Below are 72,089 nucleotides of genomic sequence, written 5' to 3' on the forward strand. Positions count from 1 at the left end.
TGTACCATTATAGATGCCCTGTGGCCTAGCTTGTTCTAGCATTTCTATTATGTGGAGTATTAAGTGTGTGTGTGTATGTGTGTAGGACCCAGTTCCACTGAGGAACCAGTTCCAATATTTCCAGAATCGGCCGGATCGAAACATGTTTAACCTTATCGATTCCCATCTTCAATTCACAGTTACTTTCCAGCTTGGTTTTTAAAAAAGAGAAAATGTGCAATTTTTAATTCGCTATGAAATTGTCTCACTCCCCATTATTCCACGGTCTGCTGTGTGTGTGAACTGAGATGTAGGGAGGCTAAGACAGCAGAGTGTGTTTGTTTCAGTTCTTCACAACACAGGAGCTGTTGTCCTAGCTCAAACGTACAGCAGCATAGCGAGCATGGCAAACATTAGAAACAACAGATGGAAAGTGTAGCTACACTTCAAAAGGAGTCTAGTTTGTCCTCTTTGTCTAGTTTTTCCTCTAAGGAAACTGCTCATGTGCTGCACAGAAGTGAACTAAACACACACTTTCCTACCCAACTGAGAACACACACACTCTCCTCATGTCACAACCTCACACACAGTGTACAGTTGTGTGATGTGTAGACAGTTTTGGAGGTTGGAGTCAGTTTGGAAGTAAGGGTATTATTATAAGTAACATAATTATAAAACAGTATGTATGAGCAGTTAATATTTTTTTATTCCTTCCAAGTTGGGATTGGAAGCAGTATTTCAATTAATTCAGTTTCAGATTTGGTATTTTTGCGGTGGTATAATGGTAATGGTAATATATAAGAAAGCAACCAATAAGGGAATCTTAAATGAAATCATTTAGAGAGTCATTAAGATTTTATCAATGTTGATTCCTTATCATTCCCCAGCCTTGTGTGTGTGTGTGTGTGTGTGTGTGTCAGACCACTCTACCTGATCTTCCTCTCCTCCACCTTCCTCATCATACTTGAGGATGTTGTCTCTCACGTCGTCCTCAGGATCAATGAGAAGCTGCTTGGCCTGACGCTCTTTATCGCGGCGCTTCATCCACACCACAAACAGCAGCACGAGAACTGATGAGAGAGAGAGTGAGAAAGAGAGAGAGAAAGAAAGAGAGAGAGAGAAAGAGGATCTCAAATTACAAAGCATAATAAGTTACATATTTTCATACAAATGTAATCCGATCCCATGTTTTAGAGCTTGGACGGGGGCCTGATCAGGGCTATCTTTTTGGTAATCCTGCAGTAATCTAGTGGTATCTCGGATGATGTTTAGCTGTCTTTATAATCCCTGTGTGTGTTAGTGTGGCATGCTGTCTGGAGGGGGCAGTGAGACACTCACTGAGGAGGATGATGATGCAGAGGAGGATAGCGATGATGGCACCCGTGCCCAGACCGGCGGCCATGATGTGTTGCTGGTCGGTGCAGTCTCCGTTGATGTCGCACTGGCACACTTTGACTCGCAGGTAGGAGGTGTTGGACATGGGCAGGTTGCCTGAGTCTGTGATGATGATGGGGATCTCATAGATACCGCTTTCAAGAAAGCCGATCTTCAGGCTCAACTGGGCATAGTCACCTGAGAGACAGAGGTGGGGAGGGGAGAGAGAGAGATGAGCGAGAAAAAAGCAACATTTAACTGTTCAGTGATGCATGTTGCCTCCTTGTCAGAGCAAATAAGTATGAAGTGGCGAGTCCGGAGGGAAAGAGGCACTTTAGTGTTACTATTGTGCTTAAAAATACAATAATGCCATGTTTCTTCAGCAGAGAAGCCTGAGAAAACATTTTCCATAAAGGGGATTATATCAAAACTCCAAATGCAGTCATTTGTATGGACTATGTTCACAGTAAGATTATGACCTTATTACCACAAATATGCAGCGTGAATTCCTACCTGGAAGTTGCGTCAGCATATCTAATCCAAAATACGGTCAGGATTTAGATTTGCAGCTTATAAATCTACTGAATACCTTTTGATAATGCTGCTTAGGCTAAATTCCCAGCTGCTATAATCCATATGCCTATTATCCTGTTAAGATATATTCACTGCGTTTCAACTCTAATCGCTAACACACAATAAATGAGTGCTTCCACCCATATTTGTGTTTCCAATTAGCATAAACAATTAATGACTGTTTATAAGGCTAACATTATATGGAGAACATTGTCTAGTGGGTCCCAGCTGTACTTGACCCTATGCAGTGTGCTATTCACACTAATTTCCTGACTGCTGTTGACAATATGTCAAGATCACAACAAAGTACTTTAGTACTATGCTAACCAATATACTGTTGAATGCTATCCATTACATTACTGATTTTCTAGCTTTCCAGTTAATCAATGATTCAACAATCCAATCAATAAATGCCGCCAATTGCTCAAAAGGTTAATTCGCACGTTTTTGTTTTTTTGGGGGTACGGGGCTAAAAAAGGGGTCATTGACAGGGTCTGGGGGATCCCCAGCAAAATGAAGAATACTGTAATTTCACTATAATTTAATTCCCTTGAAATTAGCCTTGGAAAATAATTTATAAGAAAGAGTAATCAGAGCTTTCATTCTTGTTACAGTCTTGTTACAGTTATTAAATTCTGGAGAAAACATCCCCCCAGATGGTGGGTCCCTGGGACAAAATTTGATCAAATGCATATGTAACCTAATGTAAATCTATTCTGGTGTCCTTGATGTGAAAAAATCTGGGGACTTCTTATATATATAGGAAATCACTGTTCAAAAAGAGGAAGCTAACCCATGCTACCTGTTGCAGTGTGCTTATCTTACCACTGAGTCTTGTGATGGTCCAGTTTCTCCTAACGTCTGAGGGCTTATGGGCCAGCTCAAAGGCAAATGGCCCAGCGTTGGGGTTCAGGTCTCCGTCCAGTGCAGTGATGTTGATGGCATTCGGTTCTGGCTTCTCGCATACCTCCGCCTCCTGGGGGAACACGCGTGGAGCGTTGTCGTTGATATCCAGCAAGAAAATCTGGAGAGTTCCAGTGCCACTTGCTGGAGGCACACCTAGATGGGACAAAATAAAATGAGCGCACACCCACCCACACACACACACACACACACACACACACACACACATAGCACAGCATAAATATTTATGAGAATATTGATTTTTAAAAATCTACATACGGATAGGGTTTTATACTATTGAAATGCCCACTCTCATTCATTACATACAACCATTATGCAGTCGACAGAAAAGCAAAGCATAAAGTTTATTCTCTTGGTCTCATGCTAAAATAGGGCACTCTGAGCAGCTTTTTGCTCTAGTGGGAGAAACCCCATCCAAACTGCATACTGATCTGAGAATCTAATCTCAAATGAGGAGGGAGACAGAAAGAGAGAGATATCAGAACATTTGGGTAGTGTGTGTGTGTGAGTGTGTGTCTGAAGAACGTCTTCCTGACGAAGGACACGGGATGGGAATACTAAAGCAGACAAACAGAGCCCACTGTCGCTCCTCTCAGGCTCCTCTATGTATTCACCGAGCTAAGAGGCTTTTTTACCATTCAGGCCACGCTCAAAGGAGCTAGTCATCCAATCCTGACCCATTAATGCTGAGAAACCTCTTTATTGGTAGAGTTTTTAAGCCTATTGGCCTGAGCTATGCTCCGTAGAACAGGGTAAACCTGAACAGAGGTAAATCCTGCCAGTGCAGGGAAGAGGTGAATATATCCACATGCTGGCTGGTTCTGGGATTGCTAGCACATTAACCTTCAACTAAGGTGGTCACTGTACCAGACGTGCCAAGTGCCTGGTACAAGGTTGACCTTCAAGCATGGAGGCTGCTTTTGTGCCAGTAAGGGAAAGCAGTTTTCTACAGATTCGGTGCATTTGTGCACTACTGCCTTGTACAAAACATCACAAAAGTAGTCTGGAGCTGGGTGGAAGATTGACCTTCAAAAGGCAGGATACATTGGTACCTTCTAGGCTACCTTTCAAAAAGGCAGCATTATCTGTTCCAATGCTCCAGTAATAGGCCTGGGTTAGGTGCTAGTGAGTGCTAGTGTAAGAGCCTGGATAAAAACACCTAAAACATGCAGCCAGTGCATCACAGGAACTCAAACAAGGTATTTTTGGCAACTTCAATCCCACTTGAACGGTTACGTACCGCTGTCTGAAGCCAGGAATGTTGCATTGTACAAACTGTTCTTCACATAAGACGACTCTCGGTCCAGAATGGCAATTGTTGTGATACGACCGGTGTTAGGGTCAATCCTCAGCCAGTTGGCTGGATCCGACAGTTTGGAGTATCTGAGAGAAGACAAAAAAAAGAGAGAGGTTTAAACAATAATTCATAATCCTTACCATTCATTTAGACTTCAAACGACATTCAACTTTATGCTGAATTTTCTGTAAGGGACTATCTGTGAGTAGTGAGCACCACCTGAGGAAGTTTATGAGGCTGAAATTTGTTAAACGCTCTGCGCCTGTGAATTGGACTCTTGTTGTTCCCTTTGAAGATGCATAATTTTTCCACTAGGCTGTACTTTGTGACTTGACTTTATGTACTCGCCCTCCTCCTGTTCTTTTCATTATGTACCTGATGCTTTGCTGCATGAAGCGATCGGGGTCCTGGGCAGTGAAGGTGGTCAGCGTGGACTCGGGCATCATTCCCTCCTCCAGCTTAATGAGTTTGGGGTTGGGCTCGAAGTAGGGGCTCTCATTGACATCTATCACCCTGATGGAGACAGTGGCGGTGGACTGGCGAGGGGAGTGGATGCCTCTGGCCAGGGGAACCTCGTTCTTCGCTTCCACCGTCAGCACATATGTCCTGCTGATTTCGTAGTCAATAGGCTAGAAAACAAAAACAGACAATATAGACTGACACATCAAAATGCAAGATAAAAAAGCTAAGTTCATTAAACAGAAGAAAATGAACACAAGCCAACAGTCAACTCGTTGTTGACAGATGACAGCAAGTAATCATCATCGGAAAATTAAGCTTTGCAATAATTTCGTAATTTTAGTGGCATGAATTGATGTAGGTTTTTTTCTGTTTTATCAGTATTGTCCTTTTTGTCTTTTTTTTGTTGGGCAGAGTCTGTTCAGCCCATTGAGGGGGGCTTCACATAACATTACATCTAACAACATTCAAGTCAAATGTACTTTAAAACATTTCTGAAATGTTCACTATCTAGCTGCAAAATAAATTACTTATGACTCCATTACCGAGATTACTAAACTGTTAAACTGAGAGGGCAAAGATGAAGGAGTCATCTGCTAATTCATCATTAGGCTAAGTAGAAGACTTTTCTAGTTTGGCTGCAAAATACGCTCCCGCCATATGGTGTAATTGCCAGATCTTAATGGATAGCAACATCATTTACGCAAGTTTCTTCAAAATGCAGCCGGCATCGCATGAGACAAGCGCATGGATGTGGTCCGATCTGTGCCCCTCTGCCACTCAATCCATACTTTATGGAAAACAGAAATTATTGACCTGCAGCACAGCTCAGTATAGCATACATACTGTGCAGTGTAGCGGACTAACAAGTGCTATAAACTATTCATCTTAAGGGTTTGGACTTCTGTGTATGTACGATGTATTCAAGGTAAGCATCTCCCAGGGGATACAGGGGTGGAGTTTGGAGGGGCGGCCTTACCTTGACGACGGTTACCAGGCCCTCGTTAGTGGTGGGATCAGTGGGCACAGAGAACCTGCCGGTGGGGTCGCCCCCGGTGATTTTGTAGACGGCATTCCAGGCTGGCGTGTTGGGCTGGTCCTTGTCAGTCACCGTCAGGTTGGCCACAATGACATTCACACGGTTCTCAGGCACCTCACCGAAGAACTACATGAATAAACCATGAACGTACAGAACAGCGAGCTGTTAGTGATACTGCTGCGGCAGCAGAAAATACACCGAGCCCTGCTTCAGAGCCCAGCAGGACCGATCCCAAGTAAATAGACATCTACGGCAACTTATCATGTCGTCATGGTCATCTCACTCCCTTTCCTCCCCTGATAGCACAACAGCAGCATTAGACATTTCAGTGATTCACAAGCACACTAAGTGCCTCCTTCACTCTGGTCAACTCGCCATCTCAGTAGTTGCATGTGTCAACATTTGGATGGGGGAATATAACAGTTTACGCATGGCTGGCTACTTGTATGTCTGTATGACTTCAGAAATGCTGGGCAAGCAGAACTGAGGAAGTGAGCAGAAGTGACGGTTGAGTGCATATAGCCACGCTGAGGTGAAAATGGGGTCTTTCTGGTGCTTTAGCTAAGATTACCGTGTTGAGGTCACAGATATGAGTTTGTTTCTTACCGTCTCAGCAGTGAACTCTGGTGGATTGTCGTTAATGTCAGTGACTCTGATGACAGCAGTGGCTGTGTTGGAGAGGCCGTACATGGGGTTGCCCTCCATGTCAGTGGCCTGGATGATCAGCGTGTACTGAGGCACTTTCTGGAGGGGAAGGGAAGAGAAACAGTAGCAGAATTAAAACACTTTTCATATACCTTACAACAATAACAATGGCATAGCCATGTTTGGAGAATATGGGTGTATATATATATCAGTATGATGCTGTTGACCTAACATGATTCAGATCAGATCTGGCTAGCTTCCTAATTGCGATGACTAATGGTGGCTCTCTAAGTAATATGTTCCCATTTATTCCCTATGGGGGGAGGATGTGAGTTTCTGAATGCATGTGTGAAACTCGCACCTCTACTATGTACACCATCATGAAGCTAACAAATGACTCCTTTCACATTAAAAGCCACTCAGGTGACGGACCAGTTGCTAGGTAATGAGAATCGGGCAAATTACTTTCACGGTGGCAACTGGCGGACATAAAACAGCGGCCCCAGGGCGGAAGTGATTGAGCAGCCACCTAGCCAGATTGCCCTCACTAGAATTGCACCAACTGGCTCCAGCTTTATATATTTATTTAGTTCAAAGTTCTTTTCTTTTTTTTTAATTTCTCAGACAGCCATGCCATCCAATTAAATGAAAGAGTGCTACCATTTATAGCATAGGAAAGAGAGAAAAAGAACACAGAAGTAAAGCTTCTAAACATAACATAAACATTTAGCTGCTCAATGATGCATGTTACCTCCATGTAAGAGTAAATAAGTGTGAAGCGGCCGAGTCCTTTTCTACTTCTCATTTAGTGTTGGTAATCAGCAAAATTCTGTGTGGCTCATTAGTTCTCAGACAGTCTGGATATTAGCAAAATGCTCTATTTTGTCTTTATATTTAAAAAAAAAAATGCACGGCTCATTTATGTAAACATAGAGATATGTTGATACACATGTAGAACTGCAATAAGTGGCAAAGGAAAGAAGAAAATGAATGTAATGGATGGCTGTGCTAATGAGAGTGTGACTTAAATGCCAGTGCAATATGATTTTTATATGGCTGCATTCAAAAATACTATTTGAGAGAGAGGAGAGGAGAGGGAAGGATGTTTAGGACTATGTCTCTCTATGATAAAATCATAGACAGACATTCACAGAAAGGCAAACTGAAAGAAAGTCGGGCAGAAAGACAGCCACAAAGAAAGATAGAAAGCAAGAAAGAAAAAGTGAGACACACCTCTCTGTCCAGGCCTGCTGCCACTGTAATGATGCCTCCTGTTTTATTGTTGATGGTGAACATATTGGAGGTTGGACTCTCGGGATTCTGAGACAGGATCTTGTAACGCAGCATCCCATTAGCTGTTTTCGGGTCGTCTTTGTCAACAGACGTTACCGTCATAACAAACGTCCCTAGGGGATAGACAGAGACAAGATAGAGACAAGATGCAAATACTCCATTTAACCATTTTTAACAACACAGACAGTTTGTTGTCTCTCTCTCGCTATCTCTCAGTCAGTTAGCTACAGCTACTGCACTTCTCACTGGCAATCAGAACACATTCAAAGTAGACCAAATTGTGCTGTATTGAACTCCACCAGATTTAAAGCTTTGTAATATATACAGTACATCCAAGGTACTTGTGATGTTAAAATGGCATAGATTACTTCAATACTTAACAGTCGCCAAGTTAACAAAGTGGCCACCCCAGGAATGCCATCAATGCTCGTTTGATCTGCTAAAAGCGTGGCGGCAGGCTACACCTGATCCGCTGCTCCTACTGGGCCTGGCCTCGTCTGGGATCTTACCTGGCTTGGAGCCCTCGGGGACGGTGCCGTTCCAGATCTGATGGATGAACTCTGGCCTGTTGTCATTCATGTCGATGACATTGATCACAATATCAATAGGGTTCTCTACCTGGTTGCCATTCAGGTCCACTGCATGAGCTCTCAGCTGGGGAAAAAAACCCATATATAAACAAATTTGGACTGTTGTCCTGTTCAAGCAAACCAGGCATTTGCAAACAGACAAGGGCAATTATTATCTCAAGTGTGCAGACAGAAAGAAAAGAATACATAAAAACATACTGGGACAAATCGCCCTCTAAATTGCTGTGACAATAAACTCCATTAACCAGCACTAAAAGTCCTTAACTGTATGTAGAAGACCAAAGAGTTAAGAGCATCCTCTTTACTGAGACCAGTGTGACAGGAGGCAGGGCTGGAGCTCTGCTTTTCTAAAGCGCAAATATTTCCCACAGCAACTCCCAGTACATGCATGGCATTCACTGTGGACTTTCTAATTGTTTCTAGTCTATTACAAACATCTGTTGAAATCAATCATTTAGTTTTTGCCTGTATCGCCTTGGTTAATGTTCACTAAGTTTCCAGATTGTGTTAAAGCACATGAATGAATAGCACTCTATGCTAAATACTATATAGTTTAAGGACCAATGCAATTTGTTGGAAAAACAGCTAGTGAATAAAGCAGCCCTAGAAGGAGCTGGAGGTTATCTTAATGTATTTAACACACACACACACACACACACACACACACACTCAATTCACTCAAAAGCCTCAAATCGAATCCTTTAAATTCTCAGACGGATAAGTCAGATTTCCTGGGAGACCACCATCACGCCCCGGTCTTTATTGAGTCTGAGGGGGCTGTTTGGGCTGCACATGATCCTTGAGCACATGCCAATTGGCAGGAATGTACAGCACAGCCAGAGAGAACAGATTTTTCTTGATAAAGCAGGCTGGAAAAACCATTTGCAAAATATAGGCAAATCACTGAAGGGAGTTCTCCTCCATTCTTCTTTCCAAACCAGCGTGTGTATTTACTGCTGTGTCAGACTTACATGGAAGTTGGAGATGTGCTCTCGATCCAGGGGCTTGTTGACAGACAGCTCTCCAGAGATTGGGTTGATGATGAAGATGCCAGTGGGGGGCTGGTCAGCGCCAGGGCCAGTCACACTGTATCTTAGGGACCGGTTTTTGTCATGGTCCGATCGGATCTGTGCCAGGATTAAGTGTTTGTTAATTACAGATCCAAAACAGTGTTAAAACTAATACAATGTAACAATATTGTTGAGTAAAGGACTGCACATGAAGTGTGTATGTGTGTGTGTGTGTGTGTGTGTGTGTGTGTGTGTGTGTGTGTGTGTGTGTGTGTGTGTGTGTGTGTGTGTGTGTGTGTGTGTGTGTGTGTGCAGTATTTAAGCAGTTCTGTCTTGGCTAGGCAGCCTATCCTCTTCACATTGTAAGCCAAGACCCTCTGTGCCTACACCCTGGATCCATGCTGAGCAAACAGACTATTTCTTCATCCTGATATCATCCAATAAAGCCCAGAAACATCCCCCATAATATGGCTGGATTAAATATAATACATACAAATGGCATATACAGGACTTAGCACTCAGTCAGGAAGTCAGCTTATGCTGAAAAAGGATCTGCTTCTTAACTGACATGAGAAGGATTGCTTGTCCTCTGTCAGCCACCCACACCCTGCCTTGACCAGGGAATGGTAGCAAAATGAATGGAGCAGAGTGTGTCCTTGAGCCATGATAAAAGGAGTATAATATCTCAACAGGCAACCTGGGAAACATCGTACTGGTGAACACTTTAGATTTCTCTCTGCTTCTATATAATGCCAGGCTGCATTGGTACTGACTGCCCCAGAAAGGAAAGATAAACAATACTACAAGCAGGAAAAAAGAATCCTGACCTTTAGCAAAGTGCGGTAAATATGGAGCATTTTGTTGAAGGCACAAGTCTGATGTCTGTGGTCCAGCGTGTGGGAGCTGGGGGCAATGGGGAGCTACAAGGTTGTCATATCAAGCCAAAAAGCATTTCCTTTGAAGTTGTGAGCAGTGTGTGTGTGTGTGTGTGTGTGTGTGTGTGTGTGTGTGTGTGTGTGTGTGTGAGCGCGCTCTGCATCTTACCCGGACAAGCTCCAGTGGGAATGGGCCTCGTGAGTTCTCCGGGACATTGATTGGGGGGATGACCCAGTCTCTCTTCATGCGTTTGAGCTGGCTGTCCGTGTGCCGCGATGGAAACACTATTTCCTTCAAATCCTTGGACATGACTGGAGGGACGGCAACTTCCTGGACCTGGCAAAGGAAATTAAATTAGCTAAGGAACTGGATAGTGGTCACATCTATACAGTCAATACACAGCATATGCCGTGTGGTCGACGCTTTTGTCTAAAGCACCATATAATACCATGAGTGCGTACATTTTTAGTATCTCTGCCCCCTGTGGGAATCAAAGCCCTAATCCTGATAGTGTACCGATTGAGTTACAGCAAATTAATAGCAGAATGCTATTTATTGCCTAGCTGAAATGAATAGGATGGTACGTGACCGATGACCCTTTCTATTTTGTGTGCACAAAAGGAATTTGATGTGATGATAAAAGCAGGCATTTTCTGCAAAACCTAATAAACTCTCCAAATGTCATTTAATACCAATTCTAAATGTGTGTTCATTCAAAGGATCCATTCTTTTATGACTTTCTTTGTAGCCTAAAATATCTCCAGTAATACATGTGATGATATGCCTTTAAGCGAGTGTTTGAAAATGCTTTAGTGTGGCTACTGCGGCAGCCCCCCCACCACGAGCGCTGGTTCGCTTTAAATGGCAGACCTCTTCTTATGTCCTGATAAAATGCACCCACAAAGACACACCGGCTTCCATAATGGATCTGCCATCCTCCCTCGGCTGTAATGAATGAGATTTGAAACAAAGGAGGATGGTACCTGCAAGCCAGACACTAAACACACAGATGGCTCAAATTGCCTATGCTGCTCCAGAGACTGAGAAGACTGAAGTAGTGCCAGAGAAAGTTAAAATAACCTTGAACAAAACAAGGCAGGAAGGAAGAGAAAACAGAAAAACAATATGTAAAACCTGTCAATGTCAGTGAATGACAGCTGGAATTTCAGTGGAATAGTCACGCCCCTTGAAGTCTCTTCCTTACTGTTGCCTGTAATTAGCCTACTGACTGTTGATTTGGTTACAAAGTAGCAAGGTCCGACAAACTACTGAAAAGTTTCCTGTGCAAACATAGAAATTAATTACCACTTAGCCACCTTACAGCGTGACCCATATCCCGCTCTCCCCCTCCTATAACATCTGGGGAACTGTCGGAGTGCTTCCACTAATCATGTTTGAAATCCGATTATACTGCTTTCACACATTTGAAATGCAGAGAGGCAAGCGGACAGATAGCGATGGAGCATGCTTCAGAAATATCTATTACCCTATTAAAATGGGCGCGAGCGAGAGCAGTAATTATTTGCGACCTGTGTCTAGAATGATGAATGGCATGGTGGGTTTGTTCAGCCCAACACACATCTATCTCTGGAGTGCTGGAGGTCTGCACCCATCTACACTCTCCAAACCCCCTCCATCTTCTGACTAGGAGACTACTTCAGTCCAAGAGATTGTTAGGTTGAGTGATGGCCTGAGTGTTTGTGAGAGTGTGTGAGAGGGATTACGTATGTGTGTGTATTTGCTCTCTTAGAAAATTCCCTCTTTCACATTCTGAAATGCTTTCTCCTAATGGACTGTGGTGAAGTGGAAGTTCCAGTGGGAGGTGGTGATGGTATAGGAGGACACTCCCATACTAATGAGGATATTGTTTAGTTGTCATTGATTAAAATGTTTCCCCGGGGCTGATGCATTCACAGCGCTAATAAAAAAATCTAATCGCTGATGTGATTAAGAGATGCGTGATGATTCATGACAATAATTGTGCTGGGAGAGAGATAACAGCTCATGACCTCATAAACTTGCAAGATAGGGGAAAGTCAGTCCCTAATTTCATTACAAACAAATCAAGGCAAAACCAACTGTTGTCTAGAGAAACACACAATTACTGCAGTTGATGGTGGAGTCAATAATTGAATTTCTATATACATGTGAATATGCTAACCAATGCGGCGTGCTGACTTCTGTTTAAAAAAGCTGTAGCAAACCTATGTTTATCTGTTTGGGACAAGTATGTATTTCTCTTTGACCAAACGACAACAGTGACTAATGGTATCATTAAAATCACATACCTGCAGGAGTCCCTATAGTAAATGAGTGTCAGTGGCTAACGATGGTGTTTTGAAAAGCCATGGTAAATCATTCCCAGCTAGAAGTTTAATTTCAGCCCAACAGACCACTGCGCCTGCAGCGTTGACAGTAACTAGACATAACTGTCAGCATTAACTTTTAATCTGCACCCACATAAAATACGACGTCCACCTTTCCTGAGATTACCTGGCGTGCTGTAGGCCTACATTTTGAAATCTCGTGCCATTAATTTGACAAGTAGCCTATATTTCTGGAGGTAAAAAGAAAAGGCACTGTGCTCTTTGTAAAACAAACATGATTATTGTATTTGGGGATGTTCATTAAGACATGAGAGGGCCCATGATCTAAGATGTTACTGCAATGATCACTATTGTATCGCACATGGACTCACTTATAACCCGACAAACAGGGTCAGAATAGAGACTGGAGGACAGAGAGGAGAGAGAGAGAGAGAGAGGCAGACAGAGAGGAGAGAGAGAGAGAGAAAGGGAGACAGAGAGAGAGAGACAGTGTAAGTTTAAAGCAACAGATATTATCTAATTGAGCAGGATCACTTAATCCACTGGCACTGAAGTTAAAACCTCAACAATAACACAGCCGTTGGAGCTGCTTTTCATTTCCTGGTTACAAAGCAGGGGGCGGGACATGTGTGCAGTGCTTTATTAGTGCACTTCCTCTGATCTGCGGCCAACCACAATGTTGACACATGAGCACACGGTCATTCTAACTAATTGCAGATGACTGCGCAACGCGTCCAGCGGAACGGTTGAAACGACACTCTGAAGCTGAGACAGATGCTCCCCATCTTCCAAAGCACCGAACGGGGTGTGTCCCCTTTTGGATGATAAGGCAATAACCTCACTAACATGAGACAGGCTCGCTGAAATCAACTTTATGAGGAGCTATTTTGCATCTGCTCTTTACCCACTGACCGTGTTGAGTAGATGTTTGTGCTCCTAGTAAATTGACACATTAAGTTTTAATTAGCAAGCATCCATCCAGTCTCTCGGAACACCTGCTACAATTTAGGGAACAAGTCATCTGTGAATGTGCAGTGTGGCTAATAAGCGAAAGTTATTTGATGCGAGGGCAGAATTGATTATTCCACCTTTCTACAGCAGCAACGGCAGTCAGACAATCGACAAACAAGTCAAAAATGTGATAAGTGGATGAGGGTTACACACCTGCTGGCTGGAATGTGTGGAGGGTGTCAGCCTGACTTGGGTCTCCCATTGCTGCTGAGTGGCGGTGTCCCTGGCCTTGATCACTACTGCCGATGATCGAAGCGCAGAGAGCTGAAGACTCCTGGCGGCGTAAACCACTCCGTCGGCCTCTATCCGGAAGTCAGATGGGTTACTGCATTCGAACCGCACCAGACCGCCTCGACCACAGTCCAGAAACCTCACTGCAAGAGACACAGACAGAGATATAAGATGAGGGAATTAGCTTAAAAAAAAAAAAAAAACAGGAGAGAAAAACTAGACAAAGGAGTAGGCAGACAGACAGACAGACAGACACACAGACAGAGGGTCCACAAAGGTTTTCTGATTCTTCCTCTCGCTCATACATTATTCACTTCAAGCTGTGCCCCAAAGGTATTGCTCAAAACAGGTGCAGTGGAGGAGAGAGAGTTGGAGGGAGAGAAAACTATAAAGAAAAAAAAAGCCAATGTGGCCCTTAAGGGCTGTTACAGAAAAACCTAAAATAACAAAGCATTACATTTAAAACCTGATGTGTAAATTAGTCTGTGTCTAAATGCCTTTTTGTGTCTGGGTTATACGTTTAATTCCGCTAGATCTCGTCTTTTCTTATTTTCTTTTCGACGCGGGCCATTGCATGCTAGCTTTGTCCCCAATGACATACAGGGATGCCTTCCGTGGATGGCTACCGCTCCTCAGCTCCTCAGGAGGCAGAAGAGCGTGTGTGTGTAATGTTTATTTCATCAGTACGTAGGCACACAACACACAGAGAAACTCACACACACACACATGCGTGCACACATATACACACACAGCAGACAGGTGGCTCATGGGGGCTCAAACACAGTCCCAGGGCACCTCAGTGGCAGTGGTACAACACTGGTTCATGTTACAGGTGAGTGACAGTACAGCACAGCCTACGTAGCTACACACATGCACACACACACACACACACACCTCAACACCTAAGAGCTTCATCGTCTGATCTTTTTGTGTGGATATGTTTCCCTGGCAGGCCCCCCTCATGTTTATGGCACACAAAACAGCATAAAGGGAACGGTGGAAGTTCCTCCCGGCCACAGAGATCACAACGTTAAGATATATCGCTTCTGTAGAGGCTCTGCTGGTGCCGCTTTGAATTATTAAAGCAGATGTGGAATTACTTAACAAAAGCCTTGAAGGAGGGTGCCTAATCTTCCTTTGTGCTGCTACCTTGGGGACACAACCATGTCTTCAGAGCATCATCTACAGTCAGTGCACATTGAGCTCCTCTGGGTCTGAGGAGAGGGTGCAGTTGTTCAGCCTGGGGTCTTAAAGAACTCAAAAGTTTAACCCCAGGCCCAATTTGGTGGGAAAAATGGTAGCAGCCAAACAAATGCGCACACACACACACACACACACACTCACACCGGCATGCACGAACACTCCACAATGTACCATGACCTGCCACTAACAAATCTCTCAGTGACGACAGGGTGAATTTAACACTTGTCTAGCTGATTTTAACAGCAGGCAAAGCAGACCTCTTTCAGCTAGGATGCATCTGGCCCCCTCACTGACAAAATGTACCTGTTCCTGTTTTTTCATTGAGCACTGAAAGGCAGACTGTCTGAAAGCGGCACAGCAGGAAAGGCATGGCAAATCTTCCCCCTGACAAAAACCTATTATTGAAATGTGAATATGGTGAAAGAAAAGAGTGGAAAATACAAATACTAGTCTTTAGCAGGCAGGCGTCCCATACAAACTAACATGTTTTCAAAAGTAGAAAAGTGGAATGCAAGTGGAAGAGAGAGACAGAAAGAATGAAAGAAAGACAGAAATAAAGAAAAAGAGAGAGAGAGAGAGAAAGAGAGAGAGAGAGAGAGAGAGAGAGAGAGAGAGAGAGAGAGAGAGAGAGAGAGAGAGAGAGAGAGAGAGAGAGAGAGAGAGAGAGAGAGAGAGAGAGAATTGAGGAAGGTTTAGAAATCGGCATGCAGCGTATTCACAATGTATTCGTCATGATGAATGAAAATACAATCTTGCCCCACTTTATCAAAAACACAAACAGAGGAGAACAAATCTTCTGCATTCCATTACACCCTGCCAAACAATTTAAACATAACAATTTACAAACAAGAATATAGTATTGTATGCTGGTCCATTTTACCTGAGGAACTGCCATTCATCTCAATACTGACGGACAGCACACAAGGGTTTTGCCTAAGGTGCAATAGCATTGAGGGAGAACCAGGAGTTTAAATAATGAAGATATAAGATGACAGGATCTTTCTTCTATACTGGAACACACTTGATATTGACCATCTGCTTCCTGACTGCTTTTGTTCAATCGCCCTTGACCAATTAGTTTTTTTCTTTGTCTGTTTGAACCAGGCAAAGCCAACATCAGATAGATGACCTTCACTCTCTGAAGGTTTTGCCTTCAAGCCAGCAGTCTGTAAATTCAAAGCCTTCAGGCAATCACCTAGCCGGCCCAAGTCAGCAGATAGTGAGACAGAGGTAGAATACAGAGTAAGGGATTGTCAAAATAACTCAGCTCACAATACACCAGAAGACAGTCTATAGATTTGAGAAGCTTGACAATGTTGAAGGTGAGGAAATCTCATTGACACTGACTATCCCTAATGAGGTGCTTGGTTTATTATAAAAATCATCTACACTGTTGTTCTACAAATGTGTGTGCATTGTGTGTGTGTATTATCTAACTGAATACTAGTTGAGAAAAAATATATAGCCTAGGCTACGATGCCTGCGGCTTTAAATATGGGCAGTGCTTGGGCAGTACTTGAGGACTGACCTGACACCTCAATCTATCAATTAGAGGATGCAGGGCCACCCAGCAGTCTACTACGTATATTGAGCTTAAGTGTGTGTGAGCAAAAGCAATAAATGAGAGTGTGGGTGTATCCACTGATATACATATGAAACAGATAGAACTGATGTGATCAACTGAGTTATTCTCGCTTTGACCACTGCTAGATGAATTAGTGTGTGTGGGTGCGGCTACTGCTGCACCGTTCCCCCGCTCTGTCGAGACTTGGCTTCAAAGACATTCCCCCTTCCTGGCCCCCTAGGGTGCAGCCCATGTGTTTCTATCCTCTGTTCTATTGGCACCTTTGACTGCACATCTTTGCGAACGTGTGTGTAATAGCAGTGATGCACTTGACTGCAGCGTTTCCCCTGTGAGTCTTTGTAGCCAAGCCTCTTGTTGAGCTGAGCTCTGGCTCTTTAGCAGTGGCTGAGATTTGGCCAGTGGCCTCTGGGAGGCCCTTCAGCAGTCAGCCCCCATGGCAATCGCTGCACAAACTCCCAGCAGGCAGCACTACTTCCAATGATAATGAATGGGGATGTCCAGCATGTGTCCATTCATTTATCACACACACTCTGGTGGCTTATAAAACCACAGCAATGTATAGTGTGGTACTGCTTAAAACCTGGCTCCTGCAAGTTATCTATATCTAGATGTATTGGCTCCCCAAGGTAAAGGGCTAAAAGAGATCTTGGCTGCCACGCCCTATCAGACATGTCGTCATGGACACAAAGATAAAGGCCTTTGGTTTGGACAGAAACGCCGATGCAGCAGAGGGGGGCTGTTGGGAGTAAAAAAAAAAAGGGGGAAAAAAAGGAAAACAGGCCTGTCAGCAGAAAGGCCGGTCCAACTAATGCCCTGCACCGGGGCCCAAAATTACCTCCGACTCAATGATCCTATTCACAGCTTAGAAGCCCCCCTCACTGACAAGCAACACAAAAACCCAGGCTAACCTCTCCGAAGTGCCAAAGTGCCTCTCCATTGTCTGCTCAGTCACGTGATAACTCTAACTCAGACAGCCACAAATAGAGAGAGAGACAGAGAGAGAGAGAGACAGAAAGAGATTTAATTTGGAACATGGATTGTGGAAACGCATATAGAGTCCTGTGATTTTACGGAAGCAAAGAAAATGTTCCACAGTTTCTGCTTTTATGCCTGCCTGCCAATACACTGCCTGTAAGCGAGCAGGCTGAAAGTCCCTCTAATGTGCTGTAAATGTGACAAGACTGAAGCCCCTCATGTGAGCTCATCCTAATATATACCATCATTCATCTCTGCAAAGTGAGGTCACTGACAGTTGAGAAATACTCGGCATAGGTGTTTCATCAGTAGCCGGGGAGAAATGCAGACCCAGGCAAATACCCCAGTGGCAATCCCCTCGGGCAAATGGTACGACACCCCTGACAAAATGCATTATTCACAAATGCATGTGACCAGGTTGTGTACAGTGGCCCGCACTGTCAATGAGACAATGCAATATGAAGCAGAGGCTTCAACTGAATGGGCTGTGGGAGACATCCATGCCAGCACCACTGTTTATAAGATCCTGTTAAGCCCCAGTGGGGGTTGCACTCTGGTACCTCAATTCAAATTGCTGTGATATGAAATTCTAATCCTGTTCAAAATTGGGGGAGAACGTGCTAAATTAAGGTCAGCATTCTCTAACAGTATACAGACGTTGTGCCTACCCATAAAAATAACCTTCACAGCATATTCTATAATTGTCCAATTATTGCACAAAACGCTAAAAGCACAATATACTAATGCTTTTAAAACAGACTAGCTGCATTCTCCCCATAATTGTGCATGCATATGTTATTCTTTCTAAACATGCTTGTTTTTTAATAGGAATACATTTTCTAGCTTCAAGGCTATAAGTAAACAAATGCCATTGTACAACTAATGTTATTCTTTACTTTCACATTATTCAACTAAAAATCACAATCAGGGATCTTTTTAATATTGCAATTATGGGTGTATTAATGTAGATTCTTAAAGTACAAGACTTTTTTTCTAATGCAACTCTGATCTGATAGGAAATAATCTTGTTACTCTTTGATCCTGCAATCAATCAAAATGCAGGTCCATTTTTCCCAAATGTTTATAAAATATGCACACATAAACAAACCATTTACAAAACGCATGGAACTTATGGTGTCATATACTGTTAGCCCCTTTGTATTAAGAGCTAAGTCAATAAATATGAGACAGAAAAAGTGTCATCAATCCATACAGATAAAATAAGTAAAATTGGCAGAGGGGCAATCTTGGCAACAGAGGCAATGCTATGGTCCATTTCTGGATTGAATCGAAGACATGTTCAATTCATGCTCAGATGCAGAGATGCAGAGATGAGGCTTAGGCAGTTACATTCTTGTTTTCAGTAAGGAGGGTATTCTTCAGAGAAAGTAAACTGTTTGTAGCTGAAGCTTGGATCTGGGAATGATGATGCTGCCTTTTGCCACACTAAGCCCTTGAAGGCGTTTTACTAATGCACTGCACTTCAAATGCGCAAAGAATTCCATGCATTTATAGCTGGGCCTAAAATATGTAAGGGATTTGCATGAAAGAAACATGCAGTATTTGTACCCCGTTCAGTGTCTCTGGCAATTAAGAAAACTAAAGAGGCATTGCATCAGAGCATAAACACACTTAACAGGCAGCTGGCTCATTTTCTTAGCTTGATTGCAGTGACCAATTCCCCTAGCACTTAGCTTGTGTAGTTTATGCATATTGTTGGACCCATTTTTCCTGCCTGAAACTGCTGCTTCAATTAGAGAGGTATGAAGAGGCCCCAAAAAGTACATTGATACCACCTCCCCTTATCACACCCACCCACACTAGCATACACACTGAAAAAACATGAGCACCGGCAATATATCCATGAGCTTGCTTAATTTCAGACAAGTATTTTTAAGATTCCTTTAAGCAAACTGGCCCCTTAGGTGAAAGAAATAACATTCCACCATGAGCGTGATTTTGTCCTGTCCTACATTCTTTTCTTTTTACACTCGCATTTCTATCACATTAGCACATGGTCACTTGCTCTCCCAGGGTGCAGCAAGTCTGTTTGACAGCCATTGTATTCAAAGGACAATAACAAGGTAAGCAGACTGACTCCCCACCAGGACTGGAGTCACCTCCATTTCCTTCAGAGTGCCAAAACTTCTCCCTATTAGCATACAAAGGTTGTGTGTTCTGCCTGAGCAATGGCTAGCCGCAAGGAAATTAGCATTAGCCCTCTCCTCTGGTAGTCGTGTGTCTGCACATAGTCTACAAGCTTGGTAGGTACCTGCTGGGTTCTGACTGAGCAACAGCAAGCCGGTAGCAATTGTCCTCAACCATCTCTCCTAAACTCGCAGTCAGTAAGAGCCTCTTAGCCAGGATGCTGGCTACCTTACTGTCCCTAGAATCAAGAAAAAAAATCAGCAGGCAGTAGAGCGTTCTCCTACCGAGCTCCCTATTTATGGAACCAGCTACCTCTTACAATCAGGGAAGCTAATTCTGTCGAAATCTTCAAATCTAGACTCAAAACCTATTTATTCTCGCAATCATACGACCTACCTGGGGTTAGACACATTCTTTTCTCTTACCCTAGCCTAGACAGTATTTATATAGAAATCTGCCGTTGGGAACATAGCATAGGGCTGCCTCCTGGTTACACTGTGTCTAATCACTTTCTATCTGATGTGTGTATGAGCGTGTCTGTGCCCTAATACGTCTGGGTTTTGTGCTGCTTCTGCACAGCTCTGTGTGTGTGTGTGTGTGTGTGTGTGTGAGGCTGGTTTTCTCCACCCTTTCTCAGATTCCTGTGCAGTCTTCCAGCTGTCAACAGACGGGTACTGCCCCGGCTCTGATGGTCGTCGGTGCTGGCCTTAGTCCCATCCCTGATGCTGCTCCCACCTGGATGTTTCTCTCTCCGTGTGTTCGTTGTCTTTGTGTGCACCTGTCACTCTCCCCCCTTTCTCAGACTCCGGTGCAGTGCAATGGTCGCCAGTGCTTGCCTTAGTCCCATCCCTGCTGCTGCTCCCACCTATCGTGTCTCTGACCCTGTGTTCTGTGTCCAGCTGTTTTCTCCCCTTCCTCTGTACGTGTGTGTGTGTCTGATTGTGTTGTGTGTGTGTGTGTACGCGGCTTCCTCTCTCTCCTCTTCTCTGACTCCAGTGCAGTGTTCTACCTGGTAGTGACGGGTGCTGCCCTGGCTCTTCGTTGTCAGTGCTGGCTTTCTTCCCTGCCGCTGCTCCCACCTGGACGCTGAATTACGACTGCTGCCCTCGTTTCACTGAATTTTTAGCGCTGATCTCAGCCCCTTCTCATCACCGCATGCTGCCTCTCCTTTTTGTCTCTCTCTGTTTTCTCCTGTCATTATTGTTGCCCAGAAACCCCTTTTAAAGAGACCCCTTTTATAGAGAAATCTTCTTTTCTGCCCCACTGCCCTGCTACATCTCTCTGTGCTGTCAGTTTCACCTGTATCTTTACATTGTTAAATTAGTAGCCTTTGACATTATTATCTACTCTGTTTTACTGCTCAGCCAGACTGTCCCTTATCCTCCTCAGGACGAGTCCTTTTCCTTCTTTGAAAATATTTTTCAATATTAATCTGGATTGAGGGAGCAAACATTCAGAGTCAGAGTTAAAAAGTTAATATTAACGTTATCAGTCCACTCAGTGGATACTGACTAGCAGCTAGGCTATGCAGCGTGCCAATCTCGAAAACTCAGCTGTATTCCGAGTAACCTTAACTGTTAGTTCTTCTTTTCGGGAATTCAGTCGGCCGTCTTCTTGGCATGGAAAAAAATATCCCTCACGCGTGTGCAGTGGGAGGCGAACAGACGGGTCCGGTGAGAGAGCAAGTGAGCGAGAGAGGAGAGAGAGAGACCGAGCAACTGAGAGAGAGAGGGGGAGCAACAGAGAGAGTGAGAGAGTGAGAGAGAGAGAGAGAGAGAGAGAGCGAGAGAGAGAGAGAGATCGCGTGGAGCAATTAGGGGCTGCGCGAATCAATGCGCTACACGCAGTTCTACGATTAAATAGTGGGAAAAAAATGAAAATTTGTGGCGGTCAGTGCTGATATACAAAGTTTTCTATGTGTGGGAAACCCTGGAGGGGTAGAGCGAGGGGAGATTGTCCACTAGTTAATCGATCGCGGATGGCGTCGTTCTCTCAGACGGATAAAAAAACAAAAAATAAAAAATGCTAAAATGGGTCGCCAAATATACTTTGGCGGCCATTAATATAACTGGGTGGCCCGCCCAAGTAAAGTCTATGGGTGGGAAACACTGGACATGCTTGTGATAAAGGGATATATAAATAAATTGCGATTTAAGTGGCAGAACAGCTTTCTCTGCGAAGAATGAATGGACGATAGTAGTTGGGTTCTTTTGAGTAAGAAATACTTGGCCTTCAAAAATTTGCAATCTCTGTGGGTTAGTAGTGAAGGGGAAGCACAGGGGAATGTCAGAATAAGTCTATGGCCTTTGTTGGGTAAATGAAATGATTGTGTTTTCCAGTGCAATGACAGCCTAGCATTGTGTGGATTACTGTGTCACTGGAGCCAAGAGCTGATAAGGCTAAGCTACATCCTTCTGCAGTTATCAGCGCATAGCTACTGGGATTTTGTTCTGTGAGCTATCGAGACGAGTGGCTTGATACAGAGGCTTTAGTAGGGTATTAAACTGACCATATTACTAGGATGTCAAATACTCTCTTACTCTTTATGATGCCTTTCAGTAAAGCTATACGGACCCTGCAAGTGCATACAGGTGAAGCTCATTATCATGAGCATCATATTAATATGCTGGTAATTCAAACAGCTATAATGACAAAAGCAGACAGCTTAATGTGGGAGAAATAGCCACCTAACAGTAGGTTTCACTGTCCTTTTCCCTTTCAGATCAAAGAAAGGTAATGGATACATATTTTTTGAAGAATGAAAGCAGTAATTTTTACTGTAAACCCTGATGGGGCTAAGTGATAGGTAAGTGTGGCCATATAAAAACAACGTAGCCTCCTCTTCCCAGGCTTTGTCTACAGCGGGCAACGCCCTGCTGGCCGAACCCCTCAGATGTAAATCAACGTTATTAGAAATGAGGTGTTGAACTTCATGTCCATAACAGCTGTCCTTTAACCTCACCCTGCCCTCTCATAAAGGTCATAGGTTTTTAATTGCTCTCTATCCCCCCATTCACCTTATAACTGCTGGCACTGCTCACTCTGTTCAATCTGCACTGGCTTTCGTGGTCGAGGGAGGGAGGGAGGGAGCAAGGGATGGAGACACAGAGAAATGAGAACAAAAGAGGGTAGGAGCACGGAAAAGCAATCTGTATGAGGTTGGAGGCCAGAGGCGGGTTGAGACACGGAAATGCCTTTTCAAAATCAGATTGTGAATAATAAGCCATTTTACGTGTCCACATGCATCACTTTTTACTGTACTGTGTATTACAGAGGCCATTTTCTGGTGACCACACAGTTCAGTAATACGTGTTTTGGGAAATGCTCCACTGCCTCCCGCATCCATCTCTGCTGTGCCACGCTACTGTTACAGTGCTATTGCCTCTGAGGCATTTCCAATTGGACACAAGCTAACCTATCTCTAGGGTTCTGGTGGGATAAGAAATAACCATGAATATGAAACAGTAAAGATTGGGCACTTTCTGTTATACAGCTAATGCCACAAAAACAAAGACACTCCTGCAAAAAATATAGACCTCAAGCATTATGCACGTCACACACAAATGCAAATTATTTTTTCAGTATAAAAAACACATCCATTCCATCACTTTTAGATTGTAAATCTAGAATGGGTGATGGTGGGCATGTTAATTGTAACTTCCCCTAAAATCTATAGTCTTTCTGTGTGTGTGTGTGTGTGTGTGTGTGTGTGAGATGGGGGGAGGGTGGAGGTGGTGGGGTGATTTGTGCTAAAATAGAAGATGCCCTTTTATATATAGTCCTTTATATGTTGGTATTTGACTGCATCCACAGGTACGGCCTCTAACATTACCCTCAATAGAATTCCAGGAGGTAAGAAAAGCATGAAAGAAAAGCAACCAATAGCCTTATCAGCTGATCACTATGAACCCCAGACCTTCGGTGCCACGCTGAGGATATTTTCTGAGGAGGCTGGATCACGAGGGCTGGGCACTAAACTGCCTGAGTGCAACCTGTAATGGAGCATTAGAAGGTCCTTTTGATCTCCAAACCACAGCCTCAAAGCTATTTAATTCATCCCCTTGATCATTCCTGTCAAAATACCATCATAAAAAGCAAAGGGAGAAAGAGAGAGCCAGTGACCGGCAGTGAGGTATCCTCCACAGGCATGTTCACGGGGTCTTTTAAGACTTTTTATCACAGCAGCAGAATGGCGCCTGTCTCTGGCTTGTTGTTCACCGCAGGCCTGACTAGTCTTTGTATCACTACATGCCAGCGAGAGTTACAAGAAACACAGAAATAGTGCTTTCCGTCCAGCACTGTGTCATTCTGTCTTCCGCAGGGAAATGCTGGATCATTATCCCAGGGGTTTGATAGCAAAAACAGGATATTTGACATTAGCAATGACGGCAGTGTCTCATATTCCTATCACTGGGTGGAAGCTGTTGATAGTATTAAAATAGTGCTGGAGTTATGCTCTCCTCTTTCAGTGTCTCCTGCTTTAGTGCACCCTATCTATCAAACATTGCGTGGCCCGCCATTGGCACAGCGCCTCTGGCATCTCATTAGAATATGAAGAGTTCGGTGCATGTTTACGGAGAATGGCTCATACCAAAAACCTCCAAAACAACCTCACAGGTTGTTGCATCAAGACACTCACTTGTTTAGATAGAGAGCACCTGGGCGAGTTCAGCTCAATATTGGCTAGTAATTTTGCTTGTTGGCAGCCTTAGGTTTGGGTCCGTAAATTACTGCGTACCAGCCTCTTTGAAAATGTTCAATGTATCACTCAGTACTGGGATGTCATTTCCATTCTGCCAGTGCTGTCAGTTTCCACACATTAGTCAGGAAGTCAACATGCTTGTCTTTTGGCCAGACAAGTAAAGGTATACTAGTCTATATTAGACTATTATGTGTTTGCTTTTTGTTTGCGTAGTAACACTACTCGGCTGGAGCTCTGTTGTATTTGAGCATGTTTTGACTTCCATCACATCCTGAGAAGAAGCTGATGGAAGTGATCGATTTCCATCACATCCTGACAAGGCAAATTCCACAAACCTTGTTTCTGTGTGATGTCAATGATCTTATTTGTTCAGTTTATTTTGGCTGACTAGACACACTAAACTAATCTTTTTTTTTTTTTTTACTATCTTTGGTCTCACTGCGAATGAATAAAAACAGTTAGGCTACTGGAACTAACAAGTGTGTTAAGCTATGTTATTTGTTGTTCATGTAAATTTCTCATGTCATTTATTTTTTAAATTCATTGCTACCTCTGTGTTGATTATATTAGGCTATGTGGACTCAAGTAAATGTCAGACTTGATGAGTTTTGTGAAGCATATGCTGATGTTAGGCCCCACCGCTTTGAAAAACATTCAAACTAAAACTCCTTGAATAACAAGAGTTGTAAATGTCTTTTGGTGACAAAATAAAACATTAATTCATCATGTCTGTACTCCAATAATTAATAATTTACCCCTAATTCAGGACATTAAGACACGCAGCAGGCGAGCTTGAAAGAAAAAGCTTGAGCGAGGGAAAGAACCCAGTAGATTTCCAACCATGTAGCACAGCCAGGCGTTGCCACGTACAGCCGGGAGACGATGTAGCAGGAATTTAGCATCTACAATGATACAAGCATAGCATTATGACTGAATCGGGTCCCAGGGACATTAGTTTCACAATACTATGGAGAAAACATCATGATATGAAAAATTTGATATCGCCAAAACACTTGGAGGTATTCGTATAAATTTGTCCAAAGAATTTATAAAGTATTTCCTAGGCCAACCCAGCACTCCTTCAGAACAAGTATAGAATCGGGGCGCAGGTATCTGTAGGCTCTTCCAGACGTGGCATGCATCGCCATCCAATTCAAATCACCTCTCAGCAGCTTGTTGGGGATTTTAGCGTGGGAGTAGACATGGGTGTTCAGCATATTTGTTCAGTAAGCATGTGAATTTTAAAAATGTGACTGTTCACTTGCCACAGACAGATACCATCCCGAGTGTTATAGCGATGCCATGCTCATGCACAGCAACTCTTAAGATGCCTACAGGACAGGGAAACTTCACACAACAAAATCAGTTGGGATGGCGAGGGATCATTTTGTCACTTATGCTATAAATGCCTGGTGAGTGCTGAGAATTAAATGATTGGTTGTCTTGGTTGAGAATTGAGAGTCAAATTTGAATAATAATAATAAAAAAAAATTGAATACTCAAATTTTCTAATGAGTTTCACCATAGAAATCGTAATAATAGTAATGGAAATTTGGATCAAAAAATGTAAATGAATAAAGATTTAATTATGAAGACAATTCTGTGCAATCTTATATCCCGATTCAACTTTGGAACGTGCCTCGAGGCAGTTCACAGACAGAGACAGAACCTTTAACGGGAGAAAACAAACCACACAGTTCATTAGAACTTTGATTTGCACTGGACAAACGCTGTGGAAATTAAAGTGCAAAAAGACAAAGACATTTCCCAGGAGCTTGACCGGCCAGGAAGCTATTCGTACGTTATCAATTTTGATAAAATTAACACGGCTGTATATTAGGACGTGATTAAATTCTGACAAATTGTCTAACCTCCTGCGCCACTGCTCCGACATGCAGTTCATTAAACACCGCAAGGAGCCATCTCTAGCCACTGCAAATAATAACCATCACACGTGACGGGGGTAGGTCCCCTGTAATCATACAGATGTGACATGCCCCACACACATTTATCCAACATAGGCTTAATGCTGTCATACCAATCCTAATGTCTTTCTGTCTAGTGATATAATGTGATTTTAATCATCATTCATTAATGTTTCACTAATATTTCATTTAAAAGAAAAAAACACACATTTCAGCTTTCAATCTGAGATTTCAATAACCGACCCAATGCCCCCCCTACCCAGAACGCGCGCACACACACACACACACACACACACACACTCTGCTCTGATACTTTGCACGATGGCCCGGACATCACATGATGTCCAAGGCAGTGTGACAGAATATGAATATTCCAATTTACATGCACTAGTTCCCACGATCTGTTTAACGAGTCATATTCACACATTCACAAGAGTATGGATGTCAAGGCATTCTATTACAGTGGGTGTAAATAAAACATCACCCACCCTGAATATGATGACTATAAGCAGAAATAATAACTACAGTAGAAAGTAACTAAAAAAAAATTAAATAAAGGCAATTACACTTTCTCTACTTAAGATTCCTTTATCTATAAGAAAATTCAAACTCATTCAAATTTATTTTTCAATTGCTCCTTTGTATATTACCCTCGTCCAAATGCAGTGAAATCTCCAGCAATTATGACTCAATACTAATTAACTAGAAATTGATAGCTAATGAAAAAGGCATGGTTTGTGCAGCCTCTCTGCTTTCACAGGGAATAATACTTGTGCCTGCTTTGCATAGCTCTGTTGTCAATCAAACCCATGCAAATGACTAGCACAGGTAAAGACTGATACGGTCCACTGCATCCAATTACAAAACTAACCACACACACACAAACATGCAGGTTCTGTTCGCTTTCTTTCTTTTTTTTTCCTCTCCAACTCACACTCTTTCTCACACACACATATACACACACACACACACTCCCTTTGTACCTCTGCATGCTCAAAACTAAACAGAGCAACAATTGCCGAAGCGAAAATTGAGCAATTTTATACAACATACAGTGTCGATAAAAAAGACCAATTAACAATCCTCAGAGGGGTGTGTTTAATTTTTATGCGGTGATGCACTCGCCATAACGTGTACTATAAAAGCATTGAAAAATTAATGGGGGTATGGGACCAGTCGCTGGGCCATTATGTCATTTTGCACCAAGTTGCATGTTCATGCTGAGTTCTGGAGAGCAAGGCTAATGGAATTCCTGCACTCTGCCTTTTCCTTGGGAGAAGTCCGGGAGAAGAGAAAGGGATGCATGCGAATCGTCTTTGGCTGGGAAATAAAGCGGCAGACAAAGGAAGGTGAGGCTGACAGCCTCTGGAGAAGACAATTATACAGTAAGATAGCGGCTAGTTCTGCTTCTCTCTCAAAGGGAAAACTGATTTACTGAGTCATTTTCGCATGCACACACCTCACATGTACACACACGCACAGACACTCACACAAAAACAAATGCATACTCATTTATTCTGCCTCACTGCTTACGCCAACCACTGTAAATTGACCAAATGGACATTTATGTGGTAATCAGTTAAAATGCACCCAAGGCATGGATGCAGAAATGAAATTAAAATGTTATCCAAAAAGAATATTAAAAATAAGAATAAAAAAAGAATAAAAAAGAATAAGAAATGGCCAAGATATTCAAATATTTTTTTTTAAACAAAATAATTGACTCACCATGTTGGGCAGTCACCTAAAGCTAACAATCCTCAACTTCCAATTTACTCCCTTGCCCTATGGCACACATTGCAGGACATTGGAAAATCTCTCATCAAAACTCCTTAAATAAAGCAAACCAAACCAGTAGATAGATAAACTAAAGGCTGTAAAGGCCCTGAGTTTAGAAACCTGCCTGCTCTGAAAGGCAAGAGAAAACAGAAAAGAACAGTCCTCAAAATAATGACGCCAAGGAAAGAGAGGCTTCTTCAAAGAGAGGGATTAGGGCAGCTGCCAATACACAGGGTGTGCGCATTTGCCACTGCACATTTGAATCAATACGTGTCAAATTCCGCTTGAAACACAATTAGCCCGTGCTTAAAGAAAAGGAGGAAAAATACACAGAAAGAAGATTAAAGACAAGCACAATGTTCCTCTCAAAAGCTTTCAAATTCAACACATACACAGCTTTTCAGACACATGACAGCTTGTTATGTGCCGCTCTAGTTGAAGAAAGCAAATAGAGAGGAAAGCATGCATTTGTGTGAATTTACAAACGCTGTCTTAATGTGTCGACTGAACTAATCCCTTTGTATGCCGTTGGTTCCTGAAGATATCAAGCCGCAACTGAGATAAATGCATCTCACTACTAACCTACTTTGACCTGCTTGACCCTCCCCCACACACAGTTGGTGCTCAAAGGAGATCAACTGAGTGGAATGGAAAGGAAGAGGTGACGGGAGGGGGAACTGCTGTATGGAGGGGGTAGTATTACATTCATCTGTGCAAAGCAATTAATGTCTATCTCAAGGCTGAATTAATCATATTCTTTTCAAACTGATAGCACAGACTTGTGTAATTGCACTGATAGTCTGGTGCAGTAGACAAATAAAGAAATCCCACGTAAAAGCCGTTTAGGATACTGTCAGTGTGTGGGCTTTGAGAACTAAAATTGGTTGTCCGGAGTTAGAGGGAAAGTTGGTGGGAACTGGGAAGTGATACAGAGATCTCAGGTACAAATCAGGCGTGTTATAGATCACTTTTGCTGTTTTTTGTCTTTGATGCATAAGTTCGGCTTCTGAAGCTCAATGCAGCATCAATTTGTAAGAGACACACATCTTTCCATTAGGGCTGCTCACTTTCATATGCATGACTTCTTTTTACTTCTGAGCAGAAGCAATTTGACACAATCCAACCCACTAAATTGACATACTGCAATGGAGGAGTGAGGCTCGCCTTCACATAATGCAGTGTGAGCAGCTAGCTATTGCTCATTGAAATTGCACAAACAATTTGATCATTTCAAAAAGGTTTTCATTCCAACATGCAAGTGAAATGGACCACATTTTATCTTTTTCAAGATGCCTGCAGATTGAAAAATAAACATGCACACATGCAATCAGGAAGGCTGCAATACATCTTTTTATACTTCACACTGGTGGAGCATGCACAAGACAGTGGTAGGATAGTTTTGCTTATGTGAGCAAATTCTGTGTCACACGTCACAGAGATGGATATAGCTATCCAAGCACTATAAAGGTGCGGTGATGCCCAGTGCAAATGCAGCATCATAATAGGTGTGAATAATTAGTCCTGGCTGGCAACAGTCCGGCACAAGTGAGTCTCCCTCATCACATACAACATTATCACTGGTAGAGGAATAGTAGGGCATCACCATGCAGGAGCATGACTGTATGACTGGGCTCTGTGAGAGGAGAGCCCTCTTACCCCCATGTAATCAGCTGAACTGAGTGGGTTCAGAGAAGGATCTGTGCAGCTGTGCTTTATTACAGACACAATGAGTCCCAGATTAGGGGAACTGGAAGGAGGGGGGAGGCAGGATCAGGGGGGAGGAGGGGAGTGAAAAAGGGGGAAATGACTCCAAACACATCTGTCCTCAGTTTGTCTTCAGCTAAAACACCAAACCACACGCATGGCCATGTACAAATCTGTCTCCACTTGGACAGCCCGCCTGCTGAAATGTTTCCAGACCGTGGGTTTTTAAAGCTAGGACTCGTGGGAATCGTCTGTCGCCTCACAGTGATAGCAACGTTCGACAGGGTCACAGTAACATCTACAATGGTGTCACAAACAAGTCAGGGTGTACTTGCTGGTGGCTGGTGTAAATGTGAATGACTACAGACAGCTGCTGGTGTTCAGCGTGTCCCAAGCAAACAATCAGTGTTTCTCTTATCATGACCCTGAGTGAAAAATTAACGTTTATACTGAAAGAAACATGCTGATTTCCTGCTGTTTCTATTTTTCCCTTTTGCAAAATCTCTTGCTTTGAACTATCACCAAAGCAGCCTGATCTGTTATTAAGCAGGGTAATTGTTCTGCAATTATACAATGCTTTCAGGCCAGGCCTGACAGTGCATTTACCCAGTTGTTAAGTGGGCTTTCAGATTTCAAGAATGCAAGCAAGCATGATGCCTCCACCTGAGTCACCCTAACAGACCAACTGAGAGAGAGAGAGAGAGAGAGAGAGAGAGAGAGAGAGAGAGAGAGAGAGAGAGAGAGAGAGAGAGAGAGAGAGAGAGAGAGAGAGAGAGAGAGAGAGAGAGAGAGAGAGAGAGAGAGAGAGAGAGAGAGAGAGAGGTGCTATGTTTGGTCGGCGCTGTCCTGTCATTCTGCTTCAATGCTACCTCTCAGGCAAACAAAGATGCAGGTTCACAGCATGTTATGCCAACAGAGGCAAGACTCACCAGGAAGACATCCCACTGCCATTACAGCTGCTCTGTGTTTACTGAAAAACCTTTCTTTTCCTCTTTGAACAGCTCACACAGTGATTAAACATCAAACCACACTGCTGCACCCTAATCCACCACCCAACTCCTGATATGGCCCCCCGTTTATCTTGCTTTCTTCCTTCACACATAACTATTGGCAAATGCTGATTAAAGCTAAAACAAAATATTATTTAGAATTAAACCCACAATGAGATGTCTTTGAAAGAGACAGTGAGATTTTATTACAAAGTTGTGAAGCTCTTCCTGTATTACAGTTTACTTGCTAACATTAGAAGCTCCGAATAACCTGAAAAACAAAATGTACTTTTGGTTTTGATGGATACTGAGTCTGCTTTTTCATTCTTGAGGTAAGGCTGAAGGCGGGGAAATCTAAAGTTGGCAACGACTGGCCGGCAGGCATCTATAACATACACAGGGTACAGCATTGCTTCTATGTTGAAAATAGTTGGAGGATTAAATTGTGCCAGGTGGCGTCCCATTTTCTTCAAAAGTCCCCTGCTAGGCCTCCAGGTATAAGAATAGCAATTCTGGAGACTGGGATTGATCCTATTCTTTAGAGCACGTGAACAGGCGAACAGGAACGATGGGCATCTGCATTACTTGGGACTGTGGCTAGTCCTATTACTTAGGTTGCTGCTCAGCCTCCTCCTCTCAGGCTGACTCCCTACACGTACCCACAGGCCTCTGATTCACTGGATTGGGCACAGGACTTATGTGTTTTACTCGCTTAAGCTCATTGCTTTTATTGCCTGCTAAAAGTGATGTTATCTTTTTATCATTTTGAGCAAAGTTTATCTGGACCACGTACGTGAGCGTGCTCAGATGCACGTACAAATTCAGAATATCAGTTATCCACGTGTGATAATAACACAACCTTTTTCCCCTTCCTTTATTCCTGTTAATATCTTCTGTGGTTAGGGTATGACACAGCTGCTTATTAACCAATATCATCTCCTCCGCTACTCTATTTCCTCTAGGACCACCTCGGACACATCCAGCAATATACATGGACACTCAAGATGTACGGCCTAATAACTCACATTATATGAATTCAATAACACATGCCTATAGCCCTGCATGGCTGTTGATGGGAGCAGTAAAGCAAACTTTAATATCCCAGTGTGTTAGAACTGCTAATCTTCAGTGCTGAGGGCAGTGAGGCTGTAACTCACTGTCCATGGCCACCTCACAGCCACTGCAGACTGTATTTCTCACACTAACACTATATGGCAGTGCTGAAGAGGTGTTCCTCCAAAACACAGACACGGCGTCCATAAATAACACATTCGGTTGACAGTTTTACAGGCTTACCAATTCTATGATGTCAGCAGTGTGCCTCTGGAACCCTAAACCTTGCAACACTGTCTGATTCACCACCTCCTATTGTTTTCTCAGGAAAATATGACACTGATAATTTTTGAAGGTTAGCCATCAGTATGTGACTTGGCACCCGAGGGCACAGAATTAGTTACCAGAGGTAGGGTTTGGCAAAGTTAGCAAAGCGTATTTGCAAAATATGGCATACAGTCCTATGAGGTCATAGAATGCAGGCCAAGCCTAGTCTGTTGATGCTGTGGTACCCTTTCAGTCTCCCTCAACAGATGGTTTGAATTACATGCGCCAGAATCATACTGAGTTTTGAAAACACATAAAGGTCCCACATATGTGCAAACCTCGTGTTGATTAAATAAATAAATTGAAAAACACATCATATCATGCATCTTAAAATATTGACGCTGTTATTTATTTATTTACAAATGGAGCTGGAAAGAGAAAAAAAAAATCTAACTGAGCTGTTACACTGTAATCCATCAGCTGTTTTGTTTTAAATTTATTTTCCCAACAGTGCACTTCCTGCAGATGTCAGAGTAATGAAAATGAAATGAGGGTCCCTACAACTGTACAGTACTGTGCATTTAAAATCAAGACTTTGACTCCACGATGTGCCAATGGAATATCTGGGCGCACTTATTTCCACCTCTAAAAATATTGTTCAGGTGAGGAATGTTCAAAACATCAAAGTGATTTAAACAACGCACAGCAGTCCCAGCCCATTTTTAGCAGCGCAGGTAGTCATTGTGTTTATACAGCTTTTATTGCTGGGCTACAGATTGTTTAAAGACTTGAAAAGGGAACAAATAAACACAGCCTTGCGCATTTTTGCAAACGCAGACACATACAATAACCAACAGCTGTCAATCAAGCTGAAGCTAAAACTTTCACAAGGGATCCTGATTTTGAAGGACATGCGTCTCCTTTTTCCATTTCAAAGTATCTCATTCTACTGAGCAGAATCAACATAAAAGCGGAAGAGAAGTTGCACAAAAGACAACTTTAAATTCCGACAGCCATTAAGTCCACCTGTGCGGCTTCCATTACTGAGGTGTCATATACAGCACTCTCATATGCATTACGCCTGCACACAAAGGGACGGGCAGACATATGTTTTCAGGCTTTGGTTAAAGCAAAGGCAGCAGAATGGTAAATGAATGTTAACTTGCTTTCATGGGAGCAGTTCAAGGCTATTGAGTTGCTCAGTGGAGACTATAACCCCTCAGACCAGTAATGGTCAACAGGGGATACAATCTGGGAAAGGGCGTTGTCTGTGAACCTCAACACGTTGCCCCATCTTGTGTTACAGGTCCCCCCCATCCTTTATGTACTGGGACAATAACAGCTTTTGGGAGGGGGATCTGCAGGGCCGAGCGGAGGATCTGGTTACCTTCCATAGCAATGCCATAACAACACAGGGAGGAAGCTCAGTTTCATGACAACAAGTTCATCTGGTGTATTTCTCTAGGATCGCTATGCCGTTTAGATGCCCCCCGGCCACTGATTTGTAAACAGTAAACACAAATACCCATTCTCATACACACACACACACACACACACACCCACACACACACAGGAGCGAGAGAAAGAGAGGGACGAGAGAGAGAGAGACAGTTTAGCAAATGCTCAAACTCACAAACACACACACATTCAAAATAAACTGTGTGTGTGTGTGGAGGAAAATGATTGTATCATCCCTCTCCTTTGTACACTGATTTACATAATGTGGGCGTAGAGGGGTCAAAGATCATCCCCATCACAAATCCCTTTGAGTGAGGGCTCACAATGGGCAGCAGTTGAATGCCTTCAGCCTAGCCGCCAGGGGAGAGCAGCTCCTCCCTCAGTTCCGCGTTCCTCCGTCCCTGCCCACACCTCTACAATATGCTGTTATTCACTGAGTTTACCTTTTGAAAAGTAGCTTCCAGCCTGCACTGTAACCCGAAGCAGTCTTTTGCATATCAGTTTTCAACCGAGAGTAAGAGGGAGGAGAGCGGTGGAAGGAGGGAGAGGGAATAATAAGGCAGAATGAAATGCCACCCGAAACAAAGAGGAAGGGGTAAAAGCAGAGCTCTGCTAGTAGTTGTTTTGTAGTGTCCTGGTCCAGGGGGAAACCATGGGGCTTCTTTCAGTTGTCACATTAAAAAAGACCCATCCGTCAGACACAGAGCTCAGTGTGATCCCTGCTGACTGGCCAAGAGGGGACACTTTCCACTGCACTGGCCAAAACCCCTTAACACAGCTAGTGTAAATAAGATTTCCATTGGCACTCATTATGGCCAGCATACAAAGAAGGCCATAACATTTCACAAAAGAGGGAAAACAATGAATTTAAAGACTTGGTGGGAGGGAGCATTTTTGCACAGTAACCAAGCGTAACCAAGCAGAAAGTACACCTTTTACCCTGAACGACATCACAAGTATAAATCGTCTAAATATGTGTGGTTCATACAAAGTTCATTCAGCCCTAGTAGGGGAGCATGGCATTACGAGGGCATTAAATCAGATTCCTTCCTTGAAATCTACAGTTGTTGTTTTCCGGTTGGGACTTGAGCCTCAAAGCGGACTATTGTGCCGGAAGCCTGACGATTAAGTATGCAGGCTTCTGTCAGAATATTAGCGGATATCTCAGAGTGTCTGCAGCTGGGATGCTAGCAGTGTTGTGTTGCATTCGGAGCTAGAGGGGCCGGGCAGGAAGGAGATAACATGACAGCTGTAGCGACCCGGGATACCAGGAGGACCTGGAACCACAAACATTTGCCTTTCTGCCTCACTGGAATCCACATTAGGAGGTCATCACCATTACAGCAACCCCCAGACATGCCCCCGTGGCAGCTGTGCATGGGGTTTAGGGCCCAAACACAAACAAGAGATAGGGTGTTCAGAGAGGGACGGGTGCTGCCATGCATATATGACACTATCTGACACACTATCCCTAACACAGCAGCTGAAGTAAATTAAATCGCCATTTCATAACAAATAGTTACATAAAACCAAGAACACATTACTATCTATGTAAAAAAAAAGAATAAGGGAAAGAAATGAGAGAAGCGGTAACATAAGAAACCCCATTCGCATCGTAAATCAATCATGATAATATCAACAGGGCCATGTGATATTACACCAAATACTGAAATCTTTGATGTTGTCCTTGCATATGTCCTACTCAATCAGTCTGAGGTCTTCTTTGGAAGAAACACTCTTGAGTAGACCAGTGGGAGCCAACCTTTTAAGATCAATGTTACATATGGCACACACCAAACTGTGAGGGAGTGGCGCCCAAGGGTTAGATTTAAACATGGATAGACAGCTGGTGCCGAGGGCTATGACAGCAGAGAATTCTTAGGGAATTCAGTCCGTTTTTTATGGTTGTGGAGCTGTGGGCAAATTGTGAAGCTTCTCTGGTAAGAACATTAAAGGGCTTTTATGGCCCTGCTAGCAGAGCCTAGGTCACTTTAATGAGGGACAGTGTCCAGCCCATGCTCCTCCTCCCTTTAACTGCATTCTCCCTCACATCTCACTGTGGACCCTCAGCCACATCAGGGACATCTGGCCCCTCCATCTACAAACATGCCCCTTAATGGGCAATTACAAACTCCAGGGCCAGGGAATATGCTTCGATTTATAGTTCCAATGTATCCAAACCCAGAATCCTCCGTCTATCATGGGCACATTAGGTTATATGAGACAGGAGGCCCATCAGACCTAATAAGCCTTATCCTTTCCAGAGGATGGCCATTAAACTCCCCCCTACCATGCCAGCCCAGCCATCAACTCCCAGTCTAGTAAATTAAACAAATGAATGGCTTCCTCACTATTACAATTAAAGCATAGAATAACATAACTATGAGGCTCATTAAAGCACTACTCCATCTACACTCCAAGCAGGGCCTGGACAAACTTAATTATAAATCATGTATAAAGTAGGCGTGGAGTCCAATGTGTGCATGCATGTTGTATTTTGTTTCAGCTTTTCAATGTCTGGTTCGTATTCAGTCTGAATATACGCCTGCAGTCAAGCTTTCTTGCAGGAGGGGGGTGAGTGAGGCAGGTTACACAGGGCCCTTTTAGTTGCCCCTGACAACCCACGGCTTTTGCCAAGTTGAGCCCTCTTCATTTTACTTCTCTCTTCCTCTTTCCAGTTTTCCTCCCCCTTTTTTCATTTGGGGGGCTCCTGCCTTTATTAAGCCCCCTCCCCCTTTCGTTACAAACACAACAGTGTTATCCATGTCAAATCCATTGGAGACGGCCTGGGGAAGTCAATATGGAGCCAATAGATTCTCTGCTTTCACTGTGGAACTCCTTGAGGCTAGAAATGCGAGTAGAGCTGAAACCATCAAGGATGGCTCAAAACAACTCAAACAATTCTTTATCTTAGAGAGAAATTATTTTTCGGGCAGACCTGGTATTTTGAAAAATAATTCAGCAGCTATTTGTTTATACTCTCAGTCAAAATTTATGCAACCCAATTATAATCCACTTGCGTGTTTGGTTTTACGCAGTTGGCTTCTACGTTTTAAGGTGTTACAGAAATGTCCCGGTGAACTTTTTCTTCCTTGCAATGTGACAAGTAAATGAAAATTTCTGGAGCCCCCATGCTGGAAAGAAAAGCTGGACACGTAGTGAGAGAAAAGAATGGAACTCTTTTCAGGAGTGTTGGTAAGCTCAGAGCCACTGAAAAGAGGATTTTTGTATAAACACGTTAATCTGTGTACTGTATTGAAGTGCTTAACAAGCTGAGCGCAGAGCAAATTCCAATGCAAGGCAGGCAGAGAAGAACAAAACAATCCCATCTGACATACTTTATTCCTCCCATTGAAGTCGAGACACACAAAAATAAAAATACTGTGAAACTGTGATTATTCTTAGGAGTGTGAAATATTAGCACAGGAGAGAGGGAAAGAGAGGAAAAAAAAATAAATACTAGCCTGTTTTCTAGAGGAGTCTTTTTAAACAGGTGTCCTTTTTTTTTTTTTTTTTAGCAATTAACACCTACCAACAGCCTTTCACCCTCCTGTCCGGAGCCGCAGGTGTGAGGAGACCAAGGTGTGACCTGATGAAAGACACACTGCCAGTGTAGTGCCAAACAGTCATTTCCCCTCACTGATAGGCCATTCTTTATCTAGCCTAGCCTTGGGAGGTATGTTTAGCCACCACCTAGACCAACACACAACGTCACCGACACTAAAAATAAACCATTACCACCAGCACAGGCAATGGCCGCACATTAACAACCACAAAACTGGCTAATCACTGCATGGTATAAGAGTAGGTCCTGTAATGAAATAGATCAGACAGAAAACAGCAGAAAGACTAAATGTGGAATCACAGGTTAGAGTATGAATCGCCACCTGTGCGCTATTTCACCCGGTCTTCCTTCTGCTCACCCAATGGCCGGAACTCTAGAAGTGACAGTGAATACTAACAACGGGAGCCAGTGTCTCCTGGGCCACCGTACGGCAGGCACGGCGCAGAATCATAAATGAGCGACTTTGACAGAAAACACATAGGCTTAGAGAAAAAATAAGGTTGAAGGATGAGCAGCAGTGGAGGCAATGAATTTAGAGGTTGGGGGATTTTCGATATGACAGGGGGTAGTTATTTGCTGGCAGCAGCAAGCCCTCTACCAACAAAGGGCCTTTCATATTTCCTGTGAACAGAGACAGAGACTCCCATTAATCCCTGAGGGAGGGCTCATCTCAGGCTTCTCCTCCGCACATAAATTACTCTTCTTATGCCCTTCCTCCTATTACTGCTCAGTGTTTACAGCATAGAGAGTAAAGAAAGAAAGTAAAGGAGCCAGCCACACATCTTTAATGTGTTAGGCCACTCTTAAAACAGTTATGTCGGCGCTAACTCATAACACATGTGCCAACATTTGTTTTGCTCCAAGCCACAGTCAGGAAGCTGTGGCAACCCCTCTCTTTATGGTCCCCCCTCTCTCCCTCCGTCTCTCCGTATCTCATTCTCATATGGGAGGAGTGCAAAAGCTCTGCCCAGCTGTCGCATTTTTGAGCAGATGAAACCCGCTCTGACGGGCAGAGAACATGCCAATCCCCACTTATCCCACACAGAATGGAGTTAAACAGTGGTGCACAGCTGCCTGCATACACATGCTTAGACCCCTTGGTGGTCTGGTGCGAGGCATGATAAGCGGCTGAGGAACCATCGTCTCGCCTGTATGGCACGCTGAGGATGGATTTGCAAGAAGTGGAGGGGCGAGTGAGATAGCGAAGGAAATGGAGGGAGAAAGGAAGGAGGGAGGGAGGGAAGGAGAGGGGAAAAACTCCCACTTATGCGTGTGCCCAGTGTCTGGACCACCTTATTTCAAACAGACACAAATCGATGGTGGTGCAATCACATTTTCCAAGCGTGCTGCGGACGGACCAATAAATAAAGGCCAGGGATAATCAGAGGCTGGGATTGGAGGGGATAGGCTGAGGAGAGGTTACACACTGCATCAGCTGTGGCCAAGTTTCATGGAATGTTGTTCCAGCTGTCAGCGGGGTCCAACACCTAATACTGCACACGCCACCCCTTTAATGTCTGCAACAGCCTTGTCAGAAGGTGCCGGGCATGAGGGAGCTGTGGCCTCCGGAGCTGTAGTTAGACTTATTATCATTAAAAGCAGCAATGGCCATATTGTTTGCCTGTGAGATTATACTGAGTCAAGTAGTGTGTGACAGGTGGGTGTGGACAAGTCATTGTCATCATGGAACACTTTGCCAGCCTTAGCACTCACGTTATTCATTTAGGCAGTTCCTACTTTAGTACCAGCCCTGTGGAAGTGCAGCCGCTTGTATGATTCAACACTATGAATCATGGGTAGTGTGCACAGCTGCAGGCATGACAATCCGGGCAGGGTTGAATGCTCGCATGTAAATCCGTAGTCTAGAATATCAAACACAAAAGTGGATTTGTGGAATGTACTCCATCTTGTATTCATCAAAAATCTATCACTGTAAAGCCACAGATCTCCGCTACACATCAATATGTATTACTGGACTACAGAGCATGGATCTTCTTGTGTAGGAGATTTGTTTTGGTTTTTTTTCCAAAAATGCAAAAAGTCAATATATTTCTATTCCAAAAGATAGGAAAGTGTGATCAAAAAAATCGAATTGCTATACAGCATTTGTCAGTGCTTACATCACATTAATCAAATTTATTTTCAAATAGTCCATCATTCAACGGATGCATAAAAGAACAATGGCCAGTGTTGCCCACAACAGTCACTCGGCACAGAGTGGCTGGCAAATGCAACACAATGCCTTGTTTGTGTCATTCTGACCTCAGCCGTCCTGCACAACACATTCTTGGTAGCACACAGAGGGAAAACAAGCATTTCACATTCAAATGGGTTCACAGTTGTCTTTCCACTCTTCATCCAATAAGGTCCACTTTAAAGGAAAAGCTGTGTGTGTGTGTGTGTGTGTGTGTGTGTGTGTGTGTGTGTGTGTGTGTGTGTGTGTGTGTATGTAGGTAGGTGTGTGTGTAATGGAGGGGGTCTGCTTTAAGCAAACAGTCGGTACCAAAATAATAATGCCATGTCAAGTAGATGGTTTATGTTCTCGGCCAGCCGTCCACAACATATAGAGCCTTTAAAGGACGGGAGGGCAGATTTATCTAAGTGTATGCTACCCCATCAGCTGGCACCCACTTGTCCATAGTCCCTGCTGGAGGAATGAGCTCTGTGATATGGAGCTTTTGAGGTCCAAAATAGACCGCCCACCCATGCATACCTCTGCTACCCATGGGCAAAGATAATATTTTTCCATTTTGTATATACATTTTTAATGAGTATAGTCTACCTGAGCACACACACACACACACACACACACACACACACATACACATACAAACTAATACCTCCCCCAACACACAGGCATACAGTATACACACACAACAAACTCAGATACACACAACATCATCCTAATACATTAGTCATTTTACCTCATCCTTTGGCTATCTGGTTGCAAATAAACAAACACTTGAAAAATTCAACAAGCTAATCTAAATGAATACCACAGAGGATGGCTGAGCCAGCATCAGTGATTCTGTCTCTGTTCTTGCTCTCCAAATGAGGCTATAGCTAAGCCCACTTGTAATATCTGAAGTATATGTATGAATCACTGAACAAAGGAACAGTCTAAGCTTCCGCTACATTATTAAAATGTCCTTTAAGTTGGACCTCACCAGGGACAGCCTCTAATAACAAACACACAGATATGGCATAGGACCAGTTCTGTTTTTCTTCATCTATTGCTTATTTCCACCGGGATGTGATAGTGGTCCTATATACAAACACTTTAACAATGCATCAGGCTCAGATAAGCTTCTCCAGAGTCAATAAAAATGGTTTTAGTTGAACCCCATTGGGGACAGAGTGTGATTACAAACACAAGTAGTGAAGTTGGAAAAATGAAATCATAGCATGTTGATCCAATATAAATGCATGCCTCCCTTGCCTCCCACCAGGTTTTACAGACTGGGAGCTTTGAGGGAGGACAGGGCTGAAATAACATGTGGTCAATCTCCTCTATCCATGGCTCTGTTGCTCCCTAGTCCACACAACATTCTTTACATACTTCATTTTATTCAGATGTTCTGGCCTGGCTCAGCTTTCCTCCTTTGTCTTCCAGCTATAAATGTACCAATCAATCACTAGCAAAGACCCATGGATAAAAAGATTTCTGATTGAAATAAAACTGTGAAGCCACTCTAGCAGTTTAAATCCCCTTTGCATAAAGACTTTGATCAGTGATTTAGAATCCACAAAATCCTTCATCTGATAATGATGACCTCGGTTCAACATGAGCTGCTGTAATATGTTTGTGCTGCAAGTGTTAATCCTTCTATCAGTTCACGCATTTCACCCTGATCTCTCACAGACACAGCACATGCAGGGGAGCATTGTGAATCGGTGTAACTCCTGCTGTATGTGCCCTCAATTTCTACTCTGGGAGAAGACAATTGGTCAAACAGTGTAAAAAAGTAATGATTTAAATTTCCACTGAAAGGGAAAATTGGAGAATAAAGATGCCCCCTAGGTTTGATTCAAAGCCCAGCTTCTTAATAAGCCCAATTCATTTTCCTCTTGGGCCTGACTCCCTCTATCACTGGTGACAGGCGTGAAAGGTCAATAACCTTGGCTCATAGCCCTCATATGGTTAGCAATGCCATAAATTAATGGTTGAGGCCGTTATTCCAAACTCTTCAAGTCAGCCGAAGGAAGCTTATCTTCTACAAAGGTCACAGTGCTTAGAACACTTAGTGTGAGAGTGAAGGGCTGACACAGAATCTATATAAGATTGAGTGTATTGCTCTCTGGTGGACTGAGCTGGGAGATGGGGTGGGGTGCTGGAAAGCACCTGGAAACCTGTGTTACTGTTGGTGACATTACAAACAGAGTGTGCATAGTGTTTTGAGATAAAGTCAGCAGATCAATAGGGTGGGCTTTGACATTTCTGTCAGTTTATTGAACAAAATGTTAATTCAAGTTGATTAATGACCACAAGCATGCCATTTTCAGTAACAATTGGTGGATATAGCACACTTAAATTATTGTATGCCAGGCCAGGCTCCACATGCATGGAGCACTGAACAGACCTTCAGCTTGTAGCAGCAGTTATACCCTCCAGTAACCCTCTAGCCCCCCTCCAGCCCCTCTCCTGCTGAGCAGGCAGTGCTACAGGAAATAAAGTGGCGACATGCTGCACGCTCTTTAATGCCTCAGTAAATATCGACAGAGGGAGAGAGAGATAATATAAACCCAGACAACGTAGGCTGCAGAGCGATATGTTGCTCGCTGCCATAACGTACGCTGAAATGGAGACTAGAAACCGCTGCAGGTCAATCATAATATCCGTGCTGTGATGGCAGGCACTGGTGTCAGCAAGGCCTAGTAATACGGTTGGCTACATACACTCATCTGATGAGCAAACAGTTTGGGCCTAGGAGGCGATGTTTCCATTCACCAAGATTAAATAAAGAGATTAATTGAATATAAATCAAGGTAATGAATTTTTTTGGTGGTTGTTTTTTTTTCCAAAGACATGATAACAAATCTCAATGACCGTCACCTCAGCAGGTCCCCGGAACGATACGATCAATCAATAGTGGATGGCGCTCAGCTTTACTCATATCCTGTCTCTCCCCGGGCTCAGACACACAGGTTTAAAAAAAAAAAAAAAAAAAAAAAAAAAAACTTGCCAGAGGGAAATATCAAAAACACCAGCTCCTCAAAACAACTGAAGGCCATCTATCAAAAATATTACCAACACCACTAAAACAGTGCTTCACACATGACTGAAGTCGTAAAGCAGCCAAGGTCACCCCGAGAAACAAAACCGGGTTGTTTGGGCACGAAGAATGTAGGACTAAATGCCTCAATACCGTCGATGCATTACTCAATTAAAGCACATCAATCATTGTATGGAGGCCGGGGGGCTCCTCCATCTTCAAGCTCAGGAGTGGCAGGGGGGATGGGAGAGAAGGGAGTGGCAGGGGGGAAGGATGAAGGGAGGATGCATAAAGGATGTCACGAGATACGACCTAGCGAGTCATCAGAGGCTAGAGTCCAGAGAAGCGCTGGTGCGTTGAAATTTAAGCCTCTGCTGGAACACAATAGTTGGCGTGGCCCGCAGGAGGTAGCCGTCTCTTCCCAGGCAGGATATTGGCCTTTGTGAACATGGTTACAGTATCTGGGTCAATTAATGTATCCCTGCCTCAAATTTCTCTTTTGTTGTCAGAGGAATAATGGTGTGCCAATTCATGTCGCCTCTTGAGCGCAGCGTGGGGCTCGAAACCATGAGCTGTGCATGGCACTAAAACGCAGCATAAGGCTAAACATGCACGGGGCTAGTTCTGTCTCACTGAAATATTCTCTACATTTGCTCAAACTATCTCATTAATATATTCATCCGAGTATTAGTTTCCCTCTTTGACCCTGCAGACAAAGAGGACACTACGCTGCCTCTGCTCACTGTCTCTGGTTCACAGCTATGTGAGACAGGTACTGCTGCTGAATCAAACATTTGGGCAGCAACAGACCACACCCATGTGTAAAAGCAACAAAGCTGAAGCTAAATGTATCCCCTCACGAACAAAAGATCAAACTAGAGAGAAAAGTAGTACAGACTGGGAGTGGCTTTTTTTCCTCTTACATGCCTGGCGATGTCTCAATGAGGGATGCAATGGAAAACGTGAGGGCGAGGCTCAATACCCTCCGCTAGCTTAACATAATGAGAAAAACAAGCACAGCACAGAGAGAAATCAAATCGGAGGCGGGCAAAATTGAGAGGGGGTCTGAATATTGCTCAATAAACTGCTTGGGCAACACTGCAAACAGGGCTTTCTTTGTAGAGCTGTGGAAGAGATACAGAGTTGTTCACTCTGCTAGCCGAAAAGGCTGTCCCAGAGAAGAAACCACAAAGTCCTTTAGAAAAATAAACAATTCACTCCACGGTGTTGATCTATTGTCTGCCATGTGCAAGCTGGCATTTTCTTTTCTACACTGGTACTGGCGTTTCACTGGTGAAAAATAACACTAGCCTAGTTATATGGAGGCATATATGCAGAAAGTCAGGTCAATACTGCTATTTATACATGACCTCATTACATAGTGGGGTCATATTATGCACTTTCCGGATGTCTTTCATGTTAAATAAAACTCACAACTGAACCAGAGCCAGAGACACACCACACCACAATCGGCAAGAATTATTCCAGCCCCCTCTCATGTCATGACCAAGTGCTAACAGGAAAGGATTGTTTTAGAAAAAGAAATTAATCTTTTCCCTTTTGACAGTCTTTTAGATTGAAGCGCACACATCAATTTCAAAACCTTAGCAGTAGTGCGTCAAGGCTGGAGGGGCCCAGGTGTGATCTAGAACCAAATAACCTATAAAACCCCCCTAACCTTCACATGACTGGGTGAAGCAGCAATACTATGAAAGGCCTGCGTTTCAACTCTGTATCCAGTCGCTGTGGATTATAACAGACTATGAAATTTTCATTAGCAGATATGGTTATACGCAACCTTGTGCGAGACAAAAAAACAATCTACATTTAACCATTTACAGTCCGATTATACAGCATGGTCTGAATGTCGGTTGTATATTTGAATGCTAAATCTTGTGTTGACAGCGGTGGTCTGGGGCGCATACTCTCTACCAACAGCTGGGGCTTACAGGAGCGTCCGTTGAAGGAGTCCTCACACACACATGCGCGCGCACACACACACACACACACACACACACACACACTCCACCACCACCACCACCAGGAGCTGTCTGGGTTGAACAGGCTAATTATATGCCAAGGACAAACACCCACACACACTCACAGGCACAAAGGAGAGGCACCTTAACTACTGCCCAATGTCAGAGTCACACACACTCTCGGGCGCCAATAGCAGGGGGCAGGACTTGAGGCTGATATGAGCGATAGGAGCAGAAGCGTTGAGAAGCCAGCCGGGCAATGTCAGCCCCTCTACAAAATACTTTATCTGCTTTTAGGCATTTCACAAGTCCCTGTCTGCCTCCAAATGTGGAGGGACAATATGCAGACTACCTGTTTGATAAGGAGGCGCTGGCTAAAAAGGTCAGACATAAATAAAATATGTCCTCTCCTGTCACACCACCCAGCAGGCTCTAAAAGCACCCACCGCCATCCCCCACAAATTAGCCACAGACGGGTGAACTTGCTTTAATACGCTAACAACATTATTATTTCATTGTTATGATATGGCCTTAGGACTGCAATGGAGCCATGGCCATCTGACAAATGACTGTAGTGGCCCTACCGCTAGCACTGGACGACCGTACTTCCTTGTAATATTGTAGGCAATATTGCATCAAAGATTGCGTTCCAAAATCACATACCACCAAGATCCAATCAGCTGGCACAATATGTGGCGGTTATCTAGGCCATGGCGTTCCCAGGAAAAAAACAACAGTGACGGGCAATGAAAATTTATAGGAGCTCATAACAATAAAGAATAAAGTAAATTCAACCCAAACCTGCCAGTGATGCTTTAGCTGGGAATTGGAGCGCAGCCTTCATTACAACATATTGATCAGCCCAAACAAAGACCCTGGATTTATTGATCACTTGCAGAAAAAAAGAAAGGGGGGGGAGAGAAGGAGAGCAATGGACTGGTCTTACAAACAAGTTTACAGTGGAAGTGCTGCCTCTGCTTTAAAAAAAAAATGAGGAAGAGAGGGATTTAGAACCCCATCAAACGGAGAAGCACGGTCATAGGGTTACACTTGATGTCCCACTATGAGAAGGAGATAAGAGAATATGTGAAACACACAGCAGCCCCTATCATATAAAAAAGGGAAGGGCTTCTCAGTGTCTCCTGCTGCTCTTCTCGTTTTTCTCATCTGACTGCATGATGGCTCCTCTGTGCTTATGGATCTCATCTTAAACAGGGATTTGAATATTAAGGAAGTCATGTTTGACTATTGAATTATTCAGCAATGGCACAGACATCAGTACTCACCTCATATGCCTCAAACAAAAAGACCTCAACAGCACAGCGAAAGGCTTTTAAGACTCTTTACCAGTGCCACTGTATAACACTGGAAGAAACATCAAAATGTCCAACCTTCCAACCTTTTCCTCAAACATATCGATCATGTGTGTCTATTGAATATTTCAAGAAACAGACAGAGGAACAAAGCTTGTTCAAGCTTCAAAAAAAGAGAACATAAAATTATACAAAATCCTGCAATGTTCCAGAAACAGTCCTTGGACTGTTGCACTACAAGGCCCACAGTAGTTAGTTATGATTCATCATGCCAGTGGACGACAAAGTCAAAGATAATATAACTTGCATCGCTGCCTGTACACTGCCTGTAGACCTCAGGTTTAAAATTTGGCTTGGTTCTGGTTTTCCCAATGATAGATGATCAACTTCGTAGGTCAGGACAACATGTGCTGAGAGGTGCCGTGCATTTGGGGCCTCCCTGGTGAGGGTCAGGACCCCCTTGGCTGGTCTTCCATTCATCTAGAGCATGCCAGAAAACCCCCACCATCCTCATTCCCAATCGTAGAGCACTAAAAAGGGTTGAGTCTGTTGCTGAGCACTTGGCCCAGTGTACAGGAGAGGGTCGAGCCGGGTCACGTCTGACCAAACACTGGGGCCTCTCAAACACATCTGAGAGTGGCCCCAGCTGTACCAAGGGCCATCAGAGCCTTGACAGAGCGCAGAGAACCAGAACAACAACATGCAAATGGACTGAGTCAAAACAAAATGTAGGATTTCTCTCACAGAATGTTTTTCTTGTCAAAAGGGTCAAATCGTTGTTTGTTTTAAAGGTTTGCCTTAATCAAATAGAGCAAAGAGAGGTAATTATACTTAATGACAGATAAACTGAAAATCTTGTGATAGCTTTGCCTGAGAAATACTTTCAGTATATGTTCTCATTGGTAATGCTGACACTAATTGTTTCAACCACATAAAACTGAAACTGGTCAACTGTGAATCCCTCCCCCAACTCATCTGTGGAGCCAGCTCACTGGACCTTCTTGACACATGGGCTTTAAAATCACTTGAACCAAGGTTAAAGCAGGCTAGAAACACACTTCTCTTTCACCACTAGAGCATGCATTCATTGTCAAAAAAAGAAGTAAAACAGAGGGCTGGAGGGGTGGTTGTGGGGTGGAAGAAAGAAAAATGAAAGTAGGATAGATGGTTGGGGGTAGGGATGGCAGAATAGCAGCATAAGTATTAAGCTCAATTAGGCTTTTGGGCTTTTCATTAACCCAGTTTTGGAGAGGGAAGCCTCTGCTGAATAATGCTCAGACTGACTCACTTTACAACCCTGCTTTAAAGGCCTCATCTCAAAAAACAGCACAATGTGTGTCAGCTCTCTAAAGCTACCAGAATTCCATTAGACACCCAGGGGCAAAGCGCCCACAGCCGCAGTATACCTGAAATTAAATACAATTTAGTGAAATGAGTCACTTTATCAAGCAACTAAACAAGATAAGAGGAAGCACATCATGAATGTTTAAGAACTTTAGCCACTTGCTACAATGTGATGGTGTGGAAATGAATAACCGTGTTTGGTCATTTCTCTGCACTCACTATCAGCCCAGAGCAAATATTCCAATCTTTAAGGCAAGGTCACACGGGCCCCAGAGGGCAGACAGTGGGAAACCTCCTAAGCCTCATGTGGTTTTGCATCTGCAAACAATGAGCTAAACCTCCCTTTAACGGATCATTGGAGAGGAGGTCTCATAGATAAATAATTGTCCTCCCTGGCTTTCCTCTCTGCTGCTCTGCCAAGCAACTTTGAAAATGCACGTTAACAATTCTATTGAAAATCAATGGGGCATTCACTTGGCCAGCTAACAGTTAAGTCTGGATATTCAACCCCAGGAATGTGATTAAATCTCACAATCAAATAACTACGTTAACTGTGCTGGCTACAATTGTCATTATCAAATACACAGGATGTGCTTAATTTAGGGCATACAATGTCAACTGTTTGCATCTGAATGACTCCTATTTCCAGGATTTGCAGACCTCAGGATGTGTATTCTCTTAATCAATAACAAAGAGGAGTCTGCAATTAGATGGACAGAGATATTTAACAGCCCAACCCCCTTCTCATGCATATATGGGGTCAACAGCAACACAGCAAGAGCAATGGAGTCACATTACTGTCACCTTATACACTGTACTGATAGTATTACACTCATATTCCAAACAGATCCCATTTCAAACAAGCAAACTACCCAGCCTGCAGAAAGCTGCTAACCACTCACTTATAGCTAGAAGCTAGGTTATGCTAGGGCCAGGCAAAAATTCAACATTATCGTGATGATATGACATTTTGATATCTTGTTTCACAAGTCTGTTGTCTAAATTGATGATAACAAGCACATTTTATTTAAAAACACTGACAAAATGAGGTATAAAACCATTTAAGTCATATTATTTGAGCTTTGTTTGATATCATTACCATACAGTTCAATCCAAGGAACATACATTTCATTATTTAACATGTGATATAGGCTATATACGTATGTAGATATTGAAAAAAATCCTTAGAATTATTATTATTTCAACCATATTGCCTGGCCATAGTTTATGCATATTGAAATTAGCTGACTGGATTATTTTTACCATAACAAAGAAAAGGTTTTCTGCTGTAATGTGCATGAACACTCAGGTATGTTGAATAGAATGACTCCCAGCAAGACTCACTCAATCCCTATCCATTCATTATTTAAGGCCTTAGGGTACAATTAAGAAAGATAATGAAATGCAAGGAGGCATTCTCAGAGTAAAGCATGGTGGCATAAAGCATTAGCCTGCTGCATGCGGCTATAGAAGCAGCCTGTTGAAAAAGCCCTGAGCTCCTGGTCAAAAACAATATTCAAAACCAGCATGGTGAAAGCAAAGTTGAAAAACTTGGGGCATACTCTCCACACTGTGGGAGCTTTGTCTTTCAAAACATGCCACAGGAGCTTTTCATTAGCGAATGGAGTTTCATTAACATCATCCCACGCTGCTGAGCCCTGCTGCATTACAATGACACAGGAGTGCCTTTCTGTCAAGGAACCCTCCACAGAGCAACTCACTGGGGGAGGGGAAGGCAGAGAAAAGAGGAGAGGGTGCAGTGAGGGGGGCAAACAAAAGGGAACCTGATTACCCCTGGTCACGGCTCATCCACAAGCCAACAGAGAGGGAAATCCATCACCTACAGGATCAAACGTTAGCTTGTGCACAAGGTAAGGCCCAGTGAAAGCTCTACCCACCCATCTAAGCCCCCTCTTCCCGTCTATCACTCTCTTCTTTCCTTTCCCGTCATTGCTACCTCCCCCTCCGTCTCTCTGACTCACACCAACGGCTGCGTGTGAGTTTTAGGCACATACTGTGAAATCCAACGCAAGTGAGAATGTTTTCTGGTCCAAATGACCTCAAGGCTCTAACCTCTCTAATGGCACACTGGTGATATATTCCAATTTTTATTACAGTCTGTAGGCCTTAGCACTGTTTCACGGTAGCTGCATCCTCACTTTGCCAATATTAAACTCCAAAGAGGCAGTATTGGTCATGCCTTCTACAATGTAATGGCTTACTGCAAAAAAATCATTATTTTTCGCTTTCTTGTTTTGCAGCAGGTTATAGGTTGGAAAAATAAAACAAATCAAAACCCACTATAGTTGGATTTCCTACAGAAGGACTATTGCTCCAACAAAAGATACTTAAATTGCTGTAAGGGAGAATTACTGCCAATGAGTGGGCTTAGTAGTATGAAACTGCATTGCAACTGAACTTGTTCCAATATGGTCCTACCAGGACCCTTCAGGCTTGGAAACACTAGAAAGGGCCTTTTATAGCAGAAGCTAACAGACAGAAACACTTACTGCATATTGTTTAAATATGTCTACAAGTTCTGTGTGGTTAATGCAAAGCAAATGCAAAACATGTACGTAATATAATCATAATCATTCCATCCACCAGCACATTGCACAGAATATTATAGCTAGGTTATTTGGTTGATTAAAGTTACGTACAAAGATTTATCTGTGTTTGACTCATTTCTATTCATTGCATTACGGGAAGTGTCCCTAGTGAAATCGACAAAGGATGAAATTTCACTTCAGTTTTCCTACTTCTGATGACAAAGCTAGGCAATTAATATCCATCTTGGGAAAATAGAAACTGCAGTAACAACACAAACCCTTTAGCAACAATTTATGATCTAGCATTTAAGTAACAATCTGTTTATGTTTTTGTTTGTTTTCAAAAAATAAACTAAGTAAGCAAAATGGACAGAAGCTGTATAAAGTTGAACCAGATCTGAGTTGGTTTACAAGCCAAACTACATGACTCGTAATCCCACACTACTACACCGGAGCTAATTGCTTAAATATGTCAGGCTTGTTCCGATCCTCCCCTCAATGTAACACATGGAGTGAAACCCACACATATGCATGTGCGTGCCCACACACACACACACACAATGAAACACACACGTAAGAAGCATGCAGCGTGGAACAGCACTGGGAGAATTTCACCACTCACCGTTGAAAAGGGGCAGTCCTTTCTCTGTGATATCTGGTACCACCGCCTCGTATACATCTTCAGAGAAGCCTGGCCTGCATGGAGGGGTGCCCCTGCCCTCTGCTGCGATCTGGTGTGGTGGGGAGAGGGGGAGGCGAGAATGAGTCATAAATCACCCCTCAAAAATGCAGTCTGATACATCTAGAAACCTCTCGGTCACGTTCTGAAGTCCCCACAGTTGTACAAAAGCATCTGTTGTTTTTATAGCAGGAACCGCAATTAGGATAATGAGGCCAAAAGGGTTAAGCATTAGCCAAAAAGCATGGCTAGGCAAGAACAAGCTCCATTTGTCCCCCGGAGGGGCCCAGGCCCGAGCTAGGGTTATAGCCAATGCCCCCGGCCGGCCCCTGTGATCACTACACTACTCTGGACAAACACTCCACTTTGAAGTAGCCTACAGGAACAAGGAAATAAAGAAAATACTAACGATCCACTGTTGTGGCAATAAAACCTTTTGTGTGCGAATGGCTGAATAATCAAGCATATAAAACAGTCTGTCTGAAGGAAGTACTTAGCTATGACTATGCTTTATCTAGTGTTTGTAAAGGGAAATTGCGTGCTTAAGATTTCAACACTGAACATATCAGGGAATCATAGGGAAACTGCAGAGAAACAAAAACATCCATCCATTGGGAATCATTGGGACTGGTGTGTCCAAAAAGCCTTAAAATTAGAAATTAGATCTTAAAATCAAAGTAACCAGCATAATAAATTTAATTCAGGAGTAAATAATGGGACAAACTACTCTGAAGCAGAGATGGACTAGATTAACTGATTCAGTAGAAGCATGTGCTAAATCTCCTCAAACACACAGCATCAGCATTAACCCACCTCCCAGAGCAGAGGCCTAGCCCTATTTCTTTGCATGCACCCTCAAAAGAATGTAAAAGGAGAGGAGTCCCGCTGAAAAAGAGCATTGTGGGTATCCGTGCCACTTGCCATTCTTAATCAGTGGAATTTAAATGGAAAAAATGCTCTGAGAGGGGGGGAGGAGCAGAGTTGGTTTTCAAGCACGTTACAACAACGGCACCACAATGCACATATTTTGGACACTGTGTTAACATATGAGCCGATCCAGCGCAACAGCTCCAGATTTAATTTTATTTGAATTGCCAAAATGTCTATTATTTGCTGAGTGACTGCTACTCTTTGGAGAATCCATCTTAAAACACGTTGCTGAGGGAACGGGGGACTTGTAAATTATAAGCTGTAAAGCTACACAATTTAAACCTAGTGCAGCCAGGAAAATAAATCAGGACAATTTGTAGGTAATGAATTGTGCTTCAAAAGCCTTGTATACCACCGAGACAATTTCCATCCTTAGGGGTCGACAACAATCGTTAACTCAGCATTGTTCCTTTTAGTTACATGTAACCTATTACTAAAATATTTTAAGAGTAGGCTACTTCCCGTGGCTGTTCATAATGGCTTTTACAAGAGAGCCCCAGCAGACAGGGGACGTGTTGAAGCAATCTACATAAATATTAACAAACCTAAACTAAATATAACCGATGAGTAACGTTACTGTGTTAACGTCGGCCTATATCGCTCAACTTCCAGACAATATAGCTTCAGCGGTATGAACTCTTTAATTAGGCTAACAGCTACGCCAGTCGTTACAAAAAAAAGAGATTCACTGAGATCGAAAACGCTCAAATTCAAAATGTTTTCCGTAGTTTTTTACAACACAGCATCTCGTCAGTATAAAACAGAACAATATATCTACCCGGTGCTGCTAGACCCGTTAAATCGTAAATTTGGGCGCACACACATCGCATAGGTTGATTCCCAAACTGCGTGCTAATACGATTTAACGTGTAAAGTGTAGCATGATACAAGGCTAACGGCTGGACAGGCTCGCGCGGAGTCGTAACTCAACGGGCAGCAGCATCGCCACAGAACAACAAGCACCCCCGAACTGTCCGGTGTAACTCCGCTGAAAACAGCCGACAAAATACATTTACCTGCAGTCCTGCCAAGACCGCCAGCAGAAGCAGACCCCTGCCCTCGTGTAGTAAGTACATGGGTACGCCCGTGACTGTTTTAATTTCCCCCCTCGGAATCCGCGATAAAAGAAAAATATCCGTCTGCCTCAAGTGTGGTTGCGGTGAAGAAAGGTCCCTCTACGACAAAGGCAGCAGCGGCGGCGGCATGTAGCAGCAGCAGCCTCCTCCTCTATCTATCCAGTCGGAGTCTGCACTCAGTACTGAGAGAGAGAGCACTGCCTGGTACTGAGGCTGCTGCTCCCTCCCATCCAGTCCAACACAAACAAAAAAAAAAAAAAAGCGGCCACTAGGCTATAACCGCCCATCTCACTGTCTCTCCCTACTGGTCACAGAGCCAATTTCACTGTTGGGATGAAGCGGATCTCCTCTTTTATCATCCGAAGTTGATCATCCCAAGCAAAAGAGCACTATAGTATTCCCATAATATTCTCCTTTGTGTCTGTGGTACTCAATGCTGAGTTTAGAGTGACCTTATCGTACGTTATGGCATTTTTTTTTAAACGATTCACTGTGGTATAATCTTGGACCTATGTATGGAATTTTAAAAGGTGGCTGTGATATTTGTAGCCAATATTGTCCTTCTGAAATGTATTATAGGGTTACTATTGTTATTTTTCGTGAGGGATGTAGTGGTAAATATTATATATTAGTTTAAAACTACTTACAATGATGTGTGTGAAGTTATGTTAGGCTATAAAGGTGGGTAAACTCTATTCTGAAAATAAAAAGGTGGATAGAATGAGTTTAGGTGGCTTTACGCTCCACTACAATAGCTCTTTGTTATTACTATCTTACACAATAAGATAAGGTTGTACCATTTCAGACTGCTTCTACACTCTACAGTAATTCTCTACACTTGAGAAATCACACAATGTGTGATTTGCTTGTTGTTTGGTTTCACTTAGGCTTGCCTTTCTGCCCATACACTTGATTTATATGAGGCTCTCGCCTGACATTCAAATAGGAATACAGAGTAAAGAGAGCTAAATCATCAAAAGAGCCATTACTGTATCTGAATATCATACAAATGATCTAAACCTCATCATAACGTAGCCTACACTGTAGGTTACATTACAGTAACTGTGGATGGTCTGATAGTGTATCATCATCAGGTTATTATTTGGTAGTGGACTATTTCTGATTAAAATATACAGTATATCTGACATACATACACACATACATACATGCATACATACAGTACATACACACATACATACATACATACATACATACATACATACATACATGCATACATACAGTACATACACACATACATACATACATACATACATACATACACACATACATACATACATACATACATACATACATACATACATACATACATACAATCACTAAATCTTATACTGATTGTATGTATATGTGTATGTATGTATGTCTAATTCTATGTGTCATTCAATTTTCTTGATATTCTTATCAACTACAGACTCCATTATAGAAAGTGTTCTCCGACTGTCATGGATTTCAGTAATTCAGGTTTCAGTTTGATGCCTCTCAACCAGCACAGAGAGAAAGAGAGTAGGCTCTATTGATCAGTAGATGGGAGACTTTGATCACATTGCCCTCAGATAATTGTTTACTACACGTTTGATCTTAAGGATTATTAACTGTCAATTGATTGGCGTGTAATGCTCAAAAAAAGACTCTCTTTCGCTCTCTCTCTCTCTCTCTCTCTCTCTCTCTCTCTCTCTCTCTCTCTCTCTCTCTCTCTCTTTCTCTCTCTGTGTGTGCGCGTGTGACTCCCTTGGAGCTGTCTAATAAGCCTACTCTGTTTCACAAATGTCCCGCTCAGTATGGAATTTTAAATTTTGCATTCTATTCATTCATCTTCACTTAAGCGTAGAATCTGTAAGTAAAGCCTTTTTTCATGTTCTTCTAAAATATGCAATGAATAATTCCCTTACATTATCTTCTCATGTGATACAGCTTGATGAAGGTTAAATTACCTCAGTTGTGCTGCTGACACCTAATTAACTATCAAGAGATACCTCTATGGAATAGATTTAATCTGTGGCTCACAGATATTTTAGTTCGGTTAGACTAGCAAATACTTATTCCCTCTCCAAATAATAAACAACGGCTGACTTTTGCTTCACCTCCTCCTGGGCAATCTGATGTTTTCCAAGTTATTGGTGTTTTGAGGTGCAGGGGAGTGTGTGATGAGAGCAATGCTGCTCCCCTCCTTCTACAAATCAAACCATCCGCTCCAGAGAGTCTATTGTAATCCTGAACAAACAGGAGGCACTATCACATCTGACTTAGGGCTCAGCACACTCAGGAAGAGAGAGGGCTGAATAGTTTTTCAAAGTGCTCACTGAGAGTTCTCATGACACACAATGTAAATTATGCTGTAACGGCATGAATGACTGTCATTTTCACAGTCTTCTCATTGAGTTGCACATGTAATCATACATTTTCTATAATAGTTGGAGACCATCTGATTAATTGAAATGAATGCAGCAAAAGAAAGTGCAACAAAATGAAGATGAAGTACAGACTGGTTTTTATTGTACTGTTATTGTATAGTGACACAATGAAACCAAGACTTTATATACTCCATTTACCTCACAGCAATGAAGAAACATAACAACATAGAATGAAAATGATCTTGTTTTTTTTTTTTTTTTAATTCTCTCCAGGGAATGAGATTCACTGTGCAATTTTTCAAGTTGTTTGCTGTGACAAAATTGGGCAAAAGATCAAGCTGGATGACCTGTTGATAATTCATATCGCATTCTCGACAAATTGTTAAGTTTACGTAATCTAATTTAATTGCGAGTGGGATCAAAATGCTCCATCTCTTTGATTAATGCAGAAGCGGTTATCTCTCATCAGTACTTGTCTAGGCAGGGAGGGGAGGAGGCGTTAGAGGGAATCCAATTAGGACTTGGTGCATTCAATCAAACAATATCATGTTTCATATTTCATAAAACCAATCTGAACCCCTGAGAACTATGTGTGCAGCAAATTTCTCCTGGGCTGTATGCCTGTTTTTGAACATGAAGTCAAAAGAGAAATGTCCCGATCGAGGTCACTGTGCAGTGCATGGCCAATATATTCTCAGAGCTGCATTGTTTAAGTGTGGAAAGATAACGTTGTTTTCCGGGCGTCTGTGAGGCTGCTGTATGATGCATGTTGGCCGCTGCGCTGACACGCCGGTTGACTCATAAGTGCAGGTGTCCGAGGGCTGGTGGCCTGGAGGAGCCTTGATTCCACACCTTTACTCTGCACAATTGAACGCAGCGCGAAGCATTGCAGCATGGTGGCCTTGATGGCACTGGAAGAAAAATGGACGAGGTCAGCAGCACTTTCACATCCGCGGCACTTCTTCATGCTGACTCTGTGTTGATACAGGGATATCACACCGTTCGCCGTGCACACACACACACACATAGTGGATTGCATAGCTCAGTCATTTCTTCTGAAAGCGGAACATAAATGACATCATGCTGCTACATATAGGCATAGATACATCCTGCTTCTGTGAATTTACCAGACTGCTACTGTAAATGAGAACTGAGAGATGCAGTATTTTAAAATGGCACTGTCCCTCAGCATTCAATCAATCAGAAAATATGTCTACTCTTTTAGTATGAACACACATATTTTGACCCCTCTCAACAGTTGGCTAATTACCTTGTCAGCCATTGGCAATTCCATGCATGTCAAAGGTTGCTCTAGAACAAATTAGTGAGTGGAAAGGAGCAACCTAGCCTTCAAAGCGTTATCAATTCCAATCAAGCCTCATTGTTATGCATTCAATAAAGGATCTCTAAGGGGCACAGTAATGCTCTGATTATTCTCCTCTTGTGCCAAATCGGCTCATTCAATCTTTTATGCCATTTGAACAATGGAGCCAAATAGAGTTGTGTGTGTGTCTGTGCGTATGCTCGCACACATGTGTGTGTGTTTCTTTACAGTGTGAGTGTGTATGACTTGTCTGGCTACAGGGACTTGTTTGTGGTATGCAATATTTTTTAGCAATATCACTGCATGCCATCCTTTCTAATACATACGGGTTAGACACACATATTTTATTCATTACTTTGCAGAAAATTATGAATGTGCAACCTGACAAATTTTGATGGTCTGACTCAATTGTGTGCGAATCCAAAAATAGTTTCAGAGACAGCTGAATGTTTTCATTGTAATTTCTTGTGAAAAGACATTTCATCGGAGCAGCTGAGTGCCACCCCCTTGTCGACAAATAAAGGAAGGATGTTGCTCTGCTGGGTCTGGCAATCCCCCTCATCTTCCACTGAGTCACACGGCTCACACAAGTGAATGTCTGCCCCAATTTAGGGATTGTAGTTTTAGCTGGGGGCCACATCTGCCTGCTGTGTGCTGGCGTGGCACAGAGATCTAATAGCGATTGATTGCCTGATTAAGGCAAATTGTGTTGAACTCCAGAGCAACCCAAGGAGAGAGGCAAGCATCTTTAGTGATGCAATAAAAGTGTGGCTATTGATTTTTAATGGCACATGTGCCACAAAAAGCTGTTGTCTCAATTATTATTTGTTCATTTGATGTCATGTATTTTCTTTTAAACAGACCATGTCCCATACGTTATTTTGTGTGATAATTATTTCTTGTCCATTTGTTCATTATTCCAACACAAAATTATACCAAAAATTATGTATGTATGATTGAATTTGTCAAAACAAATACAGAATATTATGGTTTATTCTATTGGACTAAGTGATTTAGTTGTGGTCCAAAAAATTCTACTGTATCCTCTACGCCAGAAGAATTTAATTTGTTCTCTCCTGTCTGAAAATGTTCACTCCACAGATTGCTATGAGTCAGTGTTTCAGAGTAGGACATGAGGAGTGGAAAGCATTTGAACAAGTTTCTATTTCTCCCTCTTTCAACACCAAATGAGAAAATAATAAATGGCTGTGCTGCTGTTGTCTCAGGTTTCAGAGTGAAACCAGAAACCTTTTTTTATATAAATGGCTTGAGCTTCTGTACATTACAGGTCAGATGGTCGAGTGCACGCGCACACATACACACACACACACACACACACACACAGAGCACATGCATGGATGCACACACACACACACACACACACACGCACAGGCACATACAGTTACACTTACACTTACACACAAGTACACATTTTAGAATGGTTTAGAATAATATTTTTTGGGCTGTATGATCAGTCACAACCTCATTTCCACTAAACTAGCATCACCATGACGGCAAAATCATGTATAATGTATAATATGGAAACCTAAAGAAAAAAAACGATTTTATGACAAGTCTGTCTCATCCCAGGGAGACAATCAAAGTGATGCACTGCTGAAATTTGTTTTTACTGATATTCTGATAAACAAAGTTGACCAAATCATCATCATCACTCCCAGTGTGCAATACTCCCACCATACCATTCAAAGATACATCCCTATGGATCTCTTTGATATTTGCAGCTGGAAATCTATTTCCCCTTATCACTATTGATCTGCAAGAAGACAAGCTGTCTGGCCATGACAGCCTGGCCGGTCTGATTTAGCAGTGGACCATCAGCCTGTCTGAACACAGGATGGATTTATATAAAGGCTGCTGCTGCTGATCATCCACCAGTCTGCCTCCCTCCAGCTCACACTGGGCTTTCTTATCAAGAGCTTAATTTTAGAGGCAGTCAGGGAACAGCACTGTTTTTTTTTTTAATCACAGAGGTAATGGGATTAGAGGTTCATTCAATAAATGTTTGATTTTTTTTTTTTTTTTTTTGCTGTCTTAATGTTTTCAGCTGGGATAGTTTAGCTTTCACATTTATTAACTTGCTTTCATGGAAATAGTGCAGAACCCTGATTACAAATACATTGTGCTAATAATTACTGCAGGCTTAAGAAAGTGGCAAAGGGCTGGCTTATACTCTCTGAGTTTGTAAGATGGTATAAAGAGCTAGAATGTGTTCACTGAAGGGATAAAAATCATTATGAACAAATATAACAACTAAGGCACCTTATTACTGTATCAAAAAATAAGTTGCCTTTTTATCATGGCATGTTAACCAGCTTAGCTACAACATAGTACATTGTAGATGGAAATTCTTAATGGGGTTTTGTGATAGCCGAAGTAACAATATTATTAACTTTTTTTAATCAATGATATGCATTTTAGACCAGACAGTACTGCTGGTTTGACACACAATGTACTGTATTAATGAGATAAAAATATGATCCTGATCAGTGGAAACTGCCATACTACCTATTCAAACACACTCTCCTGTGGGTATCTGTTTTTTTCTTACTGTCAACGTGAACAGGATTATTATCTGGTGCATAATGCTATTCTCAACAGCTCATTAACAGTCAGCAGGTTATCATATGCTGCAAACGCTGTTTTTCTTTCATTAATTCTGAAAAAAAATCTATATTTTCCAGTTGAATCATGCATTCGCTGAAATAAAAAAAACGACAACAACAGCAAAGTAATAATCTGCACAACAGACAGTGCATGTAAAGTGCATTGTTGCTATTCGTAGTGATCCTGTCTGCATTGCACCCAGAAATAAGACTTCGCAACCTTAACAGTCATGAAAGCACCACTGTTGGCTTGTCCTCAGTCTCAACCAGGACCCGCTTTTCCAGAAACACGATATATGTGATTACAAAGACTAAAGAAGGATTATGTGTAATAAGTATATTGTTTTCTTTGAAGTTGTTAACCTAATTTCTGATACGGCTAGGTGTGTGTGCAGCCAAGGTTTTAACTAATAAAGTAGAAGCAGACGGGGTTTAGACAACTTAGAAGGGCATATGCGGCCAAAGCAGCAGATGTTAGTGGCAGGTTGCTGGGAGCGAAGGGTGCCTCATTTGGCTCGCTCAGGAGGTGATCATGAGACATATTGCCTTTACTCTCGCCCTCCACATGGACACATGACTGCATTCTTCATCCCTTAGGGAATTGTGCAAGATTGTAATATCAAAGGGTCAGTAGCAACCAGCAAAATGTCTGAATTCGAGTTTCTAGTTACAGTATTTCAGATGTGTCCCACTGGTTGTTTTGAAAACTTGGAGTAGTTATCTTTTGACTATAATATCAGATGTTCTTTACAGTCTGCAGAGTTTGATTTTGTTAAACTAAAGCAGAATGATGCATAGCCCACACTCCTCCCACACACAAAGCATACAGTTCCACACTTATGCTTTGCCGCTTCGCCACTCAATGTAGTTATCGCAGATATTTCACAGGCTGCACTGCTTTTAATGTATATATAGCGCTGTCTCGAGTTTGGTGCCATCGTCAGGTCTTCATTGCGCTAGGTCACAGCATCTGTCGGTGAAACAGAGAAGTTTGATTCACTCTCAGGTATTTTCACAAAAAGCTGCTCAGAGGGAAAAGGTTGAGGATCAGTTCTAGTTTCACTCTGTGCTTTTTTAGCCGTTCAATTCCTCTCTCACCTTGGCTTTTCTTGGTGTCTAATTGGGTTTCATTGATTTATACTCCATGATGCTGGCTTGGCCATGTCTCTGCTGACCCTGCAGAAAAACATCAGCCCGGCCGTCTAACAGCACTCTTCCTGCTCCACTCCCCCAACACTCCCTATACAATGAGCTGTGAATGATTGTGTCAGAGAGCTGGAACAGAGTCAACCTGCCGCTCCGGTAGCCCTCGCAACAGAGCAGTAGATTAGCGTCTCACCAAAACAACAAAAGGCTCTGGGGTTGGTGTTTGTACCCGCTGTTCAGGGACTCTTGTCCGGTTGAAGAGGGAGAGAGCACGGGGGCCAATTGGCTGGTGTCACAAGGCCCGGGGACACAGCCACTCATCTGTGCCTGAGCAACCATGTGTCACCTTGAGTTCTCTGGAGGAGGCGTCCGGACACAAACCTGCTGGGCCAGACGGGGCGTGAAGAAGGAGGGAGGACGAAGGGAGAGGAAGTAGAGCTCCAGCTTTCCATATGTGACAACTGTGACTCAGTGGCTGAGAGAAATGCTAGGCAATAACCTGAAGGAGATCCAAGCTGAGAGCGGAAGATAAAAAAAGAAACCCTCACCTTTTCGAGTTTGCATACAGCAATAGGGAGGGATAAGAAGAAAAGGATATAATACAGACGGAGCTTTGATACCAACTGTGTCCTCGTTTCCTCCTCTCCACTCCTGTCCCCCCTCTGCCATGCATTATAAACGGCTGATTATGACAGTGACAGCTCCTCAGGTGTGCAGCATGCTAGATTTGTTATTCAGCTCACAGGCATTGCTATCCCTCCCTCTTACCACCTGCACAGATACACACACACACACACACACACACACACACACAAACGCACACATGCGCACACGCACACCCACACCCACATGCACGTACACACTGCTCACAGCTGCTGTGTCAGCGGGACTCTGGGGCCAGAGAGAGGAGGATATTACATGAATCAGCTTCACACTACTATTGTGTTCATAGTGCTATGATCCAAAATAGCGATACAAATTGTGCTTGTGTTGCTTGATTAAGGCTTTCATAGGCTACTGATATTTGCATGACCTTAGATTTGTTTAATTGTCAACGCATTATTAAATTTCACAGGGCAAGATGGGCAAATCAGCATTCTTGGACCGTATCGTGAAGACCGCTAAACATCAGAGCCTGCAGCCGTAAATCTTCTATCCATAGGAATACTAATCTGGGATCAAAGAGCAAGTCACATGACTACATACACTCCACTATGACTTAAGATGCAAAATTGTCTCAAATCAGTATTCTACTTCTAAGCTGATTTGTGAATATGGCCTCTCATGATAATGGTTATGCATGTTAGATTCATCACATGTGAAGGTGATGTTACAGAGGACATGTTGTGATTAAGATCAAGAGAGTTGGTTTCTGCTATGGTTAAAGGAGAAATCCTACCCTAAAACACTTTAACACTGTGAGAAAACAGTCATTGGTGATGTGCCTTGCATTTCTGGGCCCATTTGAAATTTGTTGAATTTTTCTTATTCCTGCAGACAGCTGCCCAGACGTTGACAACGTCACGTCACGTCAAGATATTTCCAGTGCAGCTACGATGGAGTTTGATATCAGAAATTTCTCAGCTATCCAAAACAGTAAACGTCAACTTTTGGTGTCAGTCCCTCAGAATCAAGAGCAAGGGCTTCTTTCTAGACTTACCAATTTGCACCGACATTCCACAATCATACAGAGAGAAATCCATCGTAGAAGAGGAAGAGATACCAATTTTTAAACCATCAGTAGGCGATAATGCAATGCAGCCACAAGACATGTTGTGTTTTCATAGATGCGCCCCAGTGTTCAAGAACTACTTGGCTAGCTGGTTATAATGTATATCTGCCCATACACCCACCTTTGATTGAAAGCAGCAAGTTCTCTGGAGGTTGTCGAAAGTCACCCTGGGAAACTGGAAATTGCTAACTGAACTAGAGGTTGACAAGGCTGCTTGAGCTAAAGTGGGTAAATTACAACACTTCATCATAAAACAACACAATGTTATTATGTATCTGAGGGTGGATTTTTCCTTTAGGATTCTGCAGGTTGTCAAGGCTGCTTTGCCTTCTCACTTGTGTGTGAATATAACACTGAGCATTTGCTCCCGCGGCTTTCGTCATCCTCTTCTCATTTCCCTTTAGCACTTACAGTATTTTTAGGATAGAGAGAGACTGTCTTGAGAACTGAAAATGAAAGCGCAGGGACGGAGGAAATAATGCTTTGTAAAACAATCAGGGTGAGTGGTTTTAATTTCGGGGCATGTTTAGCAAAAAAAAAGAAAAAAAAAAGTGAGATTCCTGAGGTGTTGATTTTGAAAAGTCTCCTCACATGGCCTTTCTTGAAGTGCCAGTGTTGTTTCTGCAGAGCCTGTGGCTCAGTTCTCTAATTTGCTCCAGCTTTGGCTCCACTCTACCATGTAAATGCAATCAAGTTGCTGACAAAGTATTTCTGTTGGCAGAGCTGCTGTCTGCCTTCTCCATTAAAAAAAAAGAAATAAATAAATAAGTAAAGCGGGAAAATAATCTAAAAATAGAAACATTAATCACTTTGCCAGGCCTCGCCGTGGGAAGCAGTAACTTACAGAGGGTTACGGCTTCACCTTTTAAAAGCCACATCGATTTCATTGAACAGTTGGTTATATTTGCGTTGCTTTATATGTCATGGATATTTTTTTACCTAATCTAACTTGACAAGGTTAATTTTGTGAGGCCCAGTATACAGTAAGACAGATTGCTGACCTTTTGACTTACAGATTCATAGTCAACTTTTAATTAGGTTCTATGTTTAGTTCATTACTTTGCTTTTCAAATGCAGGCATACTGCAAAAGGCAGATATATTAGATGTGATCTAACCTGAGTAGGTTAACAGAGCATTGCCCCCCCTGCATTAAGACTGATTACCCAGCCTTACACATTAAAAGGTTACATCAACCTTCAATTAATGCCTCTATAACTTTATTTATTCATGCCTTTCTTCACATGTTTCTCATACTACACAGAGTACAGTACGGTCGATGTTCGCAGAGTGATGGCTAGGTCAAGAGCCCAAACGTTAATGCCCTTGTACCTAATTTAGTCTGTTTCCTTGAGAGTCAAAAATTACCTCTCATAAATGCATCATTAGGTCCTCATTTCAGGTTTGCCTTGGGGACCAAATTGGACAGACGTCACCTTGATGGGAGGTTGCAGTTACAAGGTTTTAGCTGTATGGGTCAGTAATACCTGCCATTGGAATCAGAGATGTACATGGGGAATTAATTTGTACGATTTAAAATATGTTAATTGTTTCAATTACAGTGTCTCTCTTACCAGTGTGCAAAGAAAACATTGAAGGGTTTGTGTGTCAAAATGACAGTTTAAATCAGGGAGGAATCTAAAATATGTAGAGGCAATGCAGACATTATGTAAAGGATGTGACCAGCTGTTTGTCGGGGCCATGGGCGCTCTGGCTTACTCAACAGAAATGAACCTTGGGGACGCTGTTTGAGCATCTGTTGGTGGGAATGCCAGGGCTCAGACCTCTTAAAACAAGACTGAAATGGATACTGACAGAGAAGCTCTTACGAATGTCATGGATTCCTGACTGCAATGACAAACTGTATACTGGGTAGAGTTTAGGATTCTGGTGACAAAGTGTCATCTTGCATTAGCTTGGCGAAGATGGGCGGATCGGACTAAACAAGGTGGCAGTGAGGTGGAGAGAGGCAGTCAGCAGATGGGACCGCTCACTCTGATAGCCTTCCGCTACTGAAGTACTGAGAGGAAGAAGTGCCAGCGTATCCAACCAAGTTATAGGTTCCAGAGTTTCACACTGCTCACCCGGAACCGGTCAGAAACCAGATACCCGATCCACATGATCTCCCATTTCAGTATTGGCATTTTCAGTTTCTTTTGATAGACACGTGTAAACTCATAAGTACCACTGAGAGCACGTCTGTTTATTTTGATATTCGAAAACATATGATTTAGACTAAGGCATTGTGCCTCCATGTTACACAGCTATACTATAAGCTCCTGTGCTTATCAAACCTCAGTCATCCACAGCATGAAGTCGGAATAAGCCTCTGACATCCATTCTCCCCCTCTGGCATCTACTTGTCTCGTTGTATATCACGCAATATGGTGGTAGGTTGGAGAAAGACGCCGGCTGAGATTTACCACTTCACGTTACCAGTATTTTATTGGAGCCAAATGATTTACGTCAAAGCCATGTTAATTTTGACGCCTGATCCCCCTAAAATATTTTTGCAAGCCCTTTTTATGATTCACTGTTGAAGTGCAGTGATGAGTGGATGCCTCATGTCAGACAGGCAGAGCTGAGCAGAGCAGAGCAGCAACTTCGTGGCTCCCTGTCATCATCTGGGGCCTGCCAAAGCTCCAAGCCAACCAGCTGGACAGCTTTATTGTCCTTTACCAACCTTCACTGAGAATTTTGATAAAATAAGCCAGAAAACGTGGCTGAAGATTTGCAACATGCCCACATCTAGTGCCAAAACACATTCCTCCTAGCGTGTTTTATTCTGCTTTCATGCATTAGTGTGTGTCTCCTCTGTTTCTTAAACACATCAGACATTTGAGATGCGTTCCATCATAAGCGTTCACTTCAGCCTTGATGCAGAGGGAAAAATAATGAACACTATTAATAGGATGCTGGAAATTGTCCCTTGCAATATTATGATGTTAATTCAATTTCTACCCTCATTTAAGGATTTGAGAGGACAATCCGACACGTGAATATCTCCCTGCATGCAAAATAGGAAAAATGTGTTATCTGATAATGGCTAATTAGATTTCATATGTGAATCCTGACATGTTAAACAGATTTCTCCTACCAGTGTCCTTCATGGGCCATCTTCATGTTTATGATCACCATTAATCCTGCCAACAGCGTTGAGACTTCTTGCTCTATGTGTATTGGTGCAGAACAGAATTTCAAAAATAATTTATTGTCTTGATAGATCTATTGATACTAAGCGTGAGGACAGAGGCTCTTTTCCAAAGAAACAGACTGAATTACGAGATGTATTAACAAATATGCAGTGACATTAAAATGGATAAATGCTGTGCAGTCAAAAAGACAAAGGCCAGTTCCAGCAGCATATATTGATTTAACAGAGAATGTTTGCTATGGTCATGCTGGGTTAACTTCTTTGTTGAGCACTACACCATTCATATCAATGTTGGTGAAGATGTCGAATCTTATTTAATAACATTTTATTCTCAGTTTGTGCTTCTTTAAAGTCTGAAATCCACATAAATTGTTGCTCTCATTCTGCCTCTACTGCCTCTTAACTCAACCAGCATTTGATGAAAAGTTAAGACGCAAATCATCTTCTACAGCCATATCACCGAGCAGAAGGGTGTCAGGACATATGAGGCAAATTGACAAATTAGTTGTCAGCAGTATTGATTCGTCAGCATCTCCACCTCAACCCCTCCTCTTAACTCACAAACACAAAATTAATCTGTCTTCCTTTTCAACAGGAGCAGAGGATTACAGGTTGAGGTAAGACTGACAAACTAGGTTTCCATATTATTTTTAACCAAATTGTTGTGTCTCTGTTGGTAGAAATGTGGCTAAGATGCTGACAGATCCTGTCCAGTCGGAGCAAGCGAGGGTCTGTGGTTGTTTTGTTTTGCTCCTACCTCCTGCTCTGTTAAATGGGATGTCACTAATGCTGGCACACTAACAAATTGACTGGTGAATTTGCATACTGTTGTTGCAACTAACATCATTGCTTTCAATAATCACCCCTGATTCGCTAATGGACCTCTATTACAGCGTCTCCATATTTGTGCAAGGCAGATTATGTGTGGTCATCAGATGGAGACATTATGAAAGTGTAAGTGAAAGGCGCACAGCTGATTTGCTTGATCAAGTTAATTTTGTTTATCGGATGAAAAGGTGTGTTACAAGTTCATGCAGCCTACAATACAGGTTATCACAAAGAGAGCAACAATGTTGGCATATGATTTGTTCTGTGAATGAGGGTGACTCAGCCTCCACTGGGTGAAACTCACCCAGCGGAAATTGGTCGGCAGGCCCTCCTGGTGAATCATGCCATGCCACAAACAGAGAAACCGGATGGCCTGTTATTTTACCTCTCTTAGCCTCTTTTAGCCTGCGGGACTGCCCCAAGATACGGCAGTAGATAATAGTCCTGTGTAGGGAGGGAATTTCTCGCATAATTCAACTTTCAAGGTCAGACACAGGCATTTGAGGCAAGAGCTAATCTCATGCTAAGTCATATTGACTTCGCTGCACAACTGACCTCCAGGAGACGATTTCCCACTGCGGTTTTAGTTGGTCAACATGCGATGTCAGTCGGGGCTGGACTTCACAAGCCCCATTAGGAAATCTCTTCAATTCAATTCAATTTCAACCAATTAAATTTTGTAACATAGCAACACTAACAACATTTTCCATTCACCTTTGTCTTGAAAGTTGAAATGCCTTTCAACCTTCACTGCGGTGGAAAAGTGGAATTAAATTGTACAAGTACAGATAAGGGCATTCATTTGCAGTGTGTGTTTACACTGTTCTGTAGTTGCTGTATTCACAAGCTCCAGATTTCAGTATTTGATATTAATCTCACTTTGCTTCCCCGAAACGGTGAAACTTCTGGGCATAATGAAACAAACAGGTGTGTAATCACAGTCAGATAAGCTGAATAAATACTACACACATGCAACACCTCTGCCCCGGCTTTTGTTGAGGTTTCATTTGAGCTCTGGCTGAAACTACTTCAGTGACATATGAGACTTCACCATGGTGCTGGCAACTCCTCGGTTTCGCTCTGCGCCAACACCCTGATATATCTCAAAAGGCCTTTGCCCCGGGTGACTTTACTGGACATCAGGGAGGAGAGAGCTGGACCTGAGTATCGGCAGTGACTCATCCCCCCTGATCTGGCACTGCCCCTGCTGACAGTCGTGTGTTTTATGACAGCAGGGAAGTGCAAGGAAAACAAACAGGCACTCAAAGAACTGTTTCAGAACTGGCTAGTGTGTAATGACATAGAGGGTGACTAATATAACCTTGAATATATTATTAAGAAGTGTCTGGAAAGTCTCAGAGTCAGTCTCCTCTTCCTTATCTTTCAATCTTATACTAACACAATGGAGTTTTTAAAAAGAAATAAAAAAATTACGCCTCAGGTTAGCGTAGTAGACTATGGTGAATCAGCAGAAAACGGGTGAAAAATATGTTAATAATGTAAAAAGATGTTCAACGATGCTCTGGATATTTATTCATATGTAATAATGACATAGAGCCCATAGCACACAAGTAAACATATACATATATATACATATATATATATATATATATATATATGTGTGTGTGTGTGTGTGTGTGTGTGTGTGTGTATATATATATATATATAGATATATATATATATGTATATATAGATATAGATATATATAGATATATATGTATATATTTTAACACCAAAGCAGCCGATAGTGACAGAATATTAGTGGCAGTGTTTCCCGTTTCACTCATGAAAATGCCTTCTTTTCTTACACAGATCATTATTCTCATTACACACAAAGACAACAAAATAGCTAGAGAAAGCATAATGAACAAATCAGTGGGCTACTGCACTTAATCCCTGGTTTTAATTGTTATATTGCATTTTATCATAGGGATTATCACCTCCCATTTCTTTGAGTAAAAATTACATTTAAAATGCAGTTTTCACAAAGAGTTGACTGCGGTTGATATGGCATCGTAGTACGTGGGAACAGATTAAACATCAAACGAAAGGATTGGCCACCCCTGGAGATAAGAGATATTCACCTCCACTGGTTATTGCTTATTATGAGTAGATGTAGCTTATTCAAAGGAGCAGCAAAGCATTTTTCTGATGCCTAAATTTAGTTGAGCACGATTACCATCAAAGCCGTTCTGACAGGGGAAACAAACAGAGGATGCTGATGGAAGAAAAGGACTTGTTAAAAAGAGAAACAAAGTGTCTTTGGGTGTCAAACTGTCACTGAACACTACTGATAAAGGTGTTACGAAGAAATATGTTCTCAAACTGAAATGCTGTGAATACCGGTGCTGTTGTCACATGCAATGACAGCTGGAATCTAGAGGGAGCTATCACGAAAAAGGATTTTGTTGTACACCTGACATGGTAAATCTATTCACCTAATAATTGATGTGATTACATTTCCTAAATGACGATACTGAATATTCAATCAGGACATATTGATGTGCATATGCATTAAAAACTAGCTACACACCCCTCTCTCCAAAGCAATGAACAAATATCTCATGTTACAAAACGTGAGACTGTAAAGCAGCTTTCTGTTTCATCACAGGTAGAGAGGGAATACTGTGCACTCCTTTATTTTTGTGCAAAATCTGTGATAATTAATAACACTAAAATGATAGAAGGGGACACTTAAGAAAGACCAGAAATAGTTGTGTTATAGCTGCTATGGTTTTCTTGCTGGCTGATTGAGATTTATTTACTTTGAGATATAAGATAATGAGCTCACAAGGGTTTCTGCAAATTCATTGTAGTATTAAGCATTGTTCTCTCTGTAGGGAAGCTAAGTCTGCAGCCAGCCATCATTTACCACTTACCTGTGTGTGAAGACCATTGAAATCAGACATTATAATGGTACTGTTGTGCAGGAGGCCAAGGAGGTTTCTTAGACTACTGCAGAATTGCAGTGGTAATTACAGAGACAAATCACTTGAGCACATGCTAACTGAATTCCACATAGAAAGGGGGAAACCAATTTATGAGCACATTATAACATTCACTGGGGCTATAGCTACACATGCAGACAGATTCTCAACCATGTGAATTGCTGTTGGTGGATAGATTCTCAAAAGCATAGTCAGATTTTATGACATTATAAGACACTATAAGATTCAAGATACTATAAGTTATGTGGTAACGGTAATCACTCAGTGAAAGTACGGTACCTGCTTACAATACCTATTTGATGTAAGTAATTACTATTAGGCTACACTATGCCAAATGTTAGATATTCTTAATATGCTGCAGTGAAATTAACAAGGGTGGACTACTGTCATTACCGTAATTTGTGTGTGTAATTTTTGAGTATTTTTTGAAGTCAGTAATTTTGCCATTACTAAAGCATGCTTTGGCTTAAGTATTATAAATTGCATCCATTAGATTTTGCTCAACTAGGGCACTTTTCTCATGCTCACATGCACAGTGCAGCTGTGAGCAACAGAGAGAACAAGAGCCCAAAGGGTCCAAAAAGCTTTACATCATGCTTGTTGAGATGTAACTATCTAGCTAGCTAGCTGAGTTTGCAAGGGGATAACGCTGAAATTGAAAATGGACAACAGAAAGTTTGCGACCGCTCTGCTTACTTTTGAAGAAGAGGATGAGGAGCCCATCCTGAAAAGGAGGAGCTACAGTTAATGCTACTCACAGGGAAACTGCAAAGCTGCTTACTTCCCTCCAGTTTGCTGGAGAATGTTTTCTTTGTCTGACATTAACGTAATGTGCGGTGCAGCTAAAGTTAAAACATGTTCAACTTGCAGCGCCCAGGAGAGCACCTCACGGCCGGGCTCCACCAAACGTGATTTACAACGTGATGATGGGACAGCTTGTGATGCAAACCAAGCTTGCAGCGTGGGGAAAGGGGCGGGATAAAAGTTGAAGTTCAGTTAACTTTATGTAAATTAACACGGTGTTCAGCATGTGGGAACCAATTCATTTAGCCAAAGAGGTTGACGTTGATTGTGCAATGCTTCTACCGGCTTTCGCCCACTACTTTCTCATTAAGTAATGTTAGCTGGCCAAACATGTCTTTTGTGGGCAAATTAATTATAGCCGTGCCTTATGACCCCTCTCTCTGTACACACACAAAAATATGCTGCCTGGAGGAAGAAGGTATTGTTGATGGGTCTATACAAGCTATTAACATAGATTTACCAGTGAATTCAGCAATCATTAGCAGTAGTTTTTCCTCAATTAATTTGGATTGATTGAATCTAACTTTTCCAACTCCATGCCCTGTTTATTAAAAAATTACACAGCTATCTAAATTTTTGTAATATCAAATTATTTGGATTGGACAAATTTGATTAATTCCCACTTACTACCACTAGTTGACGCGCCCAGAAGCATCCAGTTTGAAGGGGTGGCTGTGGCCCCGATGTGAATACATTGCGTTCGGCGGGGTTTGAATATTTTGGAAGAGAGGCGCATGCTGCGACCAAACCATTGAAAATAACTGAAAAAAAGGTGCAGGCGTGTTCAGCAAAGCATCCTATATGATTAGAGCCATACAAAGTATACATTTTGTAAGCTCTCCATAAGCATTTTATCTGCATCAAACCTATGCAAGCATGTGGAGGTAAGTTGCCTAACCTTAACCAAAGGTTTAGTGACTAAACATAACCCTAACTTTAACTCTAACCTTAACCAAAGGTTTTACTTGCCTAAACTAAACTAACCTTTCCATATGACAAACAAGTGAAAACGGCGTGTCCAGTTTGTGTTATTGTCACATAATTCCTTTGTGGTAAAGAAATGTAATCTTGACATAATTTGTGTCTAGTTCGTGTCTATCTAGTTGGATAGCTGGTAGCAAAAGAACGTCAATGCACGTTATTCAAAATGAAATGGACAATGGAATAATAGCAGTGAAGATGGAAAAGAATGAAGTTTAGCAATAGAAAGCAGCTCTGGGGCTGTAGAGGGTAATTGAGAAGGCTGTTATGTCAATTTATTTGACATGATACATTTAGAAAACAAATCATACATCGGTTACCCTTAACTATTGCTTCATTCACAGGGTAATGACTCTTGATTACTGGATGAAACAGCAACATTTTATAAGCTAAAATACAACTTTGGGGTCTTAATAATGTGTTGATATTTTCATGCTTTCATACTGTAGATTTTGTCTCTTCACTTTTTGTACACTCATGGTAAAAGTTGATGATAAATTTTTGATATGGCTTCCAGTGCTCTGCCAATATGTCCTCACTGTGCAAGAACCTTTATCGTTTGAAGTATGGCACCCCATCAGCAAATACCCCACTGAAATTCAAATGTGGTGGAATGCAGTTATCTTTTTATAGGGATTTAGATGGAGCTGTTTGGAGTTGGGGCTTCCTATTCATGTATTCCGTCACCATCCAGCCGCTCAGCTGTATTACTGAATTGATGCGCTGTGACAGTCTTAAGCTATTTTATCTCCTTTCTCCATCGTATTGAGAAATTACAGATGATATAGAAAAGTCATGGTTTTCCACCCGACACCGAACTCATCTTGATATAGCTCATAACACCATCTAAGCCTCTGTATTGAGTTTTGTTCCTCTGTGACCTGTAGATCAAAGTAATGGACTATTGGAGGCTGTGCACACCAAACTAGAGAGGCCTGAGCTACTCAGTAGTTTAATGGTTTTGGGCAGGCTCTTAATTATAGGACAGTCTCCCCTGAGTGATTCCTCTCTTATAGCAGAGCAGGGGAATTGTACATTTTCACCTGATCAATACAATGAGGATGTTTAATAAAAGGTACATGAACAGGCTCCATCAAATCAATTAAGAGACAATTACTCAGACTGGCAGCAGTGTAATACATTAATATGACAGGAAGAAAGTTCAAATAACACACAGTAGAATAACAAAACAATTCAATTCAGATTGGTCCAAACCATAGAGGACAGCTTCTTTAGCTGGTTTCCCACATTTCTTGAGTACTGAGCTCGGTCCGTGAGCCCGCAACATGCTGCCTCTGAAGGTTTGTCCTTGCTCTCTCCGTTTTGTGTGCATCTTACACGAATGCTCTGATGAAGCCCTGACTTTTCCAACAAGTTCAGCAGGTCAGATGTATCATCCATTTTACTTTGGTCAGGGCTGGTATTGATTTCTGTTAAGTGTTGCTTCTTTTTCTCTCTTAGGAGAGATTCCTGGAGCAGTGAGGGAAAATACTCCTCTCCAAACCTATCTGGGGTCACGAACACACACTTGTCACACGCACCTTCCTTCCAGACAAGCTGTAAACATTGAAATGTTACAGCGGAATGGTAAAACTGATGCATTGCAGGTAAATATATTTGCAGCACAGCACCACAGTGAAATAATATTGTATGCTTGTATGCCTTTTATTCCATAATTCACAGCTGAATTGCTGAAAACTATATGAAAAAGCCATACATGTCTTGATGCCCTAATTACTTTTTAAATTTGGGACTGGAGTCACAGTGCTTGAGTTTACTGAGCTCTTCAAAATAATGAAGACATTGCTGGTAATTAATGCTGTATCTAACTGTAAAGTTTCATTGAAATATCCGTAGGATTCATGTCCTCTTTATTTGATCTAATCAAAGGAGCACATTGCAAGGACCTGATGGCAGAAAGTTATGGATGATAATAGACGTTTGACAGTGAAAATTAATTTAACTAATTCTGTAATGGACTCCTCACAACCACTTTGCACTGACTTTGCTTAACCATTGTCTGAAAAAACAATTGTACTAATTTTAATGTACTCTATGGTGTGTGTCCTTTCTTGAAGGTCCAACATTTTCCCAAAGAAAAGACTGAATAATTTTGT

The 72,089-nt window shown here is 42.4% G+C and overlaps 1 protein-coding gene across 1 annotated transcript; it reads right to left on the reverse strand.

Annotated features, from left to right (window-relative positions):
* Positions 1–909: 909 nt before the first annotated feature.
* LOC139650165 (cadherin-2-like) lies at positions 910–52,205 on the reverse strand (the record flags this gene model as incomplete). Its single annotated transcript, XM_071526736.1, has 14 exons — positions 52,005–52,205; positions 50,002–50,110; positions 13,551–13,771; positions 10,228–10,395; positions 9,145–9,300; positions 8,093–8,237; positions 7,524–7,696; positions 6,252–6,389; positions 5,586–5,771; positions 4,523–4,776; positions 4,091–4,233; positions 2,752–2,985; positions 1,318–1,551; positions 910–1,049 (listed from the first exon to the last, which is right to left on the reverse strand). Coding segments are annotated over exons 1-14 (2,361 nt in total), but the record flags the coding sequence as incomplete, so codon positions are not given.
* Between the last annotated feature and the right edge of the window lie 19,884 nt (positions 52,206–72,089).

Source organism: Centroberyx affinis, unplaced genomic scaffold (genome assembly GCF_046629955.1).
Source record: "Centroberyx affinis isolate AG114_WGS23_722 - 3 ecotype Tasmania unplaced genomic scaffold, CSIRO-AGI_Caff_v1 ptg001449l_1, whole genome shotgun sequence".
NCBI classification, from domain to species: domain Eukaryota; kingdom Metazoa; phylum Chordata; class Actinopteri; order Beryciformes; family Berycidae; genus Centroberyx; species Centroberyx affinis.